The 70,566-nt window shown below is 46.6% G+C and overlaps 2 protein-coding genes across 5 annotated transcripts in view; one reads left to right on the forward strand and one right to left on the reverse strand.

Annotated features, from left to right (window-relative positions):
• The first annotated feature begins 3,371 nt into the window (after positions 1-3,371).
• POMGNT2 (protein O-linked mannose N-acetylglucosaminyltransferase 2 (beta 1,4-)) lies at positions 3,372-35,235 on the forward strand. 4 transcript variants are annotated; one of them, XM_036378659.2, is made up of 3 exons: positions 24,595-24,803; positions 29,383-29,532; positions 32,916-35,235. In XM_036378659.2, exon 3 carries the CDS (start codon positions 33,008-33,010, stop codon positions 34,742-34,744), a length of 1,737 nt encoding a protein of 578 aa, XP_036234552.1. In that variant the 5' UTR covers positions 24,595-24,803; positions 29,383-29,532; positions 32,916-33,007; the 3' UTR covers positions 34,745-35,235. The 4 variants fall into 4 exon arrangements, with proteins under 4 accessions (XP_036234551.1, XP_036234553.1, XP_036234552.1 ...); XM_036378658.2 differs by lacking the exons at positions 24,595-24,803; positions 29,383-29,532 and adding an exon at positions 3,372-3,457; XM_036378660.2 differs by lacking the exons at positions 24,595-24,803; positions 29,383-29,532 and adding an exon at positions 24,389-24,533.
• Positions 35,236-52,514: 17,279 nt separating this feature from the next.
• The window catches only part of GASK1A (golgi associated kinase 1A), an 18,385-nt gene continuing 333 nt past the window's right edge, over positions 52,515-70,566 (reverse strand). The window contains exons 2-5 of the mRNA XM_036379113.2: positions 59,556-60,389; positions 55,973-56,095; positions 55,593-55,696; positions 52,515-55,055 (exon numbers count right to left, since the gene is read on the reverse strand). Coding sequence (XP_036235006.2) covers positions 54,845-55,055; positions 55,593-55,696; positions 55,973-56,095; positions 59,556-60,389 — 1,272 coding nt within the window. The 3' untranslated portion in view covers positions 52,515-54,844. The remainder of the gene's footprint in view (positions 55,056-55,592; positions 55,697-55,972; positions 56,096-59,555; positions 60,390-70,566) is intronic.

A 70,566-nucleotide genomic window follows, 5' to 3' on the forward strand; every position in this document is an offset into this window, starting at 1 on the left:
AGGCAGCAGCTACTCCATGGATGTTGCTTATTACCTCTTACTCCATGGATGTTGCTTATTACCTCTTGCAAGACTGGAATCCCTGGTGCTCATCCAATTTTACGTACTGGCTGGTTGGCCCACAGGCTCTGCTGAGCTGTGATTATACCACAGGCAGAGTGCTACATCCCTTGGGATTGCATGTCCCACTAACCCCACCAAATGCATTTCACAAAGCTGACACTGAAAAAAATCTGAGTGGCTAAATCCCAGCAAGATCCCAGTAGATCCTTATCTCTGTCCTGCTGAGGAAAGGATAAGAGCACAAGTACCCACAATTTGTGCAGCACACAGAGGCAGTGAAAAGCAAGGGAGAACAGAGGCATTAGGTAAATGGCCAAAAAAGCTGAGGCAGCCTCACACAGAGACACACAACAAAGAAGCCAGTGGATCTGGTTGACTTCAGCTGAGCAAGGCTTGGAGTGCTGCAGTCCCATATGTCGATGTTCATGAGCAGGCACATCAGTGACTCTGCTGGGTGGAGTCAGCTTCCAGGATCCAACCCTCTGGCATTTTATCATTCAAAGAGAGTGTACATACAAGAGAGCTATAGCACAGGTATAGAAGGTGATGTGAGAGGATGTAGGGGTTGGAAACATTCCAACGTTTGCTTCAGGCTGGAGATGCAGCCTATTGAACTGCAAAAGCTCCCAGTTGTGAGCCCATCCTCTGCCTGTGTCTGCAAAAGCTGATTTATTCCCTGAATGGTCACATCAGAAGTGATTTGAGCAATATAACTGTGTGACACTATGTTGAAGCTCAAGTCCAGGCCAGGCAGTGTCTTCTTATAGATCCCATGTTGAATCTACCAGCCTTGTGCAGATGTCTTGGGCAACCTAAACTGTCCAAAATTGCACTAGGCACCAGTGCCTGGGCACCTGAAGGGGCTGTCTCTGCCATTAGCACACTGCTTCCAGTAGTATCTCCTGCAAAACCTTGCATTAAGGAAAACACATCCCTACCCTGTACAGACGATGTGCTTAAACAGATGTGGGTCCACAAAGTTCTTATTCCAGGAATAACCAATGAACTGTTCTGCATGAAAAGTTTATCAGATTATGCTCTTTTTCCCATTGCAGGTTATTCTGGAGCAGACATGACAATAAATCACCACAACCCTATGAATATTTCATAGAAACACATCTCAGCTTATGGGTGTTCTTTTTTTCTTGAACGATTATGTCTGTGTCTTTAGCCATTCATCGTCTGCGATACGTGACTGGCCACTTGATTCAAATTACTGTAGTGTCTGGCTTTTGACTGGTTCATTAAATATTTCATAACAAGGAGGAAAAGTAGCACTGCAGATGACATTAACGTGAATATACAAGCAGGTATTTGTGAAATCTTAGTCAGGATTTCTACTCACAAATGCTTTGGGAAGATTAATAGATATCTCTAAACATTATTGAAATAGTGACTTTTTATTCCAGTGAAAATTCCAATGAAATAATGAAAATTATGATGATAATGATTATTTGGTACTGTTGCTCTAGTTAAAGGGATGTGGGTCCAGCATTCTGAAGTCTATTCAAGACAGGACTATAACTAAGGAACTTAATGAGAAGCAGAGTAGATGGTATCTCTTGCAATGGAGCTCATTAGTGTAGTAGTTCTTGACAAGCTGAAAAACAAATCTCAGAAGCCTGACATTTGCCTTGTCAGTCCACGGGAGCTCAACACTAGAATTCACAGAGACTGTAACAAAATTAAATTTTAAGTAGCAACAAGCATTTCTGAAAACCCTCAGTTCTTGTGTGTATCTCTTGTAACACAAGTTATTTCTTCAGATTATTAGCTACAAAATCTGCAAGGCAGAAAAAAGAGGCTAGAGGAAGGAGCACTAAGCTTTTAGATTTGATTTTCCCCAAATGATTATCAGCTTTTCAGGAGCAAACTTTTCAATGGTTAAACTTTTTTATTAAATTCCCACATGCATGTTTAGCAGTTCTGTCACTCTGGGAGCATTTAGGTATACATACAAACATCAGCTAATGTGAAAGATGCTGCCAAACCTCTATCTGTCCTTCCTGTTGAGTGAGAGCTCTGTATGGTTTGGAAATGGGAGCTCCCATGAGCCTCAGTGAAGTGGATGACAAAAGCCCCAGTGACTTTGGGAGAGGCTGTGAGCAGAGGTGCTGTTACACACACGTGCCCACCTGCTCAGGTGCCTCTTGTTGCAGGCTCCGCATGATCTTGGAGGTTTTTTCAAGCTGTAATGGTCTCTGGGTTGCTCTGGTGAAGCCTGACCAGAGAAAACACCACCATGTGAATGTTACCTGCCAGCACTGTCACAATTTCCCTGGCGGGAAGGAACCTTCTTCCACTAAAGACGCAGGTGCCTGAGATCTGTCAGATTTTCCTGGTGGATTTCGAGGTGTGTACTTATCTTAAGGATGGCTGCCCTCTGCTTTACCACCTCTTTCTGAGTGGAAGAGGGCAAGGAGTGTGAGCAGCAAGGAAGAAGCCTGTGAGGCAGGGGGAGCAGAGGGTGAGAAAGGGAGCCAGAGGGACAGGGCTAGGACAGTGTGGGGAGGTGATGGGAGGTACAGCGTAAGAAGAGGCTCAGGGGAGACTTCATTGCCCTCTACAACCACCTGAAGGGAGGTTGCAGTGAGGTGGGGGCAGGTCTCATCTGCCATGCCTAGCATGAGAGGAGTAAAGGAAATGGCCTTAAGCTGGGATAGGGGACAGTCATATAAGCTATTAGAAACAAATTCTTCCCTGTTAGGGTGGTCAGGCATTGGAACAGGTTGCCCAGGGGTGTGTTGAAATCACCGTCTCTGGAGGAGTTCAAGAGACACTTGGACCTGGCGCTGGGTGAAGTGGTTTAGGGGTGACAGCGGTAGTGCTGGGTGGACGCTTGGACTGAATGATCTGAAAGGTCTCTCCCAGCCTTGATGATTCAATGATTCTGTGGAGGCTGAAGGAGATTTGGGAGAAAGATAAGGAGCTGCAGGTGGGCAACGCAGAGGGCTGGGAAAAGCAGAGGGTTCCAGGAAAACGATCAGCCGAGGAGGCAAGGGCTGCGCGGGCCGGGAAGAGAGCCGGGAAGGGAACCCGCCGGGCTGCGGTGGGAGCAGGGGTGGGAGCAGGGGTGGGAGCTGGCACCGGGTGCAGGGTGTGCGCGGAACAGCCCCGAGCAGGGCCGGGGCAGGGTGTGCGCTGACCGCGGGGACAGGAGCGGGAACAGGGTGTGCGCTGAGCGCCCAAGCAGGACGCCAGCCCTCAGGGCCCCGCGAACTGCAGCCTCCACAATGCCCTTGGCCCGCACTGGGCATGCGCGGCCGCCGCCAGCCAGGCCCGCCCGCCCCGTTCCCGCCCGCCGCCGGGCGGGGACTCCGTGAGCGAGGAGGCGGCCGGGGCGGCGGGGCCGGGCCGGGCCGAGCCGAGGGGCGGTCGCTGCCGCGGGCGGCAGGTGAGGCGGCGCGGGGCGGGGGCCGGCCCGGGCTCCCGCAGGGGGCGGTTCGTGGGGGGTGGCGGTGGCCGCTGTCGCCTTCTTCCCGAAGGGTGGGAATGAGAGAGAGGGGGTGATGAGGAAGTGGGGGGAGCGGGGCCATGTTCCTCGTGGTCGGCGGCGACCCCGCGGCGGGGAGGCGGATGAGATGAGCCCTCCCGGAGCGGGGCTGGCGCCGCGGCCGTGGGCACCTCTGCACAGGCGGGCAGCGAGAGCGCTCCGGGCCGGCAGGGCAGCCCGCGGTGAGGGTGAGCGGAGCAGGCAGCTGTTCAATCCCAACTCTGATAACCTCCCCAGAGGTCAAAGGCGCTGCAGGTTTAAAGCCTACTGGGGAAGGTGAAGATGTAATTATGCTCTCCTGACAGTTTTCCTTGATGGCTGAGTGCCTTGGGACACCCCGTAGCCCCCCGACAGCTGTCTTGGGCTTTGAAAGCTTAGCAATGAATTTGCGAGTTTGGCCCCAGTGGTTACGGATGCTGGGTTTATCACACCCTGCACCTTTTTAATTATTGCGTGCTGACTAAGCATGGTGGAAAAGTTTCTCTTGGCTGTGTCAGCTCTGGATGCATTGCACACGCATGTTCCAAAGGTGGGCTCTGTGTGTCTGCTGGGTCCCCTTGCTCCCTTCCAGTCCCCCTCAATTAACCCGGTGTTTAAATGGGCTATGAAGATAAAGGCTTCATGTTTAGAAAAATAAATAAATTGAGAGGCACACTCTCCTCTGGTGATGAGAATGAGGACTGTATCTGAACAACTGCTCAAGCCAAGGGAACGTATCAGTGTTTTCACACCAGTGCCATAGTTGGGTAACTATTGACAAATGCTGACTGTTAAACGGTGACTGCTGACTTTGGTAATAAAACAGAAGCGGCTCCTTTTAAGAGCAATCTCAAAACGCTTGAACTGATTGATTGGCTTGTTAGCTCCAGCCTTGACTTAGCTGGGAACCAGAAGAGCTCTTATTCTCTGCAAGGACGTTCTCCCTGAAACAAATCTGACTTATGCTAAACGCATCAGCTGTAAGACAGGGTGTTTATTTTGCAATGTCATTTTCAAAACCGCGGCAGATACCAAATGTGTGAACTAGATACAGGAAAGCTGCCTTGCAGTCTGCTTTTCTGCCAGAGTGCATTTTGAACGGTTTATGATTGCAAGGTGGCAGTTTTACTTGGAGTCTCACTTTTGTGTTTTAATTAGCTGTCATCAAAGCTGGAGTTCAGCTTCCAACACTTGTGAAATGTGCCATGAACATGCACTCTAGATGCCTGGGTAATGTTTTGGAACTAGTTACTTAGAGCCCACTCTCTATTCAGCAATGTGAAAAATGGATTGACTATATGGAAATCTCTTTCCAGCTAAATTTCCAATCTCCTCAGTTGCATCTCATTGTGAACTTACTGAGGTTTGCTTCAATCATCTGGAAATTGAATATTCTCATGCCCCTTTTTCTCACCCCCTTTCTTTTAAAAGTTGTTGCTTTAAAGTGTTCCATAAGTGCTGTGGGTTTAAATGGTTCCCTATGACATTAACCCACATTCAGTTGCTGCTCCCCAGAGTTTTTAATGTGTCTGGCCTGTGCTCTAACATAGTAAGGTCTTTAGGAGGTGTTTTAAAACATAGGGACCTAGAGAGATCTTCCACAAATAAAACTGTCAAATGATCAGAGCCATAGATGACTTTTCTCAGCAGAAGAAACTGCTTTCTATTTAAAATGGCTTTTCCAGTCAGGGTGTATCTAGGCTATGAGGGAGTGGATTTTTCTAGGAAGTAGTGGGAGGCAGGAAGAATCATGAAAAAGAAGGTGGCGCAAAGGAGAGCATTTAACCACAGAGCCAGAACCAGATCACAGATTCTCAGCTATGCAGATAAAATTTCTTCAAAAGGGCAAAAATCTCACACTGTGGGACAGTATTTTCTTAGGTTGTGTTCCAGGGTGGTTGCAGAATTCAGTGTTGAAGTTTACATTGAGAGGTAGAGTAGATCTGTGGGTCCACAAAGGCCAGGGAAGAGCGGGCTAGGAAGGGTCAGTGGAGTTTTGGGGAAGATGAGTGATGCTCCCGTCTCTTGCTGGCTGCCTTCCTGGGGAAGCCAGCAGCTGTCCCTAAGGGACTTTGCACCTTTGGCACAGAGCACTGACTGAGGGTTAGTCTCAGGGTCTCAGCTGGTCAGAGTGACCCCAAGATATGTTAGAGAGTCTCTTCTCCCAGCCTGGCCCTCAAAGAAGGAGTCAGAGCTCTTCAGTTCTCGGTCTCAAGGTTGTTTATTGTATCTTATCTATAAAATTCTTTCTCCTGTCCTGCCGAGGTCCACTCAGCAAGACAGTCAGAGGCACTCTGCCCGCCCCCCGGGCTGTCTTATCTTTTTATACTAAAAACTACGTGGACAATAGTTACAATTACTTTCCAATACCTGTCATCTATGTTAGACAGTGAGCTTCTACTCTAAACCAATCTAAAAGTGCCACCATCACAGCACATGGAGGCCAAGAAGGAGAAAGACAGGACACGTCCCAATTCCTCCCATCTTGTCCCCTGAACCCCCATTCTAAAAACCTCAAAAACCTATTTTTCACCCTGTGATAAATTCACTATCATTCTACTTAAATTTCATTGCTTGTAATTCTTCATATAAGGTTGTAATTGTTTTTTCCAAGGGCTAAATCAAAGGCACAGGGGTCTTGGGCTCTGTGCCAAGGTCTCTGAGCCCCCTGGGCAGGGGCTCGAGTCCTCCAGGGCAGCCAGAGGAATTTCCTGGGTTCCCAGAGGTTACCATTTGTTGGTGGTTCTGCTGTGCTAGATGAAGACATGATATGGGATCCTCCTCCTTCTAAAAGGTTAGGTTTCCCCCCTTTCCTTCACCTTCTGTGGTAGAACGTGTTCCCTTCTCCATCAGCACACCACCTGCTCGACACCACTCTGCCACCTTTCCCACGCAACCGTCTCTCCCTGTCCTGGAAGCCAGCTGGTAGGTGTGAGGGGCTGGAAGAAAGCAGGTTTCTTTCTTTGCCTTCCAAGTGTGCAGGTTCTGCCTGCTGGCAGGGCAGGGGAGAGAGGGCCACTCACACCTGGTGGTGCCGGACAGGCGCCCGGCTTGGCCTGCGTTTGGCACAAACTGTGAGCGAGCATTGAGCTCGGCACGGGGGAGGCTCAGCTGGGAGTGTTCAAAGCCAATTACTGGACGCAGTCTGTGTATGACAAGCTTCAGTTTCATTAGCTGCCTCCCAGGAGTATCGAGCTGTGCGGCTCACCTTTGCAGAGATCAGAGTCTCCTCTGTGATGTTATTAGGTGTTTTTAAAAATAGCTTCATCAATCCACTTTAAAAGAGCTGGTCTGCTCTGATAACAGTGCCTGCTGGTGCTTTTCCAGATAAGGAACTTGTCACTTTTCCTGCTGTCATACATGCAGCTTCTGCCCTATTTAGAATACAATATAAAAAAAGACTACAAAATAACCACCAGTCTTGAGTAAAGATTTATGTGTTTAGTTTAGTAACAACTGAACACTCCTTATTTAACTGCTTTGGACAGTATTGGTTTATGAGGAAGTTAGGATCAAGCTAAATGCAGAGTTGAAGATAATAACTTCACATACCAGTGTCTTGAGGAAATCTTCATGATAATGTCTCTTACATAACAAAATGACGACAGGCCGAAGATATATTTTTTTTTCCTTTCTGTCCCAATTAGAAATTCATTACCTTTAAAAAGAATCTGAAATACTATGTTGTTCATGTATGTGTATCATCTATACAATGGTGGGAAGGAGCCAGATGAAATAGCGTAAAACCAATTTCAGTCTCTTTTGGGAGTCTGAAAAGAAGTTCCTAGCAGTATCATGAGGAAACTGCAATTGCAGGACATACCTAGTAATTCATTCTATAATGGTATATGCAGGAGCAGTGTTCTAATTTACACATTTCTTTGATGTTTTGTGAGCAGATGGCATTTTTAAAAGGGTCTATTAATTCTGTGGGAATTTGGTAATGCCTAATTGCTGGGGGATCAGAATAGAGTAGGAGTCAAAGCGAAGCTCCTGACTTCTCTGCTCTCAAAAGGGAGACAGCCCTCTGCAGCCTCATTTTTAAGCTACTATCCTTTTAGAAATCCTTGCTTAAGAATATTCACCAGTGCCCTCAGCATAAATTTGGAACTTGCTGATTGGTCTTCATTAATTGGACTGTTCTCCATGAACCAGACACTTGTTATTACACGTAAAAAGTACGGGGGTGGTCATTGCTTATTGTGGGACACCATGCATTGTGGATTTTCATAAGAAAGCCCTTTACTCTTTCCCTCTTTCCCCTTTTCTCACTTGTTTCAAGGTTCCTTTCCTTTTATTTTTCCTTTCTCTGTTTCTGTCTCTTTCATTGCACCTTGACTTGGTTGGTGTACTTCAGGCACCTGCCTAAAGTGTTTGCTGCAAAGGACCTAAGTACCTATTTGCACTGTGACATCAAAGGATCACATTTTGAAATTACAACTTTTCCTTTGAACAAGAAGAAGAAAAGGTTCCTGGTTGCTATGGTGATGAGCACTATATAAATGCCTATAAATAAATAAAGTAAACAGCTGATTCATGGACTTTGATTTGCACTATTTTTTGCTTTTCTAATGAGATATAATTAAATATCAGAATGGGAGGAAGTGACTTTCCATTAATTTTATTAAATACATGCTATGCCTTCTCTTTTACAGTATTTCAGCTGAGAACAGTTAAATAGTAAGATGTGTATTTTTCTCTCTGTAGGAAGTTGATGGTTTGAAAAATCATAGTCTAGTATTTATAGAAAAAACTTTTAGATGCCAAAAAGCAGTCCAGTAAAAAGATGGTGTCCATTTTCAGTTTAATCAGAACGTACATTTTGAGCTAAATGCCTATTTTTCTTATCTCTAAGAGACTATTATAGCTGTTGCAACATTTAAGTTCCAGTCAAAAGTGTCTATAAATGTAATTATGTTCTTCTGCAGTATTTGAAACCCCACTGGTGCACAACAACAAAACTTGAAAATGTCACTGACTTTTTCTTTTATGTCAAAATGACAAAGGCACAGTGAAAAATCATACATTCCTTGTTGAAGTTCAAGGAGGAGGGCAGAATTGGCTTTTTCATAAGCTTTTTTTTCTCAGGGCTATGATGTAAAAGTAGCTTTCTCTCTGTGCTGAAGGTGATAATTGTAAAATGGATTGGATGGAGACAATAAACAGCACACTGGAGTAATCCCACACTCAGGTGTTTCTCACTCAGGAAACGGGTGCACTTTGATTAACAGCAAAGGAGAGTCTGTAATGGAAGGAGCTGCCTTAGGGGAAGGAAAAAAGGTTTGTGTGATATACAGAACTACTCCTTGGTTAAAGGATCAGTCTGGTTTCTTGGTGGAAACTGATTGTGCCACACTGGCCTGAAGAGAGATTACCTCAGCTCTGAGCTGTGGAGTGCAGCTTGTGCACTGACAGGGAGTAGATCTGTTTTCTACCACAGTCACAGCTTTGTATTCAAAGTAACTGTCAGATTTCCAAAGGACTTGGAGCACCATCTTGCCCTATTAAACAATGATAAAGTAACACCACATCCTTCACTGTCTTCCTTCCCACTGTGCATTCAGATTCATGTCCGTTTGCTTTACCAATTAAAAATATATTTGACTAAATACCTTTTAGTCCCAAGCATGGGTAATTGGGAGGACAAGGACATGTGGTAGTTCTTTGCAGTTACACACAACTTCCATCTCACAGAGCAAAACATGTATCTGCACACAGCTGTAGAAGGCAGGGGCGGAACAGGAGCAAGGAATGGTGTTCCTGAGGGTCTCACTCGAGCAGCGACAGCCTGCTCCAGTTTGATTTACATTTCACAGGCCTGTCACTTTTGTCACAGCTGAGCTGCTGCTGCGGCCAGGCTGGTGGTGCTCACCTGAAGAACAGTGACAGCATCAGTGAAATAGCCATGGAGCTGCTTCTGAACCTGGAGTTTCCTGCCATGGGACTGTGCTCATTTCTCAGAGGGTGGCACAGTGTCCTGACCCTGACCCTATGCCTGCCACAGCACTGTTTTCTGTGGGCCTGAGGCTGGAGCAGGCTGTGCATGCTGGAATGTGATTTGTACTCCACATATATCAAAGGCAGTTTTACCTGGATTGAGGGTAGGTTTGGATAGTCAGTGTTTGACTGTGTGACCGACAGTGGACAAGGCAATCCAAGGTCTCTCCTAAATGAGTTGCTGCAGAGGCTGATGAGGTTTGTAGGCAGCCTGGACCCAAACAGAATCTGCTGCCTGCCAGAGCAACAGGGAGATGGGAAAGGTGGCAAACAGGGAGTCTTGAATGTGCTTCAAGTTTGCAGCTACTCCCAGGGCTAACCACATGGTTTTGGTGTTCCTGGAGACCAGGCTGGGGCTGGAGCAAGACCAAGCTCCAGAGTCATTGACAGAATTTTCTCAATTGAAAAGCAGCAATGTATGTAGTACATACTGCCTTTAAGGGAGAGGCATCTTTATTTAGAAGTCTTTTCTTTGGAGAGGAGGATGAAATATACATATAGATATTAATGAGAGGACAAACTGTTGAGGACAAGCTGGAGCTGTTGTGTATCTCCTTTTCTGGCATGGTTAGGGTAAAGGGTGAAACAGTGCATATACCAGATTTTTTTTTTCTATTCCTCAGAAGCTCTGCTTATGGGTGGTTAGAATTTTTTTTCTGTCAGAATTTTTTTAATAGATAGATATGATCCAGGACCATCTGGTGGAATTTGCTGTTGTCACATCTAGGTTTTCTGATGTATTGCCTGTCAAGTTATGTTGTATGTTCAGATGAATTTCTCATATGATCTGCTGACAGCTACTGACAGTCCTGAGATGGGAAGTTGGAAGCCTGGGGGGAAGAACAGAGGGGCAGAGCTAGCTTTTAAAATGTAGCTTTGATTGCTTTTGATTGGTGAGCTTTTATTTCTGGTATTTATGGGTGACTTTTTAAGTGAAGAAATGTGAATGAGTGAACTTTAAACCAAGTGCACCTAAACTACTGTAATTTTACTTGTAAGGTCTTGGAAATCTGCCTATAGTTTGTTGTTGATTTTATTTCTTTCTTTGACACTGGGCTCCTTAGTCGTTCTCTATCCTTAACTCTCCATCTGTAGACAATCTCACACCTACTTAAATTGCAGCCTTTTCTTCCTCCTTTACTCCTCAGTCCTTATCCAGTCCCTTTTTAGGAAGACCTCAAAATATTTTTGTATTTTTTACGATACCATTAAGAATCCTAATAGTCATGGTATGCTAATCCTAAATCCTAATACCATAATAATTCTGTAGTAAAATGAACTTAGATTTTTGGCAAATTCATATTAACCTTTGCAGACAGATCACATGTATAAAAGCAATAAGCAACTCTGAAATAACTACAGTAATTCTTTTCTTGGTGATATAATTCTCAATTAATTAAAGTAGATGGTTTTTGATGTAGAGATCCACAGTGCAATTGCATTTCCTCACACACTGACAAAGATAATGATCTACACTTTGTAAACCAGAATCCAAATAAGCCATAAGCCCTTCAGTTTTGTTCTTCATTTTTTTCTGCCATAATTTGAAGCTCCAAGTAGCAATTATAGGCTGGTGACAAGATAAATTTCACAACCTGTTGTCATTCATCATTTTTCAATTGGCTAGATCAGAAAATAAGTGACTTATGTTTGAACTTTAAAGGTTTTTAGTTTATATGGTACTGGTAGAAAGCATAGTACAGGTATTTCTGAGTGGGTTGGGAGGAAGCCTGTTTGTAGGCAGAGGTGGGATTGCCCTGCAAAGGCACATCCAGGTGTGGCTCTGAACACAGACTCACCCCCTTCTCTCTCAAAGCTGTCCTGGTTATACTGGGCCTCAAAGTTGGAAGTCACTCTTGAAAAGGCAAAAGCTTTCTTCCATGGGAATCTGGATGTCAAGATGACTGTCCTCAGAGGACTCTTGCTGAGGAAGAAGCTGGAAAGCATTTACTTGCCTCTGATCACTCCTGTGAGTCCTTGATGCTCCTTCCTGGACTGGGGACTGCGAGTGCCCTTCTGTGGCAGTCAAGAGAGAGAGCATATTAAGCTGACCAGGCCTGCAGAACCTAAATGTGGGGACCACTGTTGTGTACTCCAGTCTTCTTCCATACTTTTAAAGTATCAGATAAGGAGACTTGGAAATGATCCCACTCCTGTAGAGGGAGGGATTGGATATGCAAGGGTCAGTGTAAAGATGCAGCAGCTCTCCATGGTGGTGGTGATCTGTGTTGGATGGAGCACTGTTCTCATACTGCTCAAGCACCAGCTCGGCTATTTTCAGCAGAAATGGACTTTGAAAGAGACCCCATAGATGGAATATGGCCAAATCCTCTGCCTGTAACATGTTTGATAGCCCTGCAGGGTGGCAAGGCTGGTCTTCAGTCCTTAAATGCATTAAATTAACTGCAGGCAGGCTTGCTGAGGAAAGGGTAATGAAGCGGGTCCAAAATGGGCCATGTGCGCTCAAGCACATGCAGTGGGCTTAATGCTCTAGGCAGCACTGCCACAGGCACGTGGCTCTGGAGCAGCCAGGTCAGGAGCACACTGGGCTGTTTGTTAAATGTATTGCAGACCACAGGTGCAGCCAAAATCACTTAGCCAGGCATCAAAGAGAAAGGCAGGAGGGAGAGCAATCCCATCAGGAGAAACTTGTGAGAGGAGCTGGATGCAGTCTGGCATAATGCTGGCTTGTGGAGGATGTGTTCCAGTCAGCACCCTCTCAGGACCTGCCTAGCCCACTGTAGGAAAAATTTCAGCTTCTGGTAATTGAGATGAGAATTTCAACACATGGATTGTGTAGTTTCAGGTAGAGGCAGCATCTGAACAGGTCTGCAGCGTGACTGACGTCATGCAGTCTTCATCTTTACTTCATGGGATGAAGAGGTGGGAGGGTGGAGATTATTTGAAGCACCTGGATAGAGGCAGAACATAATTTTTCTGAGTTCCTTTGTCTGGAGGAGTACACAGCCCATATATAATTCAGAAACATGTTAAAAAGTAGGGCGCTGTTGTCTTTAAAAATCAGTGAGCACCCAAGTCTGTTTGTTTAAAATCTTGTGCTATGTCTAAAATGAACCAAGAAAGTGTGTACAAAAACTAAGCCTTTCATAAACTCAGAATAATGTGTATTTTCCACATTCAGGCTCAAATACCTGGAGCTGCACGTGGATTTATTCTTGTCAATCTTATCAATTCTTCTGAAATGACGTTTAATAGAGATGTTCTTTTCAGATTGATCTGTAAACAGACTTTTTTGTTTGTTTCTTTTGTAGTAAATCTTGCTTCCCTCACTTTTTTTTTTTTTTTTTTTTTTTGCTTCTTCAAGCCTTTTCTTCCTTCTTCTGATTTAAACCTGATGATGTTATGCTATAGTTAAATTATCTGAGAGGGAGAGTGATATCAGCCTCCTCCACCTTGTAGTAAAAAAATCTGTATTTTTGTTTTCTGCAGTGTATTGAGAGCAAGATAAACGAGCAGGGTGTTGCCACCCTTTATCACAGTCAGAATGATAAATGTCATGTCATGGAAAGCTTAAAGATGTGTAAGAATGCAAATCCTTGGCCCACAAGGAGATATGTTTGAAAGTGCAGATCCAGCCAGGAGTTAAGCACATCCTTAAATCTAAGCAGAAGCATTGCTTCCATTGGGTGTATATATCTGGCACCACGCTGTGTGGGGTAAGCAAAGCTCATTCTGTGAAAGGAGATCTGACTTGTTTTAGTGGCTTGAAGTGGGATAAGAAGATGAGCCTTTTCCTGTCCCCTTGAAGAGCAGTCTGAGGGTAGTGCAGGTTTAACTGTTCTGTGTTACTGTCACACAACAGTGTGAACTGATGTAATAGAGATGCTGATTGTTTGCTACCTTACAGTGCATCCATCCCTCCACTTCTCTTCACTTTTCACCCTCTGCCCATGTCTGCTAACCATGAGCAGAGAGCCTTGTTTGTAGCAGGCAATACAGCACCACAGCCCCTCAGCTTACAAGGTGGAAGCACTAGAAGGGACTGGGATGTTATGTGGGAGTGCAGGACTTTTCCTCCCTCACAAACAGGGAAATATGTAGAAATTTTCAATAATTCCCAACTCAGCCAGGAAGGCCAGTGACTTCCTGGGGTGCATCAGGGACAGCATCACCACCTGGGAGGAGATTGCCCTGCTCTGCTCTGCTCTGCTCTGCACTGGGGTGGCCTCACCTCCAGTGCTGGGGGCAGTTTTGGGAGCCACAATGTAAAGAAGACATTTAACTATTAGAGAGTGTCCAGAGGAGGGCAACAAGAATGTGAAGGGTCTGGAGGGGAAGCCTGGTGAGGAGTGGCTGAGGTTACTGGGTTTGTTCAGCCTGGAGGAGACTGAGGGGAGACCTCACTGTGGTCTTCAGCATCTCAGGAGGGGAAAGGAGGGGCAGGTCCTGATCTCTTCACTCTCATGACCACTGACAGGACTCAAGGAAATGGCAGGAAGCTGAGTCAGAGAGTGTTTAGTTTGGATATCAGGAAAAAGTTTTTCACCCAAACAGTGGCTGAACACTGGAAGAGGCTCCAGGGGGAAGTGGTCACAGTACCAAGCCTGACAGAGTTCAAGAAGCATTTGGACAATGCTCTGGGACATATGGTGATTCTTGAGATGTTCCACATGGGACCAGGAGTTGGACTCGATCCTGATGGGTCCCTTCCCTTAGCGTACTTTATGATTCTATGATTTTTTCTCTATCTGGTTCTTTTTCTGGTTGTCCTTTAGTAGAAGTACTCTTTTTGGCTCTGTTTTCTTTCCTCCCCTGTAGTTCATTTTCCTGCCATGTTTCTTGCTTCTTTTTATTTGATGTCATGTGTGCTTTCTGAGGATGCAGTGTATTCTCTGCTCTGGTGGCTGTCCACATATTCCTGGTAGTGTGAAGTCATCTATGTCTTTCCTCATGGATTTGAGCTAGTTTTCTAACTGGGAGGTGATATATCATTTTTGTGTACAGATGGAAATGTTTTTATTTGTTTTTTTTTTTTGGTACTGAATTAGATGTCATCCCTCTTGCATCCTTGAGACTCTAAAAGAGGGATGGAGGCTGAGTTTTCCTGATGCACTGATTTTACAGCATCAGTTTCACTGAATTACCACTAGCTGATCCAACAGCATGGCGGCTGGCACCAACATTCCCACAATCTTCTCCTGTGTTTTAAGTGATTTTGTTTACTTCATACAGTGCAATGAGGTCTCGAGGTCATGACTGGAAATTTCTTGGTGTTTTATTGATAAATACAGATAAAAAAGATAATCTTCCTGTCTGGTCTTTTTTTTTTTCCCTAGAGCAGTCTTTGAAGGTTGCACCTTCTTCTGTTGTACATCCTTTGTCCAAGTGTGTCTTTTTTTGTCTATTCCCCTCCTACTTGTTTCTTCTCTTCCTTCCCTTTATTTTATTCCTAGGTCTTCTTAATTCTTTTGGGTTGTTTTGTTTAGGTGTGAGAAGAGACACACCTGAGTTTAAGTATAGTTGGCTATTCGGAATTAACCTGGAAGTTTTCCTTACAACTGCCATGTAAGCAAAGAGCTCAGTAATTTGCCCCTTCATCTCTTCAAGCTTTTTCCAATGTCAGCTGAAAAGTTTCACAAACTTTTGCCATCCTGCCTCCAGCTTTCATTGCCTTTTGACCATCTTGTGCTCCAAAGCTTGCTTTGTCATACCTGTGAGAGGCTGTGCTGCACAATTCTCACATCCAAACCAACTGATGTTTCCCTTTTCCACTGTAAAATGTTTCACCTTTTCCTTTCAAAACACAATGCAAGTGTTCTCCTCTCCTCTGGCCTTTGACTCTGCCTTATAAAACTGCAGCAGAGATCTAGGTACTCACTGGCAGCTGGACTTCTCTGCTCAGTTGCATCCAGGAGCCCCTTCTTCAGCTGCTAGATGTTCTGAAGGCCACATATGTATAAAAAGGGGACAAGGGCTCATTTTGATATTAAATAAGGATTTCTTGGTTCTAGTGTGGAGGTGGCTTGGGATTAAAGATGAGAGGAATAAGAGTTTGTTTGATACCAAAAGGGGTTTCTCGTATTTCTGAAATAATGGCTTTTGTACCACACAGCTTACTTGCCAAAGTTCAGCTGAGAAAATGCTATTCTCAGTGAAAACAGATCATGTGTTTTCAGTTGCAAAGATTTCTTTGTATATGGTGTTAATTGCCTTTCCATATTTTTTACTGTTTTACCTTAACAATTTGATTATACATGTGTTTTTGCTCTCGAGAGACAGTGGGTGTGATACAATCTCTGTTTTAAACTGTTACCATGTAATTAGCAGGGAGAGATGTCTCTAAAGTCTGATCTGCTGGCTGCTTTGCTGCTCAAGAAGCAAAGAGCAGCTGAATTATGGGATTTGAGTCCTTGACTGGAAGTCCTTGTTGTGTAAATTTGGCATAGGCTGCTTCTGTTTCAGAGAACTAACTCTTTCATCAGCTCAGAGTTGTGTATTAGGACCATGCTTTAATGACATCAAGAAATTGTTATGGGTTTCCTGGTTATGCTCTATGTGTGAAGAGGGCTTGCACACAGATCTTTCTTATGCACTAGTTATGTTCTCTGATAGTAAACCATACAAGCTTTTAAAGATCCTTCTTGTGAAGTCTTATAGCTTACACTGAAAAGTAATCTTTGCTCTCCCTTCTCAGAGCTTCTAAACCAGAATGGGATGTTTCTGCTACATTCTTCTCAAAGCTATGCTGTGAGTTTTAAATATCTTCTGGTACTAAAAATTCACCCATTCTATTTTAGGGATCAATTTTGTATACTCTTCACTGAATAACACTATTGGCAGTTCAGTTCTCTTCACTGGTGTACTAATGTGAATGTTTTGTTCTAGGAGTGGTACTCAGCTGAGAGTTTAGACCTTGGTTTCTTTAAGCTCAGAGACTCATCTGCAGTTTTAAGCTGTATGTGACTTTTGAATCACAGGTGACCAATGAAATACTTAAGCACAGTCAATGTAACATACCTTGGAAATGCCTTGAAAGAATTTGAAATCAACTGCCTCTGTCCCTTCCTCTCTCCCAGGGAAAAAAAACCCTTCTGAGTTTGTGTGTAGGGACTGCAGTCCCCCTGTGCAGTCAGTGGTTCCCTGGATGTGGTGGGGTTTTGCATGTGCTTCTGGCAAGCAGGCAGTCAGATGTAGTTACAGAGTGACCACAGTCCATGACACAGACGCTCACTGCTACGCCTTTGATGCATTGGAAATGAGTGATTCGTGAATTGCTTCGTGTCTTAGTTTGCTGTTGTTTTCCCCTCTCCCAGCTGGCCACATGTAATGTAAATTGAGTGGGATGGTGGTGGATTGTGAATTGAAATCCCTTTGCACTGGAAAATTAGTTTCCCTGAGCAGATGAGGCTTTCATCTGTGGATATGTGGACAAAAAGCTCTCTCCAGAAAGGTGTGTGACAGCACTTTCATGACCTCTTTTTTTGCACTGACTCGACCATATCATAAACTCGCTTTTGTGAGCCAAACCAGACTCAGGCTGTTCCTGCTGTTGTCATTTATTTCAATTTTAATTTCAGCATATTCCTGCTTACCTTTCACAACGGCTAGGAGGAGTGGCGGGAGGGAAGAGGAGGAGCAGTGAAAAATAAAAAGGTTCACAAAGATTAATTTGCTGTGTAATTTTCTCCTTTAGAAGGAGGGAGAGACACACCTGGGAAAATAGGCTATCAGACCTCTAAGCACACAGATGAAATACTGCCCTTTCTAGCAGACACTGGTGTGTTGCACTGAGGCAGTTCACTTACTCAGCACTAAAACTATACGACCAGATTCATTTTGAGGAGGCATGATGTGGTTTTTTCTGTGTGTCTGCATTTTTACTGCCTTTAGCTAAGTTAGGACCCTTGGTGCTTATCACTTTTTAATGATTTGTTCTTACCTCTGCTCCTTGCTTCTGGCTGTTTGTTCTTTACTACTTAGGTTGTTATTCATGTTCATGTAGAGACCTGAGAGTTAATAGAAAATGAAGATTGGAGTTGGTCTCACCTTCTCTTCTCCTGTAAGGTTGCCTGGGACAGTTCCACAGACATTTATATAAGGCTTTGCAGCATCTCGGCTTCTGACTCTGTTATGGTTGTGTCAAAGTATAAAGCTAAAGCTAGGAAGCCAGCAGCTCATTGAAATTAACTTCTTTGGATTTATAAAATCATTGATTAATCATCTTTTAATGTGGGTATAAACATAGAAGAAGTACATAGTCTCTGTCTTAATTGTAATCTTTTATATTAATTTTGGAATAGTCATACATATGTATTATATATAAATATATATATACACTTAGCACAGAGGTCACAAGGTTATATTATACACAAAGTTCTGTAATCCTTGCTTAATTTATGTGCATGTATTGTCCCCCTGGAACACAGGACTCTTGTGTGCATGCTTATTTTTAAACATTAAGTATATTAAAAGAGGGGTTTTATTTCAGTGTATTTTGGGGTTTAGTTTGGTTCATCACCTTGATGGTAAAGAAATGGTGGTTATTTTGTGTAACTATAGGTCACTCAGCATGATGGTTGTTTCCTAGTCAGTCTTCAGTCCCTGACTTCGGTGTTTTCTCATTTTACGTACTTGCTGCAGTAACACAGGTGCAGATTTGGGTCTTCATAGTTGCAAGAGAAGCTTTTTGTGCTGTAGCTTTAATCCCTTTGCCTGGAAGGAAGGGTTGGCTACCTCAGCAGATTGTTTCTGTCAGCCTCCAGGTTAGATTAAAAGCACATCATTCTGCCACAGAAGGGGTGAAGCAGGATGAGCCAAGGCAGGAAGGTTCTAAATGTCCTCTATCTCTGACCTCTCTCTCCACACTTAGGATAGGATTCACTGCCTATGGCCAATACATTTGTATATTTTAGTCTTGGCTTCAAGGTCACCAGACCTTCCTCTTTGAGGCTGCAGGGTGTGGCAGCCCTTACGTCCTTACTGTGGCTCATCTTGGGAATGCTTTGCTACTGAGAGGGTTCAGCCCTGCTCCAGCCCTCCCTGTGCTTGGTGGCTTCTCTGGGGATGGCTGCATCAATGCTAGCAGAAGCCTAGGGATGGAAAAGCACATCCTGATGTAGGAAGCTGTCTGGAGAGCCCTTGATGTCTTGAAATACTCTGTAAAGTATCTGAAAGACCACTCTATTCTTGGCTTTGCAAATACCAGCACATGGATCCAGAGCTGTACAAAATGAATGAGGGCAGATGTTTTTAACTGGAGCTGCCTTGAACAGCAGTTGCTTTATTGGGCTGATGTTGCTTCTCTCTCAGTAACAGTCAGGTTACGCTTCAGTTACTTGAAGAGATTCTCATTGCCAAAGACTTGACTCAGCATTTGATGCAACAGAGGCAGCAGATATTGCTGGTAGGAAGGAAGGGAACAGAAATGAGCTGCTGTGGCAGGGTTGGGTAAGGAATCTCCCATCATGGAAGGGCCACAGGTGAACAGCAACTGTGTCAGTAGTTTTGCAGGTGTTCCTCTTTCAACAGATACTTCCTGCTTTTTCTCTGAAACTTTCACCTTCTTGTGTGTATTGAATGTCATATTGTTTATTTATGGGGCTGTTAAAAACTCCACAGAAATGGGTCACAAGGAGACCCACTTTTCATTGTAGAGAAATAATACTTTGATTTATTGGTGGAAAAAAATGGGGCAAAAATTAACCACCTTGGTTTTTATTACTATTCAGATAAATACAACAGCAAGTCTAATACAAAAATTTCCCATCATGTCAAGCTTGGACTTCTTCCTCTTGCTGCTGTGCCCTTGATAAATATGCCTAAATTCAATAGTCTTTCCATGAATTTTCAAGGTGCTGAGGGCATGAAGAGGCTCTTCTTAGGTATTGAACTGTAAATGGTTGCATATGACACCTGGAGGAGTTGAAATGGGCTTTTACAATTAATTCAGTGTATTCATCACACTTCCCCTGTTGTGTGCAGCGGTTCATGTTGAAGCTGAGAAAGATGATTCATTTGCTTTCTTCTCCCTCCTGTCAGTAGCAGGAGTAGCCCTCAGAGCAACAGTAAATGCCTGGCCTACAGCCATGTGTTGATACTTCTCTTCTGGGCCTTCTGAAGATACTGTAATCAGATGAGGGACAAGGTTCTTTTCCCTGGGGGAAATCAGACTGAGATTTTTATCAAAACCCAGTTGTTAGGATATTTTTTTAATTGGCCAGCAGATATTTTTCATTTGTATGGCTTATGGTGTCAGGAAACACAGCTTTGATTTTTTTTTACCTCCTGTCTAGGTTATTTTATGATTTGTGAGACCTAATGCTTTGTTCTAAAATTTCATGTGACTGTCAGCACCCTGGGATATGCCCCCCACTCAAAACATGGATGTTTGTGCTCCCTTAGCATCAATCTAACAGGTTACACTACAGGGAGAGTATCCTGTGATACTGTGCTCCTACCTGTTGTTATATTACACTGCTGACCTAGGAGTAGGGTTGGGCTGTATGCTGGCTGCATCCTTTAAGACATGAGGAGGATGTGTTGTACAGGTGTGGCTGAAGGGGGCGTTGGAGGCAAAACAATCAGTTTGCAATTATGGGACTCAAAATGGCAGTAAACCTTTTTATTTCCCCTGATTTGATTTAGATTCTCCTTTAGCTTGGCTCTGAACTATTTTCCTGTCATGCTGCTGTTCTAGCTACTTGCAGGCATTTGTCAGAGACTGGCTAATTGAAGCACATGCTCCAGCTTGGATCGAAACTGCTGTTTTGATCCAGACTGTAGATGCTGTTACTGCTTCCTTGAGGAGTTCTTTCCATGAAGTACTAGGACTTTGGTTTGTAGGTTTGGATTCTCAAGATTTTTAAGAAAGTACAAAGTCTCTGAACATAGAAAAAGTAGAAGGTTAAAACAAAGGCAGCTTCAGGCAGCAGTCCTATCATAGAATATTCTGAGTTGGAAGGCACCCATGAAGACCATCAAAGTCCTGGGCCTCGAGCCTCGAAGCCCTCCTGTAATCCTCCTTGTGAACCAAGATGTCCTCATCAGTTCTGGAACAGCTGCAGCCCACTTGCAAAGCAGGTGCATAGTCCAGTGAAGGCAGTTAAATTCTTGGACATCTTAAGCCCTGTCCTTTGAATACTTCCACACAGTTGTTACCTGTTCACCCCTATAGATCTAAGTGCCTGTTGGTGTTCTGTATTTCTATTATGTCTCTTCCATAACTTGGCACCCCTATTATGTTCACATTCAGGGGTGTTTTTTCTTTCAATAGGTGTATTTTGGTGTGATATTAACATCTTAATTTCCTAAGACATCTGTGAGACTTGCTGGTTATGACTACCCTGTTTGTCTCAATAGACAGGAGAAGAGGCTCTCTTCCTTTTCCCTCAAAATTCCCAGGACAAGTAACTCTGACATGGCCTCCAACTTGAAGCTAAGTTGTGGGTCCAGGAGGGGTTTCCTAGCTATGCAGGAGGCCCCTGGACTTTCTGCACAGCAAGTGCAGTGGGAATAGAAGATGAGACGGAAGGGAAGGTGTGTGGGGAACAGAGTGTGTCAGGCTTGTGGCTACTCCTCCAGCAGCTCTTTGAGAGCAACAGTGACAGAGCTGGTAACATATTCCTCTCTGTCCTTTACCATGTTTACTCTGTCACCTGTGGTCTTAGAGGCCCCAGCTTCTGTCTTGAGCCCTGGAGCCCATGAGTACAACATTGGAATACACAAGAGGTTTTGATTGTTGGTAGTTTTTTGACAGGAAGCTGCTCTCATATTAATGGATGCTGGTGTGGTGCATCCCAGCCAGATCCCATTGACAGGCTCAGTCTTTTTGTCTGTAAAATGGGAGATGTCTGTCTTCAGGTGAGGTTGTGGCTGAATATTGAAGTGTCATCTGAGAGAGGGCAGATGATCTTCCTGCTGCCTGGGCAAAACCAGTGAACAAATAGCAACTGTGGGCAGCACCAGGGTGAGGCTGTACCCAGGGATCTCACAGGCAATGTTTTACCCTTGGTTTCTCACGTCAGTCTTGCTGAACATCATTGACTTACCAAACTGCTTTTATGAGCATGAATTATCTCAAATTCCCTTGCAGACTCACTGGCACTAATTACATTTGCAGGTGCACAGTTGGCAAAGCTGTAGTAGAGGGAATTGATTTATCTCTGTCACCCTGCTGACCTGTCATTACTGATGGCCAAATAGGAACTTGAAAGAGCACAAGTGGCACCTAACTTGAATCAGAACAGCTACCAAAGCCATTTCCTGCCTTGGGAACTGGCAGGTGACTCTCCCACACCTTTCTTCCCCACACACACTGCATACAGCTGCAGGAGCAGGCCAGTGTGTCCCTGCAATGCTGCTAGGGTGGTTCCTAATAGGGATGGAGGAGTTTATTAGAGTGAGTAGTTTAGCATATGACAAGTTCAGATAGCAGGCAAGTATATGTTTTATATGTATAAAACATGCTTACATCTGCAGAAGAGAATAAATATCTATGAATTTGGTTGATGTCAAGACATGTAACCTCTGTGTGTGTGTGCATGCGTGTAAAATATGTTTGATCATACTTCAACCTTTTTAAACCTAATATTTATGTAAAACTTGCATCCTACATCTCTTAAGCCTGGGATCATGTCATTCTTGAAGCACTTGAGCAAAGGGTAATTTGGCTTCTGAGATATTCTTCTGAAAAATACCTTTTACCATATCAAAGTATATTCTTGCTTAGGAATTTTCAATATTTGGCTGAAGTCCTCGTCCTTTTGGCATGAGTTTTAATTTTAGCTTCTACAGAATCAAAATGTCATCCTCCCTGTGTGAAGTCCCAATCTTGGTGTCCAGAAACCAAATGCTTCCTTTGTGTCCTTTTTGTATTTGTCAGTACAAAGACTTTTTTTGTTAGTTCAGGCATAATTTTTTTTGTGTGCTCTCAAACTGAAATGCACTTTTGGTTCAAAAGCACTGCAAGAGGAATAATTTCTTATAGAGAGTCCTTCTGGGACTATAAATAATAAATGCTGTGACTCAGAGTGATGCAGGCACCCCTGCAACATATATGTGCACTGAAAAGATTCAGTAAATAATGATTTACCTGCTCTTTGTCAGCCCTAAACCAAGAGGGATCTATTCAGACTTTCTTGCTAGCTTGATGAGTTTTGTTTGTGCTGTACTGCTTTTTAGGAGTTCTAAAATGTGGTGCTGTTATTGAAGACTGCAACTTTATGAGGGGTATTAAATAATTCATCAAATTCTTAGTTCTGAGCCAAGATCTCCTATTCAAACCTCACCAGCTTGTAGTAGGTGCTGACTGTGAAGAGCTTGGGACTGCCACACTTAGTGCCTTATGGTGCAATAGAAATGGACAGTTATTATTCCAGTTACTGGAATTATTAGATTATGGTTCCTCCCCTGCCCCTTAATGATGCAGTTTTGTACTTTGTGCTATGGCAGGTTGACAAACAGGACCCTCTTCAGGACTGGGTTTAAACTCTCTTCCCTATGCATTGTGATTAATTGTACCTAAGAAATCCTTTAATATAACTCATTCCAGGGGTAGAGAATAAGTTTATTCATAAAAGACCAGTCTGTATATGTTGTCCTTTCTTCTCCAGTAAAATAAAAGCTTTTCTAAGAGAGAGAGAGACCAACATGGTGTGTCTGGGTTATCAGGGTTCCTACTGATACAGTCACTAGCCAAGATCTGTGGGGTCAGTGGAAAGGCTCCCGTTAGCATCAGTGGAAGGGAGGTCACGCTGTGGAGCTTTCTGAAGTGCAGAAAGCACAAAGTTAAGATGTGTTTTCTCAAGTGAGGTCAGCTCCAAATCTAACTCCACTCCTAGAGTTACAAAATTCAGAGGAAAAATATCGGACTTGTTCCGCACAAGGCAATATCTTTGTATTCAGAGGCGCAACGGGACAATGAGATGGCCTTAAAAAGAGAAGGGTGACTTTAGATTTCCTTAGTCCCAATAGGACAGGCTGAGGGCACTGGATGGGCTCGCTTCTCTTTGCTCTTTTCTATTATTTATTTCCCCCAGGCACATGTGATTGAGCAATGTCTCTCTGAGATCCTCTCAGGACAGGCATAGGTTCATGCTGTGGTTTGAAGTGCACCTTGAGCATGTAGGAGGAGGTATTAGGAGAACTTTCCTTCTTTTTCATCCTTCTTATTTTACCTGTTAGGTCTTTAGGGAAAATCCTCACAGACAGATATTGAACAAGATGTGTCCTGCAAGTATACAAGCAACAGGTTTGCAGAGCCTCCTGTGTTTGCTTGTGGTCTGCCTGCAGGAGTGTCCCTGCAAGGCTGGGGTCTCACTCCTGTGTTCAATGGTGTGATTTCATGCCATGAGCCTTTTGGAGGGCAATGATCTGCATGTGGATCCCATTGTGGGATAAGAACTGGAAGTGTTCCCAGTCAGTTCTATCTGGTTTGCCATCTTCATGAAGCTGCTCAGCCCCCACAGGTTCAAGCTCTGCTGGGAAGGTTTGTTTAAGGCACTCACCTCCGTGAGCTTGTGTGCACTAGGAGATTCTCTTATAAGCTCCTGGATAATTTCTGTGCCTTTGTGTTTAGCAAATACTTGTTTCCACCATAAAAATTAACTCTAGTATGAAAATACTGCTCCCTGGATCTCTGAAGGAGGGCAATCACAGCCCTGTTCAATTCTAAGCCATTTGCTGACCGTCACAGCTGGGAAATTGCTTTCCTGGTGCCTAGGGAATTACTAGAAAGCACGACGAAAGGCTTTCACGTCTTCAAGCAAGGGGCATTTTTTCCATTCTCTCCTATTGTTTTCTTCTTTTCTGTGAAGTGTTTGGAGTAGCAGTGGCGTTAAGGATCCTCAAAAGCAGCATTTCTAAAATGCGTGTGTCCCCCCTCCCCAGAGCAGTTCTCCGCCCGTCTCCCAAGACACGCTCAGCTCCGTGGAGCAGCACGCTGGTGTTTGTTTCAGTGTGGCCGCCCGTCGGGGATTTGCAGGAATACTGCAGCAAATCATCCTGCATGCAAGGCTGACCTCTGGGAGGCTAACAAATTGAGGTGAGCCAGCTGGAGCGATAGGACAGTGCCGGCACACAGAGCATGCTCAGACCTGGCGGAGAAAGGTAGCTCGGGCTGCCGATGGTGCGCGGGTTACGGTGCCGACGGCTCTTAGGTGGGATTTTTGCTTTTTCTTTGTGGTGGTGAGGAAAGAAGAGGACTGGAGAGTGCTCGTTCCTCTGCAAAGCATAGCTTTAAGGTGTCTTCTTTTTTCTTTCTCCTGTGAAAGAGAGGCACCGGATAGCATTTCCTGTTATTTAGCATCACCAGGTATGCGTGCATGTGCTGAAACACTGATCTACCAGTGACAGTACTTCCAAGACTAAAAAGGTTGCAGATGCTCTGAATTACTGTATTTCTTTGCCGGGTGTCATTGTAACTGTGCTGTGTTTGCTGTGCTGATCACATACGGCTCTGAATTCAGTTTTGTTGGCAGTCCTGGTTGCAGTGTACTGAGAAGAGGGGGGAGGTTGGCATGTTTTCCATGGTATCTCCTCGCTCCCCCTTCCATGCAAGTTCACACTGAATCCCTCCTCTGTGTGTGTGCACATGCGGGAAGGGAGTCAGTAGTTCATTTGTAATCCCACGTCTTTGTAGTCCCTCTTTGTTTGACTAGTGGTTTGCTTTATCATTTTTAAACAAAAGTCTCATGGGGAAAACGTCTCTGATATGGACTAAATCCTGTAGGTTTGCAGAAATGTATTTCTTGCCCGACATGTGCTGCTATGGGATTACTTTTTTTTTACCCTCCCCTAAAAACATGCCAATGTGGAGCTTGTGGTAACCAAGGAGGGATTGTCACTGTTCCTATTGGCTGTGCTGTGCTCCAAAGAATTTTGGCTCCTGCTTAGGATTTGCAGCACCCAGGAGCGGTCCTGGGCACCGTGCTGATGGAAAGCAGGGAGAGCTCAGGCTGTGGGTGCTGCTAAGCACAGTCCCAGTACCCGAATAACACAGGTACTCTGCCTGCTGGAGAGCACAGAAGGAAAGGATAGATAAAATACAGAGAGTAACAAATGGCAGCTAAAGCCCAGAGGCACAGTTGGAGTGGCTGAAGATCGTCTTGTTCAGTCCTTTGGGATTTCACATCATACTCTTTTTCATTCACTTTTGCAGCATTAGTAAATTTTCCCTTCAGCCACCCCCGCTCGGTCTTTGCTTTAGGCAGACCACTGAAGTAAGATAAACCTGCTGCTCTCTTGACACTTTTTGTTCTGACAGAGGTATCTTGTTTACAGACTAAAAGCAAGAGACCAGGCCAAAGGAGAGATTTTTTTACTCAAGTGACATGGCTGCTAATGACAATGTAACCAGATAGGTTTCAGTGGGATGCTCGGGTGAACAGAGATCAACTGGAATGAACTCTGCCTGTTAAGCTTTCGCCTCTGTCTAGCCATGGTTATTTTGAGTAGCTTGGGTTTTCATCTTCAGGCTTGGGACTCTCAGAAGGTGAACAAGACTTGAGGGACTGAGAGAAATACCTTTTTTTTTTTCTTTTTCTTCACCTTTTTAGCTCATTTTCCTTACATCTCTCGCCTCAAGCTGGTTTATCAAAAATGCATCTTTTTTAGGGGAATTTTCTTGAGATCTGGGATTTTGTATGGGGAAAGAATTTCATAGTCCATTATGGATGGAGAACTTGGAAATGCAGATCTTAAAAGCCCAAGAAGTATTTTTTTTAGATTAATACTTTTAGTTCAGCTTTGTGGCTTGCTTCTATGCATTGACTTTTTAGTCTTGGAATTTTTTTTAACCTGTTATTTTCTAGATCAAGACAGGAGTATCAGCAAATATTAAATTAATAGCTGCTAGTCATTGTGAAAGTCAGGTTGGATCTCTTCCTGTCCCAGCTCTCACAGACTTGGAATTTAAGTGGAAGAAAACTTAGGTTTTCTATCCATAAGTGCAGCTGGGAGGTGTCCTGTAGCCACCAGGATGTTCGTATGGAAGGTACTTTTGCAGTAGGGACCATTGCACAGAGCCTCAGTCTCCTTGGTTGCAGTCTTGTATAGAAAGATTTACAGTTTTGCTGTCTATTCTTCACTTATGTTGAACCATAAAAACTGAAGATGGACCTAATTTTGATCACAACTATCTATAGATAATGTTTTTATAAGACAGGGGTTTGTAAAATATATTGTTATATTTTGATTTTTTTTTTCCATAAATAAAGCTCTATTTTTAAAATTCTTCTTGAGACTGCATAGTCTAGATATTCTTGTTTTTCATGTCCCCTCTTTGTATCAGGCTTCAATAATGATATTTTTATCTTTAACTGCTGGGCTTACTCCCTCTACAAGAATCTGCTCTTTTCCTGTTTAAAAAGTCAGCACTTCTACAGTTGGCTGCTTTTTACAAAGAAAATGTTCCAGTATATCAATCATTCAGTGTACCATCCTTTCTTTAATGTGCTATGTACTGTGAAAGATATATGTATCTCATTAAATAAATAGAGTGAATAAGATGATAGCAGCTTTTTGGGCTGTGGGGATTGACTTGCTTGTAGTTCTGTGGGAATCTGTGACAGAGATGAGAATAAAAGCAAATTCTTGGCTGCCGAATCCCAACTCCCCCTCTTTCCAATTGGGAAAGTTGCCTTCTAGCAACTTCTGCTTTGAGGATGAATGAAGTAGGTATTTAAAACTGCATGTGTTGCATACACTGAATCCTTAGCTAAGCCTCTTGCATCAGGGATGGGAGAAAGAACAGAAGACTTTTTGCAGGGGGAGTGCAAGATGCCATGTTTGCATGCTTCTCTTTTCCTGTGCTGGTCCTGGAAAGCCAGTCTAGCAAGAGATGGATCCAGGGGTAGGGAGTGCTGATGGGGGAAATGTCCTTGAGGAGGGAATAGCTGCTCCTGCCCCTCCCACGGTGTTACCCTAACAAGAAGCCCATTTCCTGGCCATGCAACTCTGCCCTAACTCCTTTGCTGTCCTGTGGCAAGAGCAGCCCCAGTGCACTTCCAGTTGTGTTGCATTTCTGGGAACTGTGGAGATGGTTCTGTTTGGACACCATGCCACCACTGGCAGGCTGTGCACAGGAGCTGGGCCAAAGCCACGTTGGCCTCCATGAGGCATTTCCTCTGTGCACAGAGGGGTGATGCTCTCTGGAAATGTGTCTCCTTCATGCTTTTTGGTTTTCCATTTGATGAGGCATTTTAGCCTGCTGTAGCTTTGGGAAGCTGAACATTGGCCTGGAAAATGTTGGGTAGTTAGTAACAAAAGTTCATCAAGGCCTAAACAGACAAACCCAGCACTTCTCATTTCGTTAATACCTGCAGGAATCGGTGACCCCTCCTTAGGCGTGCTGGTCACCCTGTTCACCCTTGTTCTCCCTAATCAAGCTTTTGGTTTTTTCCTTTTGGGGGTCTTAGTAGTGTATGCTTGTGTTTTTTGTAGTTGGGATTTTTTTATGTGGATTTTGTAGCTTTTCTCCCTATTTCTTACCTAGATTGCAATTTTTAAAATTAAGAGGAGATTTGGAACACTGTCCATCATATTAATAGCTTTAGTGATTCATCCTACTGTAGCTTCACAATTAAAAAAAGAACAACAGAACTCATCTCCTAAATGAATCCAAACAGTTCTTCATGCCAACTGCCTATTAGTGGAAATTCCTCTCTCATCCCGCCCACTCTGATCTCCTAGGCATGTTAACAGGAGATGGAGAACAGTGTCTCCATCTATGCTTCCTGTGTCCTTACCACTTCCTGAGGATGTTTAATACATCAGATAACCTGTAGCTAACAGGCAGAAGGTGCTGCTGTGTCCAAACTTGCATGAGAGTGTTATGGATCTGCAAGACCCTGGAGGGCTCTGCCAGAAGTGCCTGCTGAACAAACCAGAAGAATATTCCTGAAGACTTTACCTGCTCGCCAGCAGCCAGTGCTAGTTAGAGGAGAAGTAGCTGAGCTGTGAGAATGAAACTGTGATGCTTTTGCTGAGTGAATGGGGGTGGCAGAAGAAAATGGGGTAAGCTCTTCATGCCTGTGAACTCTTGGAAAAAGAGTAAAGATGAGCTGACCAAAAATAGAGTGCCTCCCACAGGCTCTTAGCTGCTGGAGCAGCATCCATTGTGGCTGAGCTGCAAGCCTCAGGATATGCTCTTAATTCCACTGCACAGTCTGGAGCTACCCCCACAGCGATGTTTTTGTTGAACTCCCCTTGTCTGGCTCTAAGACTGCTGCCTCCTGCCTGTCAGCATCACTGCCAGGGAAATCTGCCTCTTCTACCTGCCTCTCTCACTCCTGCTGCTCCCCTGCAGCCCACTCCTCTCAGAGTCCTCAGTGGCACATCCCATGCCCTCCTGTGGGACATCATTGCCCTGTGGCAGCTTGGCAGTGAGAAGCTCTGTGCAGCTTTTACATGCATGTCTCTTCTGCCTTGGCTCTGCTCTATCACTTGCTGTGTCTCCTGGTGCTGAAGGATGGTGCTTTAGCATTTCAAAGCAGAGAGTGAAAAAATGTCAGTCCAATCGATTTCTTTGGTAACTGGGGCATATTCCTCACGTGGAGCAGAGCCCTGGGTATGCCAGTGTCACTGGGAAGCAAGAGGGTGGATGAATGTGGTAGGGATGGGGAGGAGGGAGTCTGTGGGCAGCTTGGGTGGTGACTGACCTAGAGGCTGCCCTCTATGTAGAAAGAAGCAGCACAGAGCACTCTGCTCTTAAGTAGCAGTGTGTCTGGCCTGCCACTTCTGCAAGGGCCTTTCAGTTCTTAGGATGTTCTCTGATGACACCGTGGGAGTGGCAGCTCTAGACCCATTTACTGAGGGAGATTTAGTAATGAAGTTTCTTTTATTGTGAAGCAGCTCTCTTCAGGTAGGAAACTAAATGCTTTCACCTTTTTCAGTGTTGCCCTCTGCCTCCTGGGAAAGATTCTTATCCCAGGTCTATTGCTGCTGACAGCACTTTATGACTGATCTCAGCTTGGGGGACTGAGGAACCAGGGGACATGCAGAGTGGTTGCTTGCCTTTACTTCCTCGGTGCAGCCTCTCTTGGGTATGTAAAAGCAAACAGTGTTTGTTACTATTTATGCTCTATCGTTCCCTGAGGGACCAAAATTATAGTTCCTGAAGGTCTGTTTTCACTGAAGGTGTCAGATTGAGAAAAAAGTAGATGATAAAATGTGGGAAAACAGGCAAAGAATTAAGACAGTTCTCTGAGTACCTGTGAAATTCTCCTTTCATTTCTGCCTGCAACACCCCTTCCTGTCCACATCCCGTTGTTCACTTCCATCAAAAGCAGCTTTCTCTCAGGCAGCATGAACCAGAATTTAGGAACTGGCAACGAGGACCAGAAATGAAGATGGATTACTTTAGCACTGCTAACATTTAACATATATTCCTGACACCTGGTTAGCTAAAGCACATACACTCATTCAGCTAAGTGCAGGGAGTGAAAGAGCTGCAAGAGGGAAGAGGTAGAAGAGGACCTTGCAGGTGATTTTTTGCTAAAAAGCGGAGTTGTTCATTCCTAGCCATTTAGCAGGTATGGCTGTGGCAGAATCTGAAATGAAAATTGCTAACCTCTGAACATTGGCTGCATCCATCAGGCCACATCTCTGAAGTGCCTCTTATGCCCTTCCCTTGGGGCTGGAGGGGAGAGAACAAATCAGTCATGGGTGAAACATTTGAGCAGGCTGTTTTCAAGGAGACCTGTTTGGCTCAAGGGTTTGTAATGGTCAGCAGATCTCCCCACCACCAAAATGCCCATGAGATGCAGGTGGCATCAGTGGTGTTTTTGTGGACTGTGAGCTTCTCATGGCTTTGAAACACCCACACATACGCACTCACTTTGCCATAATGGAGTAATAAAGAAGCCATGTGGTTTTCCCTCGTCTGCCAAGTTGTTGCAACCTGCATTGACTCCCTTGAACTTGTATGTGCTTTGTTCTTCTGACCCACAGAAGTTAAATTTCATAATGCCTGCGGGCTGGCATTTGAGGGTGTGCTTGCAGGAGAGTACCTGCTTGGTAAAGGTCTCCTCCATTAACTGATCATCAAGCTTTGCACATGGCTGCTGGGGCTTGATCCTTTCCTTGCTGATGCTGTTGAAGCCACTTAAAGCTGTGCTCACAAGATGAGAGGTTTGTAGTGGAGAGGTTATGTACAGAATTGGGTGATACCATTAGACATTTTTCAAAGAGAGTGAAGAAGTAAAATAAAGCTCTGAAAGTTGGTACTAGTAAAATAATTCAGGATCTGTCTGCATCAAAATTTTCTCTTCCTGAAAACTGATTTGATTGCATTAGCAGAACCTGAGTGATATACTGCTGTCCCCAGTGGGTTTCTATTCCAGGCTGTCCATGGAATAGCCATGATTGAGAGTTGCACAGCCATGAGGAGCAGCAGTCACCCCTGATGGAGTGGACAGCTTGAGATGTGATGTGACAGCCATCATTTTTCTGTGCAGGCTATCTGTGGCACCTGGGACGAGACCCAGTTAAAATTGCTGTGGTGGAAACAAAGGCTAAGTGTTAGAAAAGAGTTTATCACAGTCCTTCATGCCTCTCTTAACAGAGGCTGGCTGAGGAGATGAATGAGTACTAAGAATGAGATGGAGAAGCATCTTTGGGGCATGGTTTATGGAGAATTGATCCTTCCCTGATAATCAGATAATCACTCTAGGTCCCTTTCCTTTTTTTCCATGGTTGAAATCAAAACAACACATTTTTAATTTGCTGCTTGCTTTCAGGGAGTTTCTAAATGAAGCGGGTTTTCAGACCACTTGCCAAAGGAGGTGGACTTCATTTCTCTTTCATTTGAGTAGCTAGAAATGGAAGTGAATTTGTTGCTCAGATCCCCAGAGATCACCCCTTGAGTTTGTGTGGCTTACAGCTAGCACTCATTTCTTTGGCATTATTCAGACTCTCAGTACCTTCAGCTCTTCCTAAGGTAGATCCCCCAGGCTGTTGGGATCTCATGAGGTATAGGAATCCCTTCATTGAGTTCCATGACTCTCCATTCAATTCCAAGTTGCAGGATCAAGCTTTTAAGTTGCAGTAGCTCTTTTCAAAGAGATTCCTTTGGCAGTAGAGGATGTGTGCTTTGGTCCCAAGTATGCCTGGCTAACTTCCTCCACATTGCCATGTAAGAAGTGTCTCTTGGTTAAAATGCTAAAGGATGCTTGGGATGTCAGAACATGTGCTTGAGACATTTCTTTTTTTCCGTCACGGTAAACTTGCACCAAAAGAAATTTAAAATTGCTAGCTTTAAAAATGGCAGCTAGAAACAATCTAGTGAGGTAAATACTAATCAGAAGTTTCCCTTCCTGAAGTTCCCCATGAGTCATGGATGCAAGTATTTACAGCCTGGCTAGCAGTGAATCTTGATGCTTAATGAAAATTGAAGCCCATAAATTCTGTAGGTGAATCAATATCTCAATTGAAGTTCACAGTTGAAGTTATAATCAATACTCTGCTATAAGCCAGTAGTGTTTCTGCATAGAAGGAAAACAGTGGTGGGCTCTAACAGAAAAAGAATCAGGGAGGCTTTGGAGCCGCACAGAAAAGGTTCTCAGGTTGGAACGGGAAAATGCCAACAGTGAAACCCTTCAAATGCATTAGCTTATCATTTGTATAAGGGCTGACTGTGCTGTGCAAGCCAGACTCTCACTAAATGAAGGTCTGATTGCTTTAATGACACATCAGTTCCTCTCATAAAGAGCAGAGCTCTCCTCTCTTCCATGCCAATATTTCTTTTGGAAGACGATGGCAGTTCCTAGCCTTTGATCCTGGATTGCAGCCAGAGCAACACCCCAGTGACTCGGGATTCTCCCTCAGGGCAGTCCACAGACCTGCAAGTCCTTCCCCCACCCCTGGATAAAATGAAATTGAATGTGATGTTCACTAGTTCACATTGCACACTGGAGTGCAGTGAAGTCTGTGCTGGCAATGCTCCTCGAGCTATTGCTACCGGCACAGTGAAGGTGAGGGCACCCTGAGTGCTCTCAGCCGTGCAGAGCGGGAGGAGGAGCTGGGGCTGAGTCCTCTGCAGGTGATTGCACTGCTCTGTTTCCTCTCACTGTGGGAGTGGTCTGCAAAAGGCAGAGTGTTCCAGAGTCACAGAGAACGTACTTTTCTTTCTAGCAGGTCTTCATAGAGCTCATCCTTAAAGTCTTGTACATTTTCTTCTTCAAAAGCATAGAAATGAAGATGAGAGAGGAGCCTTCCTGTAGTGCAGCTCCCAGTTCTGTTTGCCTTATATTTTTTTACAGTTTTGAGGAGAGCTTTGTCACTTTTTTTCTTCTTTCCCCTGATTCCCTGGAAAGGGAAAAATTACTGAAAGAAGCCTAAACTCTCTTGAATAGTCCATAAAATATGATTTATTCTGGAGCTGTAAACCTGATGTTTAAAGGTTCCTCTGTTGTTTTATTTTCCACAGATCTTTGCCCTCACCATGTCCAAGAGCGTTAATGATGTGTTCCCTCTCCATTGCATTCCCCACCTGCCATCCTGCTAGGATCTAAGTACAGAATGAACATAGCAGCTGTGTTCAATGCCCTGCTCGTGTCCGTCCTTGCTGCCGTGCTGTGGAAGTACATCAAACTGTGCGATCATGCCGCCATGGTGGAGGAGGAGCTGGTCCTCATGCGCCAGTCTCAGGAGCTTTCTGAGGCTCAGGTTGACTACCATGCAGCTCTGCAGGCCCTGGTGGAGAACGGTACCAGGATGGTGTGCACTGGCAGGATGCACACCGACCGCATCTGCCGCTTCCAGTCCCTCTGCTACTCCACCGAGGCTGAGGAGTTTGTCTACTTCCACAGCAACTCCTCCATCATGCTGCCCAACCTGGGCTCCCGGAGGTTCCAGCCAGCTCTGCTCGACCTCTCCTCTGTGGAAGATCACAACACCCAGTACTTCAACTTTGTGGAGCTGCCAGCTGCTGCGCTGAAGTTTATGCCAAAGCCGGTCTTCGTGCCTGATGTGGCGCTGATTGCCAACAGGTTCAACCCGGACAACCTGATGCACGTCTTTCATGATGACCTCCTCCCCATCTATTACACCATGCAGCAGTTCTCTGACTTAGATTTGGAGGCACGACTCTTCTTCATGGAAGGGTGGAGTGAAGGTGTTCACTTTGACCTCTACAAGTTACTGAGTAACAAGCAGCCGCTCCTCAGGGAGGAGCTTAAAACCCTGGGCAGGCTCCTCTGCTTTACCAAATCCTATGTGGGACTATCCAAAATCACCACCTGGTACCAGTATGGATTTGTCCAGCCACAAGGGCCAAAGGCTAACATCTTGGTTTCTGGTAACGAGATCAGGCAGTTCACCAAATTCATGATGCAGAAACTGAACATCAGCTTGGAGGAAAGCTCCAGTGAGGAGTACATCGTAGTATTCAGTCGGACAATCAACAGACTTATCCTAAATGAGGCAGAACTAATCCTGGCTCTTGCTCAGGAGTTTCAGATGAAAACCATTTCCGTCTCTCTGGAGGAGCATTCGTTTTCTGACATCGTGCGGTTGATCAGCAATGCGTCCATGCTGGTCAGCATGCACGGGGCCCAATTAGTCATGTCGCTCTTCCTGCCAAGAGGGGCCACTGTGGTGGAGCTCTTCCCATATGCTATCAACCCCGAGCACTACACCCCCTACAAAACCCTGGCAACCCTTCCTGGCATGGACCTGCACTACATTGCCTGGCAGAACACCGCCAGGGAAGACACCGTGACCTACCCGGACAGACCCTGGGATCAGGGCGGGATTGCTCACCTGGACAAGGCTGAGCAGGAGCGCATCATTAAGAGCACGGAGGTGCCACGGCACCTCTGCTGCCGCAACCCCGAGTGGCTGTTCCGTGCCTACCAGGACACGAAGGTCAACATCCCGTCTCTCATACACGTCATTAGGCAGACTGTGAAGTCTAAGCCCGGACCCAGGAAGCAGAAGTGGTCTGGTAGCCTCTACCCTGGGAAAGTGAGGGATGCCAAGTGCCAGGCCTCTGTCCAGGGCACGAGTGAAGCTAAACTTGCTGTGTCCTGGCAGATCCCCTGGAATCTGAGGTATCTCAAGGTCAGAGAAGTAAAATACGAAGTGTGGATACAAGAGCAAGGGGAAAACACTTACATGCCTTATATATTGTCCCATCAGAATCACACCTTCTCAGAAAACATTAAGCCCTTCACGATATACCTGGTGTGGATACGCTGCATCTTCAACAAAAACCTTCTGGGACCTTTTGCAGATGTGCTCTTGTGTAGTACATAACCCACTGCACTACCTGTACAGCTCTAACCTGCTCTCCACTCCATCCATGGTTTAAAACTTCTTGTCTTGTAGTTTGTAGAGGGCTGAAGAGGACTAGACTGTACCAGTGCCTAAGTGTCCATTTTACTGCACTCCACATGTATTCTTACAATGGTATTTATTTCCAGTGAGTGTTTGGGAAAAAAAAAAAAAAAAAGAGAAACCTCTGTGTTCTTCAGAGTAACTTCCAGAGGTTAAATTACATGCTGAATACATGTAATTGAAAACAGAATGGAAGTGAATTGTGTGTACCTTGGTCGTGATTTAAATTTGTTCCTATTGTGTGGTGACTATTTAAGCACAGCGTTAAAGCGCAGTTAATTCCATGGCTAAGTGGGCAATTCTCATCTGCTTTTTCACTGTGAGTTTTATTTTTCCGTAACTCTTGGCTGTAACTTTGAGTTCAAGATTTTGTACGAGAGCCTTCATTAAACTGCTGTAAACCTCCTCAATACTTTTTTTGCCTTTTGTTATTTGTCAAAAGCATTACTGTGATAGATTTGTCCATTGCTGTGATAAAATGTGTATCTGTAGCTTCCTCTGTATTTTGACTGAAGAGAATGACTACAGACTACAGCTTCGTGTTTAAAATCAGATTTTAATGCACCCCTATTGCAAAAGGTTGTAGTAACAGGTAAGAGGCAGAAGGGATAGAGTAGATGAAATAATTTACTGTGTTTTAGGAGCTTTCATTTTGTGAGTTACGTACAGGTGGGTGAGAAAGGAGTGGGGTGATTTGGGAGAGCTGATGCAGAAGAGATTGCATTTACAGCAATCTGCTCAAGAAAATCCTTTTTTTTTTTTTGTGTGTGTGTGTTTAATCAGAATAATTGGTTGATAATAGCTACTAATAGGTACATGCTTTGCTGGGGAATAGGCAGGTGGTGGCAAAGGGAAGCTTTCTGTGCACAGGTGTTCCTGGATGTTGGTGGAAGGAAGCAGAGTCAGGCAGGAAACAGGTAGGTGTGCCAGGGAATTGGGCTGGCCACAGAACGTGGCAGGGATCAGGCTGATGACACTCACACCTCTGTTACTCCAGGGGGGGAGTAGTTTAGTTTAGACTTAAATTCGTTTTCCCTGAGATGAGAATCTGGCTTCATTGCCAGGGTAACACACTGACTACTTTGGACCTGATCCTGTCACATCTGCTTTAGCTGGAGACTCTAAATGGCACTGTCTTTGAAAAATGGCTCTGAGTCACAAGTGCAGTTCTTGAGGAGGGGAAAAGGAAAGGGGCAGGAGTGTGAGATGTTTCCCTGACAGATATTAGCATCCTCTCCAGTTTATAACCAGTGTTGAAGCAAAAGGAAAAGTGCTTTCTTCTCCTTTCCCTCCCAGTCCACACCTTCCTCCCAAGGTCTGGATGAACATTTGAAGAATAGGATAAATGTCTTGCTTTCTGGGTTGATAGATGAGCATCTCAGTGCAGGATTATAAATATGGGTTCTAAGGAGAGGGGGAGTACAAATGGATGTATAAATTTGGACAAGAAACAGAAGGATTGAAAAATGAACAAAACACAGCAAACATTGGATCTTTGAGCAAGTGCTGCTTCTGTAAATTCATTTTCATTATGTCTTGCTTTGTTTTCAAACATGTTTATGATTTAATGGAGGGGAAGAAACAGAACATGAGTCCCAAAGTCTGCATTTGCTTTGCAATTGTAACCTTGCCAACTAATGGTTTTTGCCTTGATATTTTAAAGGGGCACAGGAATATTCCCATTGTTGTTTTCTTGGGAGAAAATGGGCTTCTTGCTGAAGTGAGTATTCGAGCTGTGCCCCAAAGTCTCCATGTGGTGCACATTCCACACCATATATGTCAGAGCTGAGGTGAGAAAAATTTCCTAAAAGCTGGCAGTGAAAGCAAGCTGTTCAGGGAAGCATCCAGGACCTGTGGCTCCCCAGGAGCTTGCTGGCAGATGAGCTCCTGCTCACAAAAGGGTTTTGCAGCAGTCCTGCATCCCCACATCCATTCAAACTGAAGCCCTGTGGCCAGAGGCTCAGCCCATCCTGCTGGCTCTTGCAAAGATGGTATTGTTGGTATCCTATTTGGTAGTGAATGAGTCTGCAGACATCTGAAATTTAGTCAGCATTCATTTTGTATCAGCTCTCAAAAATAATTTTCTTTGAGTGTAAGTTCTCCTAACCTTTGTTCATCCTCAGCAGGCTATTGATCTGCTTGTTGCCTTCCTGCCTGCTTTTCTCTGTGCCTTTTGTAGTAATCCTATGCCTGTAATTTGTAGATCATCCCATTTCACTTAAAATTAGTTCCATATGATTGCAGATTTTATAACATTTGCAGATTGGTTACAGCACATTAACTATTTTCTTCTCGTATCCTAATGACTAATCAACAAAATTGGCTACAGAACAATGAAGTATCATATATGTGGGTTTCTGTGCTCTTTACTCTGGCATGAAACAATCTCTCGTGTTCAGAGAGAGACTCATTTTTTCCAGAAGATAATCAAATGTGCTTTCCAAAAATATGCATTCAGGTTCTGTCTTCCTCATCAGTGCTGTGAGTACTTTATGAGGTGGGGAAAAAAAAAAAAGAAAAAGAAGGGCTTTTTCCTTTTCAAATTCTCAAATAGCTGAAGTTGTGCTGGTGATGTTGCCATTTGCCTCCAACACCTGCCCAGTGTAAAAGTATCTGTGCTGGCACCTCACTGCTGTACCTGAATTTCTCCTCTGCCAGAGCACACAGCAGTGAGAGCCCCTGGTGCAGCCTGTGGCTGTCATAAATTGGGCACTGTAATGTTATGCTGATTTATACTACCTCAAGAACTGCTCTGGAGTGCTGGCATCTTTCCAGAGTAAATCTTCTTTCTTTTAATAACTTTGCCATCAGCGCTTTGCAGGCCCATTCCATTTCTTAGGCCCAGACCTCCCCTGTCCCATGGGCTCTTTGTTTCCCTTGCTCCTCTCTGTCAATGCCACTTCTTGATGGATCAGAAGGAATGTTTGCCTGGCATCATTTAAAGTTCTGTCCTATAGTGAATGAAGGCTCTTTGTGCACAGGGGCTGAAGCTGCATCTCTCTTGTGTGCAGGAGGGCAGGACTGGAGCTGGATTAGTCTGTTTTTTTCATTGTGTGAGTTTGTGGGGCTCCTTTTGACAAGTTGCTTTGTGCAAGAGGCTTGGAACTTCTACTGCTGCATCATTTGTTTCTGCTCCCAAAGGGAATACATTATGCTCTCCAGTGCTGTCTGTCCACGCTGTCCTGGAAGAAGAGCTGGGATTAAATAGTAGATTAAAATTAAATTGTAGCTGTGATTAAATCCAGAACCCTCTGGGGGCAGTGCAGGATGCTGGTCTTGAACTCACTGCTCCTGGGCTTGTCCGTGCTTGCAGAGATGGATCATCCCAGGAGGGTTTCCTCTGGATGCAGTTTCATATCTCCTTCTAAATAGCCAAGTGCAAGCACCAGCCAGTGGCTGTGGGAGGGCTCTTACTGACATGTGTGAGGATGAAGAGGAGCTGAATGGAGAGCTTGGACCCATGAGGTATTGCAGCAGGAGCTGCAGGTTGCTGGTAATGCCTCCATGGGCTGGTTGCAGCCCAGGTTGGTCACCCAGGGTGGGTTTTACAGCTCCAGAAGGTGACTGGAAATAGTTGATCAAAATACTTGGGTCTGCAGGGTTCAAATTGAGATGTTTCTCTCTCCTTCCTCTCCCCTCCCCTGATTTTTTTTCTGACAGATCTTTTTCTTAAGGAAATGATAACTCTTAAGAGCAGTAACATGGGACTTTGCAAAGTTCCTTTTTTGGCTTTATCAGCTCAATCTCTAAGAGCTAAATACATTACTCAAGGTAAATGTATGACAGGATTATTTGTTAAAGCTGTCTGTTGAGTTTTAAAATTTTTATTCTTTCTTCCATTTCAAGCCACTTTTTTGCTTCCATCTCTTAGGGCTTTGCATGTCCAGCACACTGGGATCTGTGGATGTCTCTTGTCCCAAGACACCAACACCTCACAGGACCCAAATTAAGTGAGGACACTCAGGATATTATTCATTTCAACACCCTGTAGGCTGCTGGTGTAGATGGCTCTGAGGCAGAGGCACATTTGCTGCAGGTGGACTGGCAAGGGCCCTGACACAAGCCTTTAGCCTCCTCAGGGCAGGAGTTGGTCCAAGTCCACAGCAAGGAGGTTGTTGCTCTCTGGGACCCCCTGGGTGAAAGGAGCTCTATAAGCACACCATCATTTAATTTGCATTGAACAAAACAGTGACTTCAGCATCTTTATTGCTGTATCTCTTCTGCTGAGCTGTATAAATAGCAGACTTATTTCTGTAACATTTTTCTTCTGCTGTCTATGCTGGTGTAAGGTAGGATTGGTTTAGTGGATAAAAGAGCACTTAATTTTCCCCTGCTGGACTTGGGGTAGGCACACTCTTGGAATGGCTTTCAGTGTGATGACTGACAGTCCATCTGTGCTGTGGGTGGTATGAGAAGCATCACCATCTGCACGTGTGTGAGGCACATCACCGTCCTTATGTAAGAGCAGTCACCTCCCCCAGCGTGTCCCTCCCGAGGGGCTTTCAGCCAAACCCTCTGCTAGCATGGGGCTGGCTGCAACACAGAGAGCCATGCTGAATTTACACTGATTGAGGGCCTAGCCCTGCTTGTCACCTCTCAAGTCATCCCTTCAGAACATGCTGATTACTAAATTAATTGTTGGCACGTTCAGACAGATGCATGGAATAGCCTCCTGTTTGCTCAAAATAACTTGGCAACGATCTCCACCTTTAAATGCTGCTTAGTCCTGCCATTTTCAAACGTGCTGCCTTTAAAATTTCATTGAGTTTGCTTTTGTTGGGTGTGCATTCAAACAGCTTGCTCCAATTGCCTGATTTCCCTTCTGGATTAGCCATGTCCCTGGATGCATAATGCAGCATCCACGACAGATCCACTCAGGGTAACATCTCTGTTCCCTGCCCTAGGGACTCCCTGCTCCTTTGTCTCTCCTTGCTTTAGTGTTATCCTGGCCTCTAGCAATAGCCAGCCAGCGTGTGGGTGAGGTGATGGAGGTGGGACAGTCTGCAGGCATTCCAAGCCCAGCAGCATTGCTGTTTTCCCACTGTGGGTTTCCAGCAGTGTTACCCTGTGGATGTTGCTAGCAGTGTGATGCTTTTGTGATGAGTCAATTCCTCCTGCTTCTTCAGTCTGCCTGACAAAAACCTGCCAGGTCCCTGTGGCTGTCCACAAATAAGCACTGGGGCAGCAGCTGCTCTCTGGGCTCCCATGGATCTCCTGCTTTGGGGTGATTTCACCCCAGCCAGAGCTGGGTACTGCCTTTCCCCACCTGCCAGCCCCAGGGGCCAGGTCTGCTTGTGGGGCTGGCAAGGCGTGACAGACCTGGGTGAGCAGACACCGCCTCAGGCTGCTGCTCAAGCTGCCTAGCGGGGTACAGGCACTGGTGGCCATCTGGCTGAGGTTTTCATGAAATGTGTCTGGGTTTTTGTGGGATTCTCACTCCAAGAAACAGGGAGGAGAGGGAGGTGGCATGCGGGGGAGCAATCTGGAGTGAATTACTGGAAGATCTCTATTTCATAGGTGAGACACCAGTGGAGGACTGTAGATCAAAGCCTTTTGTTTTAGCATGGGACTCCAAGATTTGCTGTTTGTACAAGTCCTCATCCCAATCCTGCTCCTCTGTTTCAAGGATTTACATAATTCTCCATTACTTTGTCTTTTTTATTTGCTCTTCTCTAGATTCCGTCTTCTGTTTTGCCATTGGAAGATGAAAAATTTGAGCTGAACTTTATGCAGGGGGAGAGCTCCATGAGCAAACACCTGTGAGAGCTGTGATGAGACCTGTGTGTCTCCAGCTGTGGCCAGGAAGCCCCTGGCAGCAGTGCTTCTGCAGGACAATGGAAGATGAGTGCTGCCCTCCATCTTTCATAAGCATTCTTTTTCATCTCTTTCCCTCTGAGAGAGGAAGGTGCTTTCCTCCACACATTAATACTTGTCAGCTTCAGAGCCAGACAGCTGTGAAAAATCTCTCTCCTTTCTTCTTCCTCCAAATTCCTTCCTCAGGATGGTGATAGTGCTTCAGAGGAGCAATTAGAAATGTTTGCTTAGGAGGAATAATGGGATTCAGTTGTCTGGGAGTGAGAGTTTCAGATGCTTTGGGTTCTTGTTCTTTTCCTACCTCTCACTTGCTAAATTTTGGGCAGGGAGTGACTCTGTAGAACATCCTCTGATTATTGCTGATGCCTGGAAGATGCTTTTCCTTAGAGAAAGTGGACAAAGACACATTGCTGCTGCAGCTCCAAAGGGCCAAACACCACAGTTACATGTCCCAGCTGCTTTTGTGAGAAACATTTTGTTTCTCTGACAACTTTTCCTTCCTCCACAAAAAAAAAACCCCAAACAAACAAACCAAACCAAGCAAAACAAAAGAACAAAATTTTATTAGGGAGAATTTTGATGAAATATGTAAATTCCAGAGCTATCTTTCCACTCAAAACTGGTTTTGACGCAATTTTCAGCAATTGATTTGGGTCTAGATAGGGAGTTATGATTAGACAGTGGTTTATTTATACCATTTTCCTTTTCCCAGGCTAGAGGAAGGGCTGAGAAATTGGTGGGGCTGACCTGATAGTGCCTGTCTGCAGTGCAGAATTTGCAGTGGAAGTCTCAGGGCACCCTTTTCCTCCCAAAAACTGTGCTGCAAAGCTGGTAGGCAGGAAGAAAACGACCAAAGAGCAATTAGCTTCATTCTCTACATTGCACATTTCCCTTTTAGGTGTCATCACCTTTCTGAGCAAGGACCTAATCTGAGTGTTCTCCTCAGGAAGGAAAAAAAAAAAAACAACAAACCGTATTTCTTACAGCCCATGTTTGGGCAAACTCTGAGCAGCAGAGTAAGCAGAGTACACCTTATCCAGTGTGATGCATCCTCACCAGGAGCTCAGGTGAGGGCCACCTAGGTAAGCACCACACACAAATAAGTTGCACAGTTCCAGGCAAGGGTTTTGGCTCTGCTTTCTCAGCTCTGTTTCAAGGCAGTAACATTTCAGGGGAAGCCAAGACCCACAAAATGACCCATGTGGAGCAGTAGTACACCTTGGTTTGTGCTGCTCCAGGCCAGACAAGACATTTGCCTGGAAACCCTCTCTGCTTAGTGGAATTAAAGAGTGTCTTACAGCCAATCCCCATGATCTGTAGAAAGATCAGATCACCATTATCTCAGGTTTCTGTGGTTGAGATGACCCCCAAGGTATTAGAAAGTCTTTTTTTTCCCAGCTCTGCGACCAAAGAAGAAGTCAAGATTCCTCAGTTCTGCTTTTCAAGGTTGTTTATTTTTTCTTATCTATTACATTCTTTCTCTGACCTGCTGAGATCTCTCCAGCAGGTCGGGTTGTGGCACAGTGACTGCCCTTGGGGTGGTGTTAACTTTTTATACTACAAACTACATGTATTTTATTTACAATAATTTTCCAATGCCTATGTTAGACAGTTTGTCTCTACTCTAAACCAATCCAAAAGTGCCACCATCACAGCAGAAGATGGAGGGCAAGAAGAAGAAGGAGACAGACAGGACACGCCCAGATTCCTCCATCTTGCTTCTTGAACCCCCATTCTAAAACCCCAAAATTCTACTTTTTCACCCTGTGACAAATTAACTATAATTCTACTCAAACTCTTGTGGCTTGTAAATATTCACACAAAGTTGGTAATTGTTTCCATGGGTTAAAATCGAAGGCACAGGTGTTTTTGACTCTGTGCCAAGGTCTCTGAGCCCCCTGCCAGGGTCTCGAGTCCTCCAGGGCAGCCAGAGGAATGTCCTGGGTCCCAACACCATTAGGTGATCAACAGCTTCAGGAGCAAGCAGACATGCCTGAACACAGCCAGGTGCAGTCAGTGCATCCAGCTGCAGCTGCATGGAGCTTCTCCCTTTTTATCCCTGTTCTGGTCTGATAGCTTTTTTCATATCCTTTGCCTTCATGTAAACCACATGGGTTGCAACGGAATAAACAAAAATCAAGCCCTTGAATGTCATTGCTTCCCAGGAAAGGGACCAACGTGGAGCTCCATGTGCAGCACTGCAGGCACAGCCACCTTTGCTGGGGCTCTGCCCTAGCAGGGGCTGCAGCCACCTGCATGTCCTTGGGAGCCTGCTTGCCTTTGAGAGATACAGCAGCAGGGGAAGTCTGACTGTCACTGTAAAAGGGATCCATCTCTTGTTTAACTCTGAAGCTGCCTGACTCACAGGGGAACCTCTTCCTCTCCACGGAATCCAAACAGACTGGAAATGCATGTTTTTAGGCTGGAGTGTTTTGAAACGCTTTAAAAATGCAAACTATCCATAAATGCAAACTGATTGCAAACCTGCAGCTTGAAGCAGAGGCAACAAGAAGCAAAACCCCAGTGCAATCAGTGCAATTTATTTTAAAATGTTTTGTCTGTTTCCATTTAAAGCATTTAAATAACCACACTGGTACCTCTACACCCACCTGCTGCGCACCTGCTCCTACCCCAGCCCAGCTCTCCAGCTGCCAAGAGCTCCAAATATTTCTGACCTCGATGTAGAGTGTTAATTTCAACATGCTGCCTACTGGAAGCTGTGGTCCTAGAGCACACCAAGCAATGAGGCTCTGGACTGCTTCACTGAGCTTGATTTAGTTGCTTGAGACCAGGCATCACCAAGACCAAGTTCCCTTTGTTCACTTGGAGGTGTGGCTCGGGGTAAATAATTTCCTAGTTTAGTTAAGAAGGCAGCTCAAACTCTGCCAGAGTGGGATCCCACATGTGATGGCAGGGCTTCAAAAGAAAATGCTGCTGACAGTGGGCTCACTCTGTTTTCCCATTACCCAAGCTGCATCCATGGTGACACCAGGGTGATGCTCCAGGGCTGAGGCTGGGAAAGAGCAGGGGGTTGGCACATGGCGGTGGTTTTCATCTGGTGTCCCCTTCAAGCCCACCAGGTCACCCTGTCCCTGAGCTGTGGGCCATTTTCTCCTCAGTTAACTCACTCTGACAGTTCCAGCTGGTCCCAAGCCATCCTAATTAATGCCACATCTTTCCTGTTTCTCTCTGGCTTTCAAACACGTGCCCAGGCTCCCGCCAGCTCCCATCAGCCGCTCCCCTGGTGCCAGCAGAGTAGCAGCAAGCCAGAGAAAGGACCAAGTGGTCTTGCACCAATGGTGCCAGGCCAGGCTTTGCAAGGTCTGGATGGGACTGGTGTGTCACCTCCCACCTCAGAAGTTTGCTCTTGGACTCTGCAAAAGTGGGATTAAAGCCTCTCTGCATTGATGGCAGCTTCCCTGTCCTCTTCCACTGTTTCCTGACCAATTCAAAGGACCATGGAGAACCTGTGGGTGCGCTGGCCTTGCTCTCCATCATTTATCAGAGTTGTTTCAAGCTCTCTACCCAGAGAGAGGACCTCTGCCATGCTTGTGTTCCCCTTTATTCTCCAAATTTACTTTCTTCCCTCCCATCCTCAGAGACAGTGCAATTAATAAAAAAAGACACCTGATGAAGGGTTTTCTTTGAGGAGACTGCAAAAAAATTGTGGCGTATAACCGGTTTTGCTCTGTTTTGCTAAAATGGAGATAAAAGTCTGTCCAAACTCATTCCACACCTGGAGCTGAGAACTGCTCGAGGACTTCTCTGCAGGCATTCAAAGATCTGATTTATGACTACCAGGTTTTAGGTGAACTATTTTGTTCTACCTGATAGCAAAAGGGAAAGATTAGGCCCTTCAAACCCTGGCTCTTCCCAGGCACATTGAGGAAATGGACATATTCCTCTCACGTTTGGGGCTGACATTTCAACGTTGAGTTCAATGCTTGGGTTTAAGGATTTCTTTGGCATCTGGCTGGGATTTTATTGGGGTTGAAAGACAGAGCTTGTGAGTGTTTTATTAGCTGTTCCTTTACCTGTGAAAGGAACATCTATTGTTTATTAGTTTAAGAGAAGTACAAATGATACATTGAGTTCTTGTTAACTTCCCCCAGTGCTCCAACACAATGGCAACTTAATCTCAGTGTAGGGTGCTCTCTGCAGCTGGAGAAGATTCCAAAATCATGGAGAAAAAAACCATGCCAACCTCCATCCCCTTGGGCAGGAGAAGCCTGTGACAGAGATGTTGCAGAGGGGCTGTGGACACTGGTGTAGGGATCTTGCAGAGCGTCAAATAATTTTGACTAATAGCTGAATATGTTAAAAAAAAAAAGTCTGGATCTCCTCATGGATAATTCACAAGCAGTAAATCAAACATTGTTTTGCTGGGAACATCTTGCCTTGGACTTTTTGCCACATGTATTCTGTGTATGTTGCCACCTGGAAGTGTAGTTGTCTGCATGTGTTTGGTGCCAACATCTCTATAAAATCCAAGGAAAATAAGCTGTGAAGAGCCAGAGAGCTTTTAAAAGAGGAATGCTTTACAGAGGAACAAAATACAGCATTGAAAAGACATCCAGCAGTTACTTCTTCTCTTGGGCTAGTTATGGTTTAAGATTTATTTGTTATGGGAGTAGTGAAGTTGGACCCCAGCTATTAATCCAAACCAGAGGGAGAGTGTTCAGCTAAGAAATATTTTCCTACCTGCCAAGCTTCCCCCAACATTTTCCCTGTTTCCCTGCTCATGCTGTTGGGTTTAGCTGTATTTGTGCCCCAAGGGCCTATGATTTTTTAATTTCTCAGCAGGATTTAATATTTAAATTCTCTTCCTTTGCAGAGGAAGAAAGAAAGGAGAAATCATGGTGCTTGTGAGAAGGACCACAAGTGTAGAATCTCTTGGAGGGATGTAGGACAGAGCCAGCCTTGGTGAGGGCTCCCTGGGCTCCAGGGAGGTGATGAACACCAGTAAGGTGATGGTTCCAACATCCTCTGGACAGCAAAGTCTCACCTGGAAATAGGTGTGATCCCTCAGTCCCAGCATCCTCATAACTGAGACTGAGCTGAGCATCTGGGTCAGGAATAAGGATTTGGAGGGAAAATTAGGGGATAGGAAGACAACAGGACTTGAATGGAAATATTTGTTTTGCCCAAGGATTTTCATTTATTTGATTCTCCTGGAAAAGCTGCAGCAGGCTCATTAGAAACCAGCTCAAGAATTGGTTTAATCTGCAGTCTCCTTTGCTCCTCTGGAAAGGGGCTGTTCCACCTCCTCCCCACTCCAGCCTAGTTCCCCAAACACTACCCACACAACAGAGATGAGGGTGGTTTTTAATGTTTAAGTTAACTGTTTTTAAAATATTTATTCATTACATGTCTGTTGGTGCCTCATTAGGGTGTTGGCTGAATGAATTATTTAATCTTTAATGAAAAAAGATGGGGAATATTTTCTCTTCCTATCTAAGTGCTGATTAAAATGAATCCCAGCACTGTGGGGGGGGGGCTTATGCAGTGGAGCCTGGACTCTCTCCCCATTAGCTGGGTACCACACTTCCCCTTATTGGCCCATTTTTTCAAATAAGCTTTGATGCCCTTAGCTCCAGAATTTGCTCATCAATACCACCCTCATGCCCAAACCTTTAGAGAGCTCCAGCCAAAGCTCCTCCATGGAGATTTCATACAGAACAACTCCCTGAGGGTGTGTAAGGGCCAGGAAGGTGGGGGACAAGGGGGCATTTCCTTCACTGATTCCCCAGTAAATGATTTCCACACAGGCCATGCTGCCTTTGTGCCCTCACCCCATCCAGTTCACCAATGTGTGGCCCAGCTGCAATCTCCACTGCACTGCAGAGGTGGGGGGGAAAAAAGATTTTGTGCAAAATGAATGATGGCTGCCCCAGCTCATGTGAACCAAGGATGCAGGTTTGCTCCTGCACCGTGTCAGAAGATGCTGACAGGAGGCACCTTTTTTCTCCTGCACCCTTGCAAGAGCTTAAACTCTAATGGCATCACATTCTAAAAATTAATGATAGCATCATTATAACCATTAGATTTGGGGTTTGCTGAGCTGACAGGCCTTGACTCGTCCCAGGGTATGACTGCTGTAACCACCCTCTTGTGATGTGGTGATACACAGCCTGGGAGGATGCACTTCTTCTGTGTAAAATGGCAGAGGTCAGTGACCTGGGACTGCTGTGAGGAGCCATCCTGCCTGGCAAATCTCTTTTTGTGAGGATGGAGGAGAAGGGGCAGAGATTTGTTTCAAAGCTTCCTTCAGGTAATGCTGGGTTCTGTCTGCTCTGCCCCTGCGAGTTCCTCAGGGTCAAAACTTGGCAATGCCAACTAATAAATAACCATGTTTTTAGAGGCTTTGCTAAGCTCTTTTTTGTAAAAGAAGTCCAGAGAGGCTGTGCACAAAAGAGCTGTATCTCCCCAAGGACAGGCTGTGATCAGCCTTGCCATTTGTGCTCAGAGAGTATTGCCTTTTTAATAAACCAACATGATTTTATGGTATTGTTTTCATATAAGGAAAAAGAAAACAAATTATTGATTCTTTACTCACAAAGAGGTTGCTTTGCAGCCTCCCTGTAATACCTGCAATGATTTTGCAATATATAATGATTTGAAAAAAGGGACAAGGACAGTTCACCTGTGCTGTGACCATCCTCAGCAGTGCACTTTTATTGTTGTAGGAACACACAGTTTGCCTTACAGACCTGTGTAAGGGCTGTACAAGACCAGACAGAGTCAGAGCTTGTGCCATTTCCCTCCCTGGCTCTCTCCCCCACTGCCCACTGCAACCTAGAGCAGCGGCCCTTGGAACAAACATGTTATCCACCAGGCAAGCTGGGAATCTGGCACTGCTGGAGGAGACAGCAACTCCAACACCAGCACCTCTGCAGTCTGTGGCTTCAGTTTTCATGGAGCAAAACTGGATCTTGGAGGTGCCTCTTTTTGGTCCTGACTCAGGGGTGTCCTTCATTGTGGGAGCCTCTCTGCCCACTCTGGATGCAGATGTGCTGCAGAGTCAGCGTGCTGGGGAGGGAGGTCAGCTGGGAGGTGAGAAACAGACCTGCACTTTCCTGATCAGTTCAGGCATGGCCTAAGCTATTTTCCACCCACAGCCAGGAAATCTGTGAGAGGGGAAGAAATTGGATTTCAGCCTCCCTGCTATGAAGCTGGAGCCCTAATCACTAACCTATCTCAGAAATGTAAATTTTGCAGAGTAACTCCTGAAGACCTGGTTTGCAGCACTCAGCTGGAGACAGAGCTCTCCCTGAGATGATTAAAACCTGATTTACAAGGCACGGTGGACAGATGGCATCTGTTTTCTGCAGTCAGTGGTCCCTACAGAATAAAAGAGGCAAACTTCAAGGCCATAGCTCTGCAAAGACAGAGAAATTATTGTCCATATCCATGCAGGTGCCTGCACTGACACATCTGCTCCCACCAAGCCAGCAAGGTACCTGCTTACTCTCCTTCCCCTGCCTCTCAGCATCCAAATGTTCCTTATTTCCAAGCCCTTCCCCTGCCCCACATCCCCTAAAGCTACTGTAAGGAGGTGGGCAAAAGCAATTAAAAGAGAGGACAGTGCCTGGCTGCTTTGTGGGGTGTGCAAGAGGCAGCTCCAGCAGGCAGGGGCGGGGAAGGGATAATGCTGCAGGCAAAGAAGGCAGTGTCTACCTAGAGCAATCAAAATGCCTTAGGAAGATGAGATCCTTTAGAAGGGTGAATGATGCAAAAGCATCACCAGGAGGGAGAGGCCGGGAAGGACTGAGCAGGTTTTCCCTCTGCATAGCCTGGGGCCAGGCTGGAATGGAGCCCCAGGATGTGAAGCCACATTGCCCAGCCAGGGGCATGGCTGTGCCTTTTTGGAGCGTTTTTTCCCCACCTCTTGAACTGAGATCAGGCTTGAAAAGGCCATGCCCAGCTGAAGTAGAGATACCTCCCCCACACTGGTTGTTTCCTGTTTCTGGAAGAGGGGTAAAACTAAAGGCAAGGAAGAGGCTGCAGCTGATTTGATGCCCCTGTATGGGCACTTAACCCTCCAGTTAAGCTCCTCAGCAAATTGCTCTGGCCTTTGATCTCTGCCCTCTTAGTTTACAACTTCAACTCAAATGGGCAGGATGAGCTCTTCCTGAACACCTAATTATGGCTCTTTCCATGTGATGCAATGTTTCATGCTCAGACAATAAAGTGTCTGACCTAACCTGTCCATTCTGTGCATAGATGTTGTGCCACCTCTCCCCCACACTCCAAACCAAGTAAAACCATGCTGAATTGCCTTAAATTTAATATAATCACCAATTCCCTGCTTCCAGACTATTTACTGTTGGCAAGGAGCAGAGCTGGCAGACCCTGGTGAACTGAACAAAAGCCATTAAAAAAGATTTGTCCCAGTTGTGGCAAATCTCAGCCTCCTGGTATCTTGTTGGCACCTAGATGTGCTTTCTAGAAGCCCAAATCTGCAGCTCAGCTTATTAGATCCCTTTTTTTCCCCAAGATTTAACTCAGAGAGTCAAGAACTTGTTTCAGGGAAGGTCAAGGCAATAAACCTCCAATTGTTTATGTACATAAAGAGCCCTGGGATGTAACACGCTTTGCTTACTCCAAGCTTTCCCAGATGCCCAGAATGGGAAATTAAAAACAAATACATGCAAAAATACAGCAACATTTACAGTGCAGCCTGCACCACTCTATCCACTCACCTCATCCTCAATAAAAACTACATTCCTGCTTAGATAAAGCCAAACATTAAATCCAAGGGAGCAAAATTCACTCAAAAAGCAGGACTGGAAGAGGTGGTACCACACCTGCTCAAGCAGAGAGCCTGGCCAGCAGCACTATGGAGTCAGCATCCCTAGTGATGCTGGGTGTGGCCCAAGGGAATAAAAACTGGCTCAGCTCAGAAGAGGAGGAAATCTGAGGCAGGTCCTTCAGTCAGGAGTGAAGCAAAAACCCAGGGAAATTCCCATGGTGATAGTCTGGGGGTAGAAAACTACTCCTGTTTGGGAGAGGCTATTCCCATCTTTGGCTTTCTTGCTTACAAACCAGTGGATTCCAAAGCCCCAGAGCATGGTTGGATTTGTGTTATCTGCCAGTTGGATGCACACAGCTTTAGGAGATGTATCCTTTTAAAATCCATCCCAGGGACAGCTGCAGGGCCCATTCAAAATGTCCTGAACTTTATGAGTTCTCTGGAACAGAGACAATCCTACTAAAGCAGCAGCTATCCAAAATATCCCTAGGGAAAAACTCCTGGACCTGACTGCCATTTGAGATCTTCAATCCAAAAATCCAGTGGCTGCTGTGCACCTGGGTCCCCATTTGGGTGCACACTAGGGTGGAAAGAGCCCTGGGTGCTGTGGCATTTTGTTCTTCAAGCAGCTGCTTGCTCTGTCTTGCTCGTAACATAACGCTCTGCTTCCCTAAATCTAGATTTTTGTAGGGAAGAGAGAAATGGGGGGAGAAAACGTGGTGCTGGTGAAGAGATATAAAGTACAGCTGGGCAGATTAGGCTGCAAAGGAATTAGGGACTTAATGATGCTTTAGCAGCCTGAAATCTGCCAGTCCAGAGATGAAATTTGTAAGACGCTCTTGGCAAGCCCTGGGAAAAGACAGCCTGTCGAGCCAATGCCACCTGCTGGAGACAGCACTTGGACACCAAGATTCATGGCACCAGCTAAATTCATGGTTTTTAGTCATCAGTGTACCTAAAATCCCTCTTCTGAAGCTTGAAAACCTGAGCCCATGTCTATCAGAGCAGAGACCTCAGGAACCCACAAGCACAGCCCCTCTGCCATCCCCAGGAATGTTTAGTTTCTCCCACATTCCCTGTCTCCTTTCTTCCATTTGCCTTATCTGGCAGGTAATTATCCTTGCAGTGGTAATTGCTGCAGGAGCCATATGGGATGCATAAGCTGCTAATGCTGGGGGATTTTTTACAAATAATCATAAGACCTGTACATCATTGTTGCTGATATTGGCACAATTATCCCTGGTGTAAAAAGCAGCCAAAATTGCCAAATAAGTTGCAGAAATGGTTGCATCAGCACAGACATGAAGAAAAAGTTATCATTTCTGAAATCTTAGGGGGTTTTAATTGAGAGGAAATTGTATGAGAGAGCTACAGAATAAACCCAAACCTACAGGGAGGGCAAGAGGAGGGAAGGGAAGCTTCAGTGCGGACACCACCCCACTGGGATTTGGGAAGCAGCTGCCGACAATGCGGCAGATCCGGGGGGACTCAGCACTTCCCTGTGCGTGTACATGGTGCTTATCTAATAAGCCATTTCTTGAGCTCCAGTGGTACTGCTACTTATATCATAAATTCAATGATCTTCACTTTACTGGCCATTAATCTGCTCCTTTTCCTGACAATTTTATACTCTTTTGATAAACTGTTTGTCTAACTGTGTGGAAGAAACAATGTCAAGAGCTGTACCTTAGGCGTTCGCCCAGCTAATGAAGAAAATCCATCACAAGGAGAGTTTATCTATTGCTTTTCTGGATGTAAATAAAACATCAGGCTAATTTACTTCCATTAATCTCAAAGACCATGGCTACAACAATAATCCTATGTCAGAGTAGACTTTTTCCCCCTTTTTCGCATAAATATTTAAGTAAGTACTGAAAGAATAAATAAATTGCTTTCTAAAAGCCAGATTATTTTTATATACAGAGATTTAACAATGAATTTGGATTTACTTGCTAGCTCATGCCTTTCAGGCAGCAGTCAGCCCACGCTTCCCCTGTGCAGCACGGGGATGCTTGGGTGGGTTTTGCAGAACATCCCTGGGGGCTCTATGAGTGTCACCTGTGACAACCCACCCTTAAGGGGAAGGAAGCACAAGGGTGGATCATCATCTCACCTCCAAGTGCCACCCCACTGGTGTCACCCCTGCCACTGGGTGGGTTCCGTGAGTGCTGGGGCTGCTCTGCGAGTCCACAAGGGGCTGCAGAAAAGACTACTTAGTGTGCAGCTCAAGAAGTGGCCCTTAAGTGCAGCAAATTGGCATTTAGTTTATGGAGGGTGAGGCCAGCAAAGCACTGGAGCAGGCTGCTGGGGGTGCCAGGGATCACCAGCTTTGGGGGATGAAGATCAGGCTGCACAGGAGCAGTGACACAGTGCGTGTTTGCACATGTGAGTGCATGTGCTTGGCAGGTCGGAGCCAATCTGGCCCTGCCTTCCCAGCCCCAGCCCTATTTCCTGCCAGCTGAAAGGCTGTGCACAGCAGAGAGCTGTGGCACATGGCTCGTGTCGCTCGGATCACTGCAGAATGAAGCACTTCCCTCCTGCTGGAGCTCCGTGGAGGTGTGTGCCCGTGCTCACAAACGCTGTTCCAAGCACATTCCAAGGTGCCAAGGGTGAGCAGGAGGGTGCTGCAGGGATACCCCCTGTCAAGGAGCTCTTGTCTCTCCACTGGATTTTCCCTTGCTTAGCTGCTGCTGCCTTCTTAAAGACAGAGCCGTCCTGCAGCCAGCATGAACCACCTTATTTTGTGACCACACCCCAACACGACCTGTGATGATGTGCAGTAAAATTTGGTGAAACAGCATCCCTGCTCAGATGAAATCTAGCTTGTCAAGTATGGCCCCACAGGAATATTTCCAACTGTAAAGTAGTTATTACAACCATAACAGTAAGTCTGTCATAGGGAATACGACACACTGATAGCTGGAGCAAACCAAACCCAACACGACAGGGTAAAGGCTGGCACAAGCAGGGCACAGGATCTCTCTGAGCAGCCATGACTGCAGTTCAGAGCCTGTGCTGGTTACATAGGCAAGCCCATGGAAAAATGGACTAATTAAAGAAGATGAATGATCAGTCTCAGCAAGATCTTGGCTTTTGCTTCTCTCATTTATCCATACAGGGCTCTTTGTTAAATCACGAGGGGTTTTTATTCACATGTATAACTGCTTACAGATGTTCCCACATGTGTTTAGCCAGCAAACTCACATTACAACTAAAGAAATGCAAAAAAACCCCACTACCTTGTGCAATGTTAAGGTAGAGCAGATGCAACCAGAGGCAAGGCAAAAGCTGCTGGTCCAACTCAGCAATGTCCACAGCTTTGGCCACTGCACAGAACCCCACCTGTCTCTTGATTCTCACTGAGAACTTGGCTTAAATGGAATGAAAACCTCTCCTTTGATGAAGTTTCTCACTTCAGTGAGATAAAGCAAAACTCTGACTGATGCTGTACATCATAACTAATGCTCTTGTTACCTCACATTTTTCCCAGCATATTTTTTTGATTTAATTTTGTTACATTTAGTATCCTTTATTCCTACACAGCCATGCCTGGGTATGGCTTTTCATAGGACCCAGGATGAGTTATGTTGCTCTCTTTCAAGCTCACAAGCTAAGCTCACCTCCCAGTAATAAATCCTCATGATTCAGGCTTTAGCAGGGTTTCCATGACTGTCATCCATCTCTTGGCACAGCAAATAGGGTGATAATTCACAGAGTGGAGAGAGTGTTGGGGGAAAGGCCCTCCCTGGCTAATTGGAGGGCAAGACTCCAGGAACAAGCTGATGGCACTTTGGATGCTGCTGTGCCTGTGATGCTGAGTGCTGATGCTTCCTGAGAGCACTTGTGCTTGCTTGTTGATTCATGTCACCCACGTCTCGCTTCACCCTCTCTTCAGCAAGAGGGAAAAGGGGGAAAAAGGCAATTGCCTGTGCTTATCAGCATGGGTGTTAAAGCAGACTCTCAAACTGACATAGTGCTGGGAAGGATGGAGCAGGGAAAGTATCCACAGCCATATTTTCCTCTCCCACTGCGTGGGTGGCCATGTTCTCCAAACCTATTGCAATGGGGCAGCTGTACCATGGTGCAGCTGGGTGCCAATGCCAGTTTCACAGAGACTTTCCAAAGGCACAAGTGAATTGGGAGTGCCTGAAGCAATGGATGCTCTGCCTGTAACACTGGAGAAATGGAGGCCTTTAAAAAGCCTTCTGGTGGCAAACCATAAACCCACAGGCCAGGAACTGACTGCTCCAGGCAAACACTGCCTGCATGCCTCAGCTGGGAAACACACTGTGGGGAATGATGGAGCCCATCCCTGCATCTCTTTTCCTCCTGTTCATTTTGATTTTGAATTATCTCTCAGCCCTGACACTTGAGGAGCTACCTAGCTGGGATGCTGCTGTGCTTCATCAGAATGGGCTGCTGGGAAAGAGCCTGAGGGGTGACAGGAACAGGATGGGCTCTGCCGGAGGTGCCAGCGCGCTCAGAAAGCATTTTGCACTCGACTGCCTTCTGCTAAAATAGCTTGGCATTTTTGTTAAAACATATTTCTGCAAGCCTGGGGAAGAGTTACATGCAGTCGTGCCCAGGAGAGCAGCCAGGAGTGCTTTTCAGAAGTGGGGTAGTTTTGCCTTTAATCCCCTGACAGTGAAGGCAAAGAGTAAAGGAGAGATTTAAATCTTCAAATCCGACATTGAGAGCATTGGCAGCAGCCCAGGAGCACCAGGGCACGTGAATGGACCACGGCTCATGGCACACAGCACGTGGCTCTCACTGGGGATGGTACCATGGGCTATGTGAGGGCAGCTGCTGCTCAGTGCTGCTGAGCTTCAAGGTCCTGCCTAATCTCAGCTCCAGGCAGAGGCTCACAGTTTCCCAGGCACATATTACCTCTTCTGCAGGGGGAAAGGCAGAGCTCAGCTCTAGTGTCTTGTCTTTGTTTAATCCACTTAGAAAGCTCCCCTCTGCTTTTCCCCTGCCTCTCTGTCCAGGATGTTTTATAAATAGCAAAGGTATAATCAAAAAGTCATGGAAAGGCTGCCAGTGACTTCCTCCACAGCTTCTTTAACTCTTTCCGGGGTCCCTGTCAGCTGTTCAACTGTCCAAGACTCCAGTTTCCATAGTTGCTGTTTGTGTGTTTGTGTGCGTGTGAGTAAAGGCACCCAAAAAATCTCATGGATGTGCCCTTCCTTTGAAAATCCATGCTGAGACCATAATTTGATGACTGTTGCCTTTCTCAAACAGTCGTGGCTTGCCTTAGGAGACATCTCCTCCCCATGTTTCCTACCCCCCTGTGGTACCATCTGCTTTTCCAGGTCATCCTACAAGGTGAGGGGAAACACCTTGTGGAGAGCCAAGCTCCAGAGTGGAGCCTCATAAGGTCCATGCCGAGGGCAAGAGGGACATCCATGGCTGCTGGGATGTGCAGGGACACCGTGAGCCAGCTGGAGGGTGGCTCAGCGCGGCGAGTCCTCGAACACCGTCAGGTTGTGCTCCTGGATGTGGCGGAGCAGGATCTGTGCCCTCCTGTCAATGGTGTGGAGCAGGGGTCTCAGCCCCTCGGCGCCCCCCTGGCTCTCCCAGAGCTCCCGGTCCAGGCGCAGGGACTGCAGCAGCAGGCTCTGCAAGCTGCCCGACCGCAGCCTGGCCACCGCCGCCGCTGGGAAGCTGCAGGGAGGAGCAGAGGAGACAGGGAGAGAAGGGGTTATCCACGGAAAGCTGAGCAGCAGGGCACTGGAGCAACGATGCTTCAAGAGGAAATGCTCAGGCAGGACAAGGAGCCTTCTGCTGAAAACTCTGCCCATGGTGAGCATGCAGGATAGCTCCATCAGACAGACCAGATTCCAAATCAAGAGGCCTCCAGCATGCCAAAATGCCTCATGGGCAATGGCGCAAGAAATGCTGAAATACCTGATTATTCATTATTTTTGTGCAGCTGCCAATTAAAGAGGGGAAATAGGCTTTGGAGCCTGCCATCAGCCACCCAGAGCAGAATAAAGAGTTAGTTTCAGGGCAGGGGCACGTGGGATGTTTTTGAGAGCCCAACCACCCACCCTGTTCTGGGAACATCCAGAACATCCATCCCCATTCAGAGGGATGCCCCATCAGGGAGGCCAGAAGCAGCAAGAAGGTGAGCACACACAGGGCTGCTGGACATCCCCTGTGTGGCAGCTCAGCCCTTGCTCAGCTCGTGCACATTCCTACCTGCCTATGCCTTGCAGGAGCCTGAAGTTGAGCTTCTCCTCAGGGTGCTGCAGCCTGCCCGCGTTGTCGATGAACACCAGGCGCGACGGCGCGCTCCTCCGGACCTGCCAGCAGGATGGCAAGGAGTTCACCCAGTGCAGAGTCACCAGTGTGGGGGTTTAGGCTGCTTTTTAATGCAGTGAGAAAGCCTGAGAGTATTTGGGGGAATGCGGATGCCAATGTCTATGTCCCTGCATACCTCTACATACCTCCCAGCCAGGACCCAGCATCACCATGGGACCTACATTCCCTTTGCTACCACCTCAGCCCTGCAAGTGCCTCCCAGGCACCCCCCAGAGGTGTTAGCCCCAGAGCAGCCCTTGGACAGCAGGGAGGCATACCAGGATGTGGACCAGGACCAGCTCTGCTGGATTCCGGCACTTCTCGTGGAGCATCTCCTCCACGCAGGGCTCAGAGGGATCAGGCTGAAACCCACAGCAGTAGCGGTCCAGGCGGTCATGGACCTGCAGGAGACATTGGGGGACCTTAACAGGGACATGTGCCTGGGATGGGGAGGTCCTGTTGTGAGCTGTTCTTGTAGAGAGGAAAATGAAACATTTCTAGGGATCCTCAGGAGACGTGCAATGGAAAAGCTGCACACACTGGTGAGTGAGAGGAGTGGAAGCACACATGCAAAACCCCTTTGGCATGAAGAAGGTGATGAAAAAGGTGATGGTGACAGGCTTTTCTGATGGAGCTCAGACACCTGGTACCTCCACATTCTGTATATGCACAGACTGAAGGGGTTGTGCTTCCAGCTGAAATGAAGGCGTACACGATGATCAATGAATTTAAAAAAAACAACAAAGCATCCAAGGAAACCTAGAGTCTGAAACCTCAAAAAATAATTTATTTTTCCCAGTCCTGGTGCTCTGTATGACAGTTTCATCTGGTTCCTGTCACATATGCAACCTTTCATCCATCCCTACAGTAACCTGAGCAGCTCTCAATGGAAAGATAAATGGAAAAGTATTGGTAAGGGAAAAAGCAGTCTGTGAATATGCAGAGCATGCCTGACATTTAAGTTGGGCCACGGTGACTTGTTTCAGCTACATTTGTGTTTAATCATTTGCAGGTGCTGCTAAGGCTCCATGTTTCTCCTGCTTAAGCCCAGGCTGTCAAACCTCCTGCTTCCCATCCCGGTTCCCTGCAGAAACACTGGAGCTGCTTGACAACTTCCAGTGTTTCGACCACACCCTTGGAGGAATGAAGGGCTTTTAAAAGACATAAATCTCTGCCAGACTTGGCCGCAGTATTTATGGAGCTTCCTCAGCTTTTCCAGAAGCAGCTGGTACATCCTCTGTGGTGATTTGTGGGTCAGACAGGACCTTAGCTGTCAACACACCTCCCCAGAGCTGTGTGTTGCCATGACCCTGTAGGGGAGCTGCCTCACCTCCTCCTGATCTCAAGGCCTGTTTACAAAAAACCCCCAGGTATATATATTAAATATATGAAATATATATTTCATATCTATGAAATAGATATGAAATATATGAAAATATGTATAAAGTACAAAATAAATCTATTTTCTGGTTGCAGCATGAAAATGTCCTACTTGCTGATTTGCTCAGCATTGCTGGTGCTGGCCCAGGAGGCAGGGCTCAAGGTGCAGAGAGGCTCCTGGAGCCACTGGGAGGGCTGGAGCAGGTCTCAGGTGATCCAGAAGGGATCTGCAAGTGACAATGAGACAGAAGCCAAGGGACCCAGAGAGGCTGCCTATTCCCTTTACCCTGGTAATTAGCACAAGTTACCAATTACAGGCTGTGCTTTGCCACAGAGCTCAGTCTGAACCCAAACACTGACCAAGCACTGGAGAAGATGCTGCAGGGAAACACAAATTGTGATCTCCGTGGCCATTCCTTTCCCTTTGAGAAGAAGGATTAGTCCCACACTGGAGCTTCTCAAACCTCTCTATTTTCTGAGGTTTAATGAAGAACTCAGGTCAGTATTCCTCCATTGGGAGACATTCCGGTAAAAAAGTACTTGAGCCTCTTGTCACAAAACACATGGAAACAGAAGAAATATCACATTTCCTCCTCGCATCTCCTGCTGGAGAGCTCAGCACGCCAGTTTCTCTCACCTGATATGTTGTTTTGCAGGCTGCACAGAAGGTGAAGACAACCTGAGAGAACTTACAGAGACATTAAATGGGCTCAGCACTCCCCTCACCCACCCACGAGCACCTGTGAAACCAGGGTGGGTTGGTGCTGAACCCGCAGGGGTGCGAGGTGGAGCCAGATCTGGTGTCCAAGTGGAGCCCCAGGAGAGGGACCAGATGGCTGTGGAGATGCTGAGAGTGCCCTGACATGCTGACAAGCCCGCCCTCCCCTGGCCCTCCCCTGATTTTCTGGTATTAATTTCTTCTTTCCGAAGCCTAAACAGCTCGAATTCATGGGAATTTTGGTATTATTGCTAGGACACAAATACATGAGCCACACCTTCTCCCATCCAAGCTCAAACACTACCAGAAGCTTGCCTTCAGCCCCTGTTATGCCCATCCTGGGACATCCCCTCGCATGTGATAGGTTTTTCCAGTTATGATTCAGCCTGGGATTGCTTCCCCTAGGGAAATTTTTATTGCTCTCCCCCTGGCTGGGAAGAGGGTGTCCCAGGGCAGGGATGTGGCTGCAGAGTTGATTTAGATTTGGCTGTGTTTAAGTGCAGGACAAAACCATCAGCAGCTGCCCCTTTTCTACCAGGCTTGGCATTTTGACCCCACTAAAACTTTGCACATAGTGGGTGGTTCCCTTATGGTAAATACCAAGAGAAATTAACATTGAAGAAGCCAAAATTTAAGAGAAATTGAAGAAAACGACCAAGATTTCAATGCCAATGTACAACAGGGCTCAAAGCTCACCAACTTCTCCTTCCCCAGTAATGGCGGGAGATTCTAAAGCCATTTCTGAAAGATGCTACTCCACTTCTACAATATCCTCTTTAATTTTATGTGACTTGTTCTGCATGGGAGGATTCTATTCGAATTATTGAGGAGAACCTATGTATTGCCCTTGAATTTATCATTGCACTGCTTCAGCCCTTGAGGAGGAACTCTCCTTAGAACTAGAGACTTTCTCCTGCAGTCTCAGCCTTTCCACTGCACTCAGCGGTGTTTTGGCCTGGGGAAGGGAAGGGGGTTCATTAATCTTCTCATTTCTCTGGTTGTTTCAGCTAAAATATTTTCAAGCCCAGCCAGAACAGCTCCACCTCTGCCAGCCATAGTTGTAAAAAAAGAGAGAGTAAGGAAAACATATTTTAGTAGTTTGAGGGTTTTTTATTTCTTCCCTTTTTTATTTGTATTAATACTTGTCCTTTCAGGCAGTTTTCTCTTGTCTGATAAACAGCCCCCAGGTGCCTAAACAGGCTTTCTCCACAGAAATCACTTTTGCCTCCTCACAGCTGCCCTCCAAGACCTGATAACTCTCTGGGATACTGTTGTAATCCCTCATAGCAGCAGGGTGTGATTTTCCAGACAGAAGATTAAGTGCTATTAATGCTGAGGAGGAGGAAGGCAGTGCTGTCTAAGGCATGGCTCCTTATTTCCAGTGCCTGTAGCACATCCCTGAGTTTGGATGTGATGGGGCTGGTGCAAGACATGCTGCTTATCCCTAGGGATGCCCTGGGGATGTCTCTAGGGGTGTCCCAAGCCTCTGCCAGCACAAAATGAACAGCAGAAAGCTCTCCCTCGTGAGCACAGACTCACCACAACTTGCCTGGTAAGTGCCAAACATGGGCCATACTCAGGCCAAAGTACTTCTGCACAAAGTTCTGCTGCTCCCCAAGAGTGAAAATACATCCCAAGAAACCACAGCTGATGTGACCCCTCAGAGCAGAAGGAGACCATGGTCAGACAATAGAGGTGCAGGTGCAGGGGAACCTGGGTGCCACAGCTGATGGGACAGGTGGCCTCAACCACCACAGCCCTACCTGGAGAAGAAAGTCAAAGAGGGCCAGGCGGCTCCACTCGCTGTGTGGGATGCTGGAGCAGGGAGCATCCCTGGCCACCGGCATCGGTCTATGGGGCTGCAGCATCTCCTGGTACTGCAGCCATCCCAGGGCACAGGAGTTCTGGTCATTGTTGGCATCCTGCAGGTGCTGGAGGTCAGGAGCCCACCAGATGATGGGCCGCAGGGCGCCGTCGGTGTAGCTGTAGGGCAGGAGGCGGCTGCTGAAACGCCGGGCCACGGCGGGCAGGCTGCGGTTCAGCCCCAGCACCCTGTCCAGGTGGAAGGCCAGCACCTCGTACAGGTCCCTGGGGCGCTTGATGAGCCCACAGCGCCCATCCTGGCACTCTCCTTCCGGGCTGGCTGGCAAGACATCCCCCTTGGCATCTCCCTTGGCATCCCCCGCGGCACGCAGCCTCACTCGCATGATTTGCCCATGGGCAGGGACGCGGGTTTTGGAGACCACCTGCCCGCTGGACAGCAGCCACATCTTCTGGAGGTCGTCAGCAGAGAGCCAAGGGGGAATGTGGGGAATGTCCCTCTCCAGCCCCCGCCGCCTCCTGCCCCGGCCAGGGGCCTGCTCCTGCTGCAGGCGAGTGCGGGGCACGGGGAGCCTTCTTCTGTGGGCTTGTCCTCCAGACAGGGGGGCCGCCACCTCTCTCGGGGGCCCTGGGGGAGCCGAGGCCGGCAGCGGGAGCAGGGAGTGCTCCGGGGCTGGGGGCAGGTGGATGAGAGCCAGCAGGGCCAGGGCCAGCAGCGCCCCGACAGCTGCTGGGGCCGGGGGCTTCATCCCCGTCCTTCGCCAGGGTCGCTGGGCCTGCGGGGACACAAAGGGGACAGAATGATGCTGGAGTGTCACTGCAGGCAGAGCCCTCCGTAGGGCTTGCTTTAGGGAAGCAGCCCCTCTGCTTGTGTGGTCCCTGCAAGAGGATCACACTGTGGCAGCAGGGTTATTTGCTTTATTTGCTGGTGCCTTGATTTGTGCCAGAAATTAGCTGCAGTCCCTTAGAAGCAAATCAGAGCAAGGGCTCACTCCCCACCCAGAGGTTGCTATATCTGCAGCTCTGAGGTACAGGATGACCTTATGGGCAATGAATTTTTCATGGTCAAATATTTCGCTTTAAAGACTCAAGAAATGGAAAAAAAAAAAAAAAAAAAAAAAGAAAGAAGACCAAACTAGAGCAAATTCCTGTCTAGATGTGAACACTTTCCAGTTCCTAAGAGGTTTTATTTTTCAGACCTTGCTCTGGGCACTGTCACTGGTTCCTATTCTGGTTGCACACTGAACCCATAACTTGGATATCTCAATGTGTGCTGAGACAAGGCCTCTGGAGCTCTGCCCATCATTGTATCCAGCAAAAGCAAGGCAGCTCCAAGTGTCAGTCAGGACATGTTTTAAACAAAAGGGTGCAAACTCCTGGAGGAGTTTGGAACACCTCTCCTGTGAAGACAGGCTGAGAGAACTGGGATTATTCAGATTAGAGAAGAGAAGGCTCTGGGGAGAATTTACAGCACCTTCTTGTGCCTAAAGGGGCTCACAAGAGAGCTGGAGAGGAATTTTTTACAAGTGAGGACAGGACAAGGGAAAAGGACTTTAAACTGAAAGAGAGGTTCAGATTAGACATTAGAAAAAATTCTCCACGGTGAGAGTGTTGAGGCATTGGAACAAGTTGCTCAGATAAGCTGTGGAGGCCCCATCTCTGGCAGATGGCAGACATTCTCCAAGCCAATCCAGTCCCTGGGCCACGCTGCACCCATGCCTCATTCACTCAGGTTTGGGCAGCCTCACACACTTCAGGAGGCAAGAGCCACGAAAAGCACCTTGGCACCATTTCTCTGCTTTCAACAGGCATTTCCAAGCAGCTCAAACCCACACTGGAAGTCAAGGCGATGGTCAAGTGGATACGTTTTTTTCCAATTATTTATTTTGGAAGCACAAGCATATCCATGGCAGACACAGCAGGACAATATATTGCCAAAGAAGGGATAAGAGACTGTTTATAAGAGGAAAAGCTTGATAAAAAAAGAGCAAAAAAGCTGGGGAGGTGAGAGCCAGCAGCCAGAATTACTTCCAGAAAGCAGCTGGGCAAGCAAAAGCATTTCCAGCTGTGGGGCTCTTAGGACCACAGGCTCCCAGTGACCACAGGGACCCACCACCAGCACAGCTCCTGCCCCATGAGCAGCTGCCCCAGGCAACCCCAGTGCATGAGCTATGAGCTGACACAGCAGAGTCCTAAAATCCATCAGGTTTCATGTCCTCAGCTGCTTTAGGCAGTCCCCTGGTGAGGAGCCACATCCCTTGCAAATACACTGCATCAGCTGAGGTGGGTAAGAGGAGCCACCAACTCACTGGCCTCAGCCCCAGTTTCTTCCTTGCCTCCCTTTCAAGGACTGAGCAGATTTAATGCAGTTTATAAGAGCTATTGATGGTGCACTTGGAGTGATTCAGTTTTATAGCTCCCACTTAATTGCTTCTCTCCCAGAAACACAATGTAGTGCAGCAAAATATATCTGCTGGGCTGAATGCTCTTTTTCAGACAGGGTTTACACCAGCCTCTGCCAGGAACCAGGGGCTGCCTGGTACAGCTTTTGGGACCTGCCAGGGGACCTCTGCTTTATCTCTTCCCAGAGTGGAAAGGACCTAGCCCAGGGTGAGACTGTCCAGAGAGGGATGTCCTCTCCTAGACCACCAGCAGGGTTATTCAAGGCTTGGCATTAACTGTGCCAGGCATCAAACTAGACAGCTAAATCATTGTCCTAGGTGCCTCTCTGGGGAGGGGATGAGCATGAGTACCCCTAAGCACCCTGAGGGGCAGCAGGACTTCTGTCAAGAGGCTGGTTGTGATCCCAGCTCTCTCCCACTTGAACGGGATAATGATTTGCTGTGGAATGACAGCCAATGGCAAGTGACACAAGCAAAACCCAAGCTCAGCTACTCAAAACCTTCATGCCCCAGATTTCAAGCAAATTCTGCAGAGTGCAGACACACATTCTTTCCCAAACACCTGCAATCCACGTCTGCCCTCCTGAGCAAGAATTTAGGGGAGGTGCAATGTCTAAATCCTACTTTAAGCATAGTATACTAACTCTGTGGCATATAAAGGGCTGATGCTGGTATCCTGATATCCACACTCCTTTCTAATCATCACTGTAAGTGCCTCACAGTCTGTTCCTCTGGCCTCAAAGTATGCTGAATTAACAGCAGTGATATCTATGGCATCAATCCCGAAGGATAGGGCTAACTGTAAATCTCAGTATTCCCATTTGCATCGAGCCAAGTCTCTTCCCAATCTGTGCTTTCTTGGGCATGTTTTCCCAGCACCTCCCCTGTCCCACCCTTCTGGAGAGACACAGCTCATCCCACTCTCACCAAAACCCCGTAACCCTTTTCTTCAGCACAGAGGATTTTCAGGGGAATTGTTTTTGTTATCCAGCTGATAATAACCCTCTGGTTGCTTATACCATCTCTGGGTATCTAAAAAGACTGTCTGCCAAAACTTCCAGTACCCTGGGGGAGGAATGCATGTGGCAGCCACATGGAGAACCTTCAAAGCACTGCAGGAAAAATCCTTTTTAACCCACAACCAGAGAACAGAGTATGCCAAAAGGATGGCAACGATTGCTGGGTTTTTAATGTCAAGTCAGTTTACAGTCCAAGTGGTTGAGGAATCATTATTGTCCAAACCCACTTTGTCTTCCTTGTCAGTGAGCTCGGGTTTGGGCATCACAAGTTAGAGCCCCACTGCTTTCCCACCCTGAACTCGAAACCCTGGGCTGTGAAGTTGGGCAAGGGCCAGCACAGGCTCCCTTCCCCAGTGCTGTTCAGGGTTTCCCTGCCACATCAACAATAAAAAGAAACAAAAAAGGTGCAAGCACAATCTCTCTGTTATTTCTGGTAGTTGATATTGGAAATTTAATAAAAACCTGGGTGATTGATAAAACATTGCAGAAATAATACTGTATTTACAAGCCCTGGGTAAATACTTTTCCAAAGAGTCTTTCTCTGAGCCCATGCTGTAAAAAATGCTGCAGTTTAAGCTGTGGCTTCGATTCAGCCTGAAATGCAAACCATACGTACAGCTCTGCTTTGCCAGGCTGACATACTGACAGTACAGCGTGTCTTTGCCAGAAATTAGGTCCTTTTCCCAGCAGGCAAAATCCATAAAAAGGCTTAAGAGAGGTACTACTTGTTCCAGGATGCCAATAAGTAAATAATATATATTCTCACTCATCAGAGGGACACACAGCACAGCCCAGGCTCTGAAGGCACAGTGGAAAGCTGTGCAGCTTTGATGCTAGGAGATAAAACTTTCTAAGTCTAGTTGGGGGTGAGGTGGGGGAGGGTTATCCTTGACATTGTATTCCCAGGACACTTGAACCTTGGCAGAATTTGAAGCAGAGAAGCCTGTTTTCAATTTCTTTTCAAAGTGCATCAAATTGGCTTCATCGAGCTTGAAAGAAAAGAAAAACAAACCCCAAACTTCATTATCCAAGAATGTAAGAAACAGCCCGGAGACTAGAAAGACAACACGGAAATACGTGGCTGTTGAAAATTGGATTGATTCCTGCTTTCCTCTGCCATGCAAAAGAGTCCTCCTGCCCCTGCACTGGCACTGCAAGACGCCTCCAGCAGTAAATCCCACTGTCCCAAAGAGGTGCTCAAAGGAGCCAGGGTGGCTCAGCCATGGCCACGTCACTCTTGGCCACCTGCCTGCCCTAGACTCCCAAGCTCAGAGGACTTTGCTGATGAGCAGGTTAAAGGCAGGCCCGTGCATTTCTCTGGGAGCACCCTGAGCGGGGTGCACCCTGCACAGGGGGTGCAGCACACAGGGCTCTGCTCACCCTCCCAGCCCCGCGCTCGCTGCCCGCCCAATGAACCGCAAACCCGCCTGGGCAGCAGGAGGTGCAGCCTGCCGTGACCAGCTTTAACAAAGACTGCCTGAAAAACAAGTGGGAAACCTCCTCTGCCTGCCCCCCACCTCTGGGAATGTCTCCAGAGCCTTGCACCCACACATGGTGCTTGCAGCAGCTCCCGGCGCAATGGGAGAGCGGGCACGTCAATCAGACCTGGGATTGGATCAGCCTCTTCATATTGTGCAGGAGGTTTTGGTTTGTTAAGGGCATGGCATGTGAGCTGGAGACCTATAAGCATGCAGAGGACATGGAAGGAGACAAAACCTCTTCATGCCCAGAGTGACTCCAGGCAAGTCTGAGCAGAAGGAAATGCTTGGCAGCGTCCGTGGCCCATCATTCAAGTGCATAAATGCCTTCCTATATTATCCTGCTCAGGGAAGATGGATGGCTGGCAGAGTGGGAATTTAAAGACTGCTATTAAATGATGATTGCCAGTCCCAAAGGTAACTCTGGCTCAGAGTGGCTCCCCAGGAGGGCAGGTCTGCTGTGCTCCCCCAGCACATGGGGACAGCTCCACCACCAACACTTGCCTGCACCCACATGGCCATGGGGCATGAAGAATAAGACAGCCCTTCATCTGGCCTCATGATCCATCAAAGTGGCTGCAATTCCTAGCAGACCCACACCAGCTTTGTGTCTGGGTTTTTTTCTCCCCAGATATGAAGGGGTTTTTTCTCTCAAAAATGCCCTTCCAGAGGGGAGAATCATGACCCCACTGCATTTCTGCAGACACCCTGAAGACCACCCTGCTTGGCTCCAGGACAGGGATATGGCAGGTAGGCCATGCCCATCTGCTCAAAGTGCTCCTCCAGCCCCACTTCCACAAAAGTGGCTTGGGAAGCTCAAGCCAGGCACTGAGAAGGTGGGAAAGGGGACTGCTCCCATAAAGCCTATGAAACAGAGTCACAGCAAACACTGGGTCAGCTGAAGCTGGGGAGATGGAAATGTGACACATCACCACATGGTGCTGGGTCCTTCCCTCCCTGCAGAGTCAGCAAAGTCCTCAGAGCTGACACACAAACCTCCCCACCAACATGTCCAAAACCAAACCAGAAAATGACCGAGTTAAATTGCCTGGGATGAAACCTTAAAACATGCTGTACTTTGCTAAATTTTGGACGGCCTGCAAATTTTCTGGGATCATTTATAGCCTAAGTGCAAGACAAGCGTGCTTTGCACTAGCAGAGGGCAGCACTCTTGGCAGCAGCATAAATGGATCAAACAGTGTTGGCCCTGTTCAGTCTGAGCACTGACTTCAGAGGGATGCTGCCAGCACACCACCTTTAATTTCTCAAATAATGTTGCCTTCACAGCTCTTCCCAGTTATCACTACAGCCTTGGAGCAGCAAATTACAAAAACCTGGAAACCTTCAAGCTCCACAGCCTCTCTCTAGTAATAACCTGGCGTGTCCTTGGCTCCAGGCCCTGCATCAGCTCCTCGAGCTTTTTGCTTCCCAGGGATGAAATGTCCTGTTTCCTGCTCTAAACCTCCCACCCAGAGTGACTATTTCCAGTTTTTGGGAGGGTCCTTGCCCTGGAGGTTCTTCTCTGCACAGCCATAGGCTGAGCACAGCCCCTTCTCACACATCCATCATCCAAAGAACGATTTTACACAAAATCTTCAGCCATAGATGCAAACTGCTCTGTTAACAGTGCTATTCCCATTGCACTGTCTGCTCCCAGTCGAGTTATGCACCAAAGTACAGCAGAAACACAGGCTTGTAAACTCCTTGCCCTCTCCAGGAGCAGCTTTGAGGAGTGGCAAGACTCCCAGCATCCCAAATGTCCTGCTCAGTATCTCTGAAGAAGGAAGACATGAAGCAAGAGATAGAGGACACACCTTGAAGGACACATGGCCAGCACCTGGCTGGAGGACACCACACCATGGGGTGCAGCTGATGCACTCAAGGTCAGGGCTCCTGCTTGGGGGAACCCAGAGGGGACACACACCTTGTCCTGCACCTGGTGTGGACTAAAGCTCTGCAGGGTACCAGCAGGGACTTGCTTGTCCTGTGATGACACTGTCTTTACCCCAAAATCATGTGATTTTCACTGAGCAAAAGGAAAGATTCATAATTCTCCTCACTCCCACTGTGTAAATCTCAGCTTGCAGACAGTTAATACTCAGCTCTGTGTGGGATGGACAGGGAGATTTTCATCCTGGTGCTATGTACAGTGCAGCTCAGGACCACTCTGGTTTCATCCCAGAAGTCACCACAAAGCACCACAGAAATAAACAGTCTCCAGGATGCCACACTTCTTCTGCTTAATGTAAGCAAACTAAAAGCTTTCAGGTGCCTTATCTTTCTCCTATTTAAGTTCAGTCAGGGCTTTTACTGCAGACTCTTGCACCTAGCTGGATCTTCTACTTCTTGGAGACACATCTCCCAGGAGATTAAAGGAAGTCTTTCAGAACACATCACTGAGATGCACAGGTCTGCTGTCACTCGCATGTGCAAACATCTCCCTTACTCTTCACCACTAAAAGTGACATCAACCTGCACCCAAATCATGCAGATCACTGAGGACCTGAAACAGCATCCCATGTTCACAGGGGACAGTGAGGACCTGGGCAGCCCTGAATGCACGACTGTCCTATTATCCTCGGGGGACAAGGCAGGTCCTCCTCTTCTTCCCTCCTCTCTCTCTGCTCATTCCTCTAACCCTCACACTTACATGAGAGCAGCACAACCTAGAAATTCCTGGCAGGGATGTCAAGGAGGGAAAGCAGCAGTTTTGGGAGGCTGTTGCTCCCTCCCTCCACCACTGCCGTGGAGCAGGCTCCTGCCAGGTTTCCCTTTTCCCCCTCCCCTCGTCCCAGTTTCCCGGCCAGCCTGCTGCACTCAGCTCTGTAGGTTTTCAGAGCAGCTTTCCCATCTGCCTGCTGAAGCAGCAAGCAGGGGGCCCCTTCCCCAGTGAAACAGATGTGGCTTGCCTTTGTGCAACATCTGTGCCTCATGCCCCGCTCATTTTGAACAGTCTTGTCTTTGTTTCTGAGAGCTTGGACGGGGGATGCTCTGGAGGAGGGCAGCAGCCCCTGGCCCGTGGGCTGGACTCCTTCCCTTCAAGTCCCACACACAAACTGCCTCCAGCCCTGAGTTTCTTCTGGGCAAGAAGAATGTGCTTTGTTCCTGTGGCATTCTGGAGCTGACAGTCCTGCTCCTCAGCAGGCTCCAGCCACAGACCATACTTAGGAGCTGACTCCTTTGGCATGTCCAAACCCAGGGACATAAGAACTGGAATCTGGGAGCCATGGACTCCTTTCCTCATGACTCCCTTCACCCCAGTACCTTCTCTTGCTGCATCTCTGGGCTGCTCACCAGCTCTGGTTTGGCATCCCCAGAGGGGCTGTGCTGCTGCAGCTCCTCTGCACATAACAGAGGCAAAGAGCAGAGGTGCTGGAAAACCACGTCCTTCTTGCAATGTGTTCTGGGCTGTATTTAATATGGGGAGGAATACATTACAATAAAATCACATTTTATTTCCTCCTCCTCTTGATGAGTTTGCCAATCCTGCTTGTGACTGCTTGGAATGCTGCTAAAGCTCTCACACATTTTGGCATTTGGTTTGGTTTTATTTATTTTATCGGGGGTCATGTTTTTCCTATATTTTGGGGAGGAGGGATTTTGATCCACTTATTTTCAGTTTTCATTTCTAACTGGTGGACCAGCACCAGGCAACAGGAATGCTTGCTTGGTGTCCAGTGGGGGCTCACAAAACCCTCTTTGGGATGTTGGCAAGGAGTAGCACTGGATTGATTCCCTTGTTGGAGTTTCAGTGGAGGTTGCCCAAGTCAGACAGTTGGGTTTCCCTAAGCTGACTGTCAGGTTTTTCCCCTTCCTGGAGAGCAGGAGAGTGCATTCGTGGGATTCCAAAGGGGAGGGAGAAGGAGGAGGACAGCAGGGCCTTTCAGCCCTGTGGGCTTTCTTCAAAACAGAATTGTTCATACCAGCCCCGGCCTCAGCTGCAGAAAGGCAACCTTATTTTCCTCCTGTTAAGCCATTACAGTTAAAAGAGAAAAAAAAGGGGAAGAAAACTGCTTGCCACTTGGTTCTGAATGCTGCCTGTGTCCTGCAGACCCCATCCTGGGCAAAGCCTGCTGGCAGCCACCCCCAGCCTGCTTCTTCTCCTAGCAAAACCCATGGGGTGAGCAAGCAGAGCAAATGTAGTATAAGTGTTGGTGCAGCCAGGCTCACAGAAAAGGGGCTTTTCCTTCAGGGCAAGGCAAGTAGTTGCAGGTGGAGTGGAGTTACTGAGCATTGGAAAAGAAGGGGTAATTGAGGCATTTGGAATTTATGCCAGAGGATTAGCACAGTGTAATCAGCCCCTCGTATTTAGAGTGCCTCATACTAGGCAAAAGACAGCAACTGGAAACTACTCTCTGGCAGATTTTGAAGGCAGAAGAAAGAAGATGTTTCTGTAATGCAGTCATCCCCCAGCCTTCTCTCTGCGGCAGGTCGGGTGTGAGATCCAGCAAGAGCAAGCGTGCTCTCCATACCAACACAGAGCTCACAGCTGCCATCCCTCCGGCTTTCTGCAAGGGGGCACCCTCCTGGCGCTTTTGAACGAGTCAAAAACCGTCTCGAGCATTTTGTTTGGGGTTTTGCTGCAAATGAACAACAAGAAGATCAGCTGGGGGCATAGCCTGGATTTATTCCTCATGACCACCACTGCCCTACCTACACGTGCCCAGAGCAAATCCAGATTAGAGGTAAAATCAAGCAGTCAATGCAGGAGCTCACAAAGGGGAAAGGACTGCAGAAGCAGACCTTCCTTTGCCAAGGCAAAATGGAAATCCAGGCAAAAAGTGAATACCCCACTCTCACATGGGAGACCACACCAGGTACCTGGCTTTGAAAGGCTGTACAGGCTTTGAAAGGCTTCTTAGTGAAGGCTTGTACAGAAAAATGTTAGTGCAGACAAAAGGCTGGTATGGGGAGAGTTGTCTTGCTTTTCCCTTTGACAGGGAGGAGTTATCTCCAAACCCAAAATGGGTGACATGAGCCCCAGCCTTGTAATTTTTTCCTGCTGCTGAAGTTCAATAATTAAGAAACCCAAAGCAGCCTATGCAAACTGCAGGTTGGAAAGTGTAAAGCATGGCACTAGTGTCCCCTGTACACAAACACACACACTCCAGTGAAGGCTGGCACAGCAGCACTGTCCCCAGAGATGCTCTGAGTCATCAGCACACTCTCGAGGACACAAAAATGGCCTCAGTGACACAAATGACCAGTTTCTGGCAGCAGCACCAAGCATCTCCTCAGCTCATCCATCACAGGTTTGCAATCCCTGCCCAACACAAGCTTGGCAAGGGCTGAGATGGTGAAGCAGGGACAGAGCCCCCTGCCCCAGTGCAAACTCTCTGGCATGAGTTTGCATGAGTTTCCCTCAGTGCAAACTCCCTGGTGGGGCAGGAGTAATGGGGCATGAGAGACCATCCCAGCTCAGCTGATGTGTGCTTGCTCAGATGGGTCTGCCAAGGGAGGTTCCAAACTGGAGCACTAAAACTAGATGACATGGAACACCACCCTAAGGTTTGGAGCACGCTACAGATGCGGATAAACCTTCTGATGCTGGGGAAGCACAGCACTTCTTGGCAGGGAGGTGAAGTTTTCCCATGCCAAATTGGCTGATTTTGTGGCTTTTGGATGAAAGTGCTGTGCTTGGTCAGGACCAAGCAGAAAGCACAGAGGGCTCTCCGTGATCTCTGTCTGCTCTCGGTGCTGCTCCCCACGCTGCTGGCTGCCTGAAGCGGTGCCACCTGGCCGCCTAAAAGAGGAGGGTTTTGGCTGAGGGACTGAAATCACCTCCCTGGCTGACAGCAGAGCTTTAGCTACCTCAGCCCCGGGCACTGCCCCTGAGGGGCATCCTGACAATCTGCTCTGCCCATCCCTGGAGCATTCCTGCAATCTGCTCCGTCCATCCCAATGCTTTTAAGGACAGCAGTGCTGCAGCGCTTCCCCGCCTTGCTTGGCTCACCCTGCTCTGACCCTCCGAGCGAGCGGTCCCGCACAAGCTGCCCCCAGGATGGAGACATCAGGATGCACCTCACATCCCATGGGGCAAACCCAGCGTTGCTC

The sequence above is a fragment of the Molothrus ater genome, chromosome 1 (assembly GCF_012460135.2).
Source record: "Molothrus ater isolate BHLD 08-10-18 breed brown headed cowbird chromosome 1, BPBGC_Mater_1.1, whole genome shotgun sequence".
NCBI lineage: Eukaryota > Metazoa > Chordata > Aves > Passeriformes > Icteridae > Molothrus > Molothrus ater.

Bases quoted from the DNA above. Each gene is read 5' to 3' on its own strand.
- POMGNT2 (XM_036378658.2), top strand. From the start codon at position 33,008: ATGAACATAGCAGCTGTGTTCAATGCCCTGCTCGTGTCCGTCCTTGCT.